This window comes from Arachis ipaensis, chromosome B6, assembly GCF_059453495.1.
Source record: "Arachis ipaensis isolate K30076 ecotype BB chromosome B6, ASM5945349v1, whole genome shotgun sequence".
In the NCBI taxonomy this organism is placed as follows: Eukaryota; Viridiplantae; Streptophyta; class Magnoliopsida; order Fabales; family Fabaceae; genus Arachis; species Arachis ipaensis.
Window position 1 is genome coordinate 25,325,878 of NC_142441.1, and position 72,089 is coordinate 25,397,966.

General features: G+C 35.3%; 4 protein-coding genes across 7 annotated transcripts; 2 read left to right on the forward strand and 2 right to left on the reverse strand.

Moving 5' to 3' along the window:
• Nucleotides 1-4,410: 4,410 nt before the first annotated feature.
• Nucleotides 4,411-5,733, reverse strand: LOC107647836 (large ribosomal subunit protein uL14x/uL14z/uL14y). The gene is made up of 4 exons (XM_016351880.3): nt 5,608-5,733; nt 5,192-5,476; nt 4,898-4,939; nt 4,411-4,670 (listed from the first exon to the last, which is right to left on the reverse strand). The coding sequence occupies exons 1-4, from the start codon at nt 5,621-5,623 to the stop codon at nt 4,588-4,590; spliced, it is 426 nt and encodes a 141-aa protein (XP_016207366.1). The 5' UTR covers nt 5,624-5,733; the 3' UTR covers nt 4,411-4,587.
• A 3,013-nt stretch (nt 5,734-8,746) lies between these two features.
• Nucleotides 8,747-11,917, forward strand: LOC148554921 (uncharacterized). 2 transcript variants are annotated; one of them, XM_088491628.1, is made up of 6 exons: nt 8,748-9,115; nt 9,555-9,615; nt 9,740-9,807; nt 10,217-10,317; nt 10,409-10,496; nt 10,603-11,917. In XM_088491628.1, exons 2-6 carry the CDS (start codon nt 9,562-9,564, stop codon nt 10,718-10,720), a joined length of 429 nt encoding a protein of 142 aa, XP_088347754.1. In that variant the 5' UTR covers nt 8,748-9,115; nt 9,555-9,561; the 3' UTR covers nt 10,721-11,917. The 2 variants fall into 2 exon arrangements, with proteins under 2 accessions (XP_088347753.1, XP_088347754.1); XM_088491627.1 differs by having other exon boundaries at nt 8,747-9,615.
• Nucleotides 11,918-12,138: 221 nt separating this feature from the next.
• Nucleotides 12,139-19,857, reverse strand: LOC107647837 (putative inactive histone-lysine N-methyltransferase SUVR2). Of its 3 annotated transcripts, XM_088491227.1 has the most exons (13): nt 19,642-19,857; nt 19,268-19,326; nt 18,872-19,027; nt 18,184-18,400; nt 18,033-18,074; nt 17,443-17,932; nt 15,766-15,941; nt 14,741-15,571; nt 14,350-14,612; nt 13,652-13,718; nt 13,475-13,525; nt 13,092-13,188; nt 12,139-12,386 (listed from the first exon to the last, which is right to left on the reverse strand). In XM_088491227.1, the coding sequence occupies exons 4-13, from the start codon at nt 18,364-18,366 to the stop codon at nt 12,358-12,360; spliced, it is 2,229 nt and encodes a 742-aa protein (XP_088347353.1). In that variant the 5' UTR covers nt 18,367-18,400; nt 18,872-19,027; nt 19,268-19,326; nt 19,642-19,857; the 3' UTR covers nt 12,139-12,357. The 3 variants fall into 3 exon arrangements, with proteins under 3 accessions (XP_088347353.1, XP_016207367.1, XP_016207368.1); XM_016351881.3 differs by lacking the exon at nt 18,872-19,027; XM_016351882.3 differs by lacking the exons at nt 18,872-19,027; nt 19,642-19,857 and adding an exon at nt 19,468-19,575.
• Nucleotides 19,858-66,369: 46,512 nt separating this feature from the next.
• On the forward strand, nt 66,370-68,845 carry LOC107646695 (pyruvate kinase 1, cytosolic-like). The gene is made up of 7 exons (XM_021104276.2): nt 66,370-66,593; nt 66,680-66,686; nt 67,217-67,297; nt 67,575-67,664; nt 67,961-68,105; nt 68,289-68,377; nt 68,750-68,845. Exons 1-7 carry the CDS (start codon nt 66,370-66,372, stop codon nt 68,843-68,845), a joined length of 732 nt encoding a protein of 243 aa, XP_020959935.2.
• The last annotated feature ends 3,244 nt before the right edge of the window (nt 68,846-72,089 follow it).

The window sequence follows — 72,089 nt, forward strand, 5'->3', positions numbered from 1 at the left end:
GCCAGAATTACCCAAAACTCACCTAAAAACATAGAAAAACCACAAAAACTCAAAGTAGCATCCAAAAAGTAATTTTTACACTAAAACCTACTAAAACTTGATAAAACTTAACAAAACATAACCAAAAACAATAAGAAAATAGTGCTAAAAAGTGTATAAAATACACGCCCATCATATACGCAATGCAATTAAATAACAAGTATTCATACATATGAACTCTTAATCAAAGAATATATTTAATTGTAAAAGAATCTAAACCAATCGAAAGATAGCTATTTTTTATAACTTTCGAAAAAACTTTAACATAAACTTCATATTAAAAAAAAAAAAGCAAAAAAACGCAGAAAAAGAAATTAACCAACCATGATAGAAGTTGTATGCCCATTGGCAATTGAGATGAACAAAACCACACTTTCATGTAGCTGAAATCACAAATTTAACTATTTGTGTGCTTGCAAATGTAATTGTAAAAAATTCATTTTATAGTGTGTATAAACTACTATTTATTTGTGTCATTCTTATTACAATGAAATTAAATTTAATTTGTATGTGTCTAAAACACAATACAATCTCATGTTTCTAAAGAACACGAGTTGAACTATTTGTTTGTGTGTTATTTGGCAATTATAATATATGTTTTCTAAATGGATAATGTGTGCATACATGAAGAAATTGTGTGTCATTTAGCAAAAATGGTGTGTATGATGAAAATCAAAATTTTGCTTCTATAAAAAAATTGTGTGCTTACATGGAAAAAAATTGTGATCTTTTTCAAACATTTATTATATACAAAAAATAGTTGCACTACTCTATAGTCTATACATATGTCAATTCTTTCGATTTTGATGAACTTATGAATTAGTATGTTTGCATATTTTTATTGGAGCATTTTATCGAATAATTTAAAGACATGATAATAAATAAACTAATAAACCAAATAAAAATGTAATCTATGTTCATACACTGCAAAATGAAATTACAAACACACATATCCATGAATATATGGGGTTAATTGTGAAATAAGAACAACATAAAATCTGACTTAATTTTACTAGTAGACGCAAAACGTTATGACTAGACTGGAGTGGTAAATGAATGGACAGTGGCTATGAAAATAAAAAACAAAATCATAATATAAACATATAGTATTAGAATTTGTTGGGAAACTAGTATTTTTCTTTTCGTAGAAATAATAAGAACCTGCTTAAGTTTAGGATTTTATGTTAATAATTATTAAATTTGGATTTTTCACTTGAATAAAATAAAAAAAATAAACAAAAATGTATTGGATGGTCTTTTTTGCCAAAAATAAATAAATAAATAGATAAATCCTAAACCTGGTCATCTCTTTTCAAAATCACAATACGTTCATGTCTGAATTCCTCTCAACTAAAATCCTTCTAAATTTTAAATGATTGTTTTATATCACATAAAATGCTATTTTACTTGAATATTAGAATTATTTTCTAAATAACATTTAAAATTCGAAATGCTTATAATAGATAGAATATTAATAACATAACAAGCAAAAAATGAAAGAACAGAAGAAGGATTGTTTAATCTGAGAGGAGGGCGATACAATATTCTTCTGGTCAAGACAAATTTTCATTTTGTGATATTTGAATAAAAAAGAAATAATTATAAAAACAAAAAAATTAATTATATTTCAAGCAGACAAATTATTGAAAGTAATGTCCGTTGTTAATCAAGGTATGACAACTTTGACCAACCAAAAACAATAAGTGATCACTTGTCACTTAAAGAATTAACACGTTATTTCATTTCTATAGGTATAGATATTTTATTGATCTATACCATAGCATTTTCCAAAAAAATAATGGCTTATTAGATACTGTTGATCGAAAAATATTTTCGATTAAAGTAAGTTGGTTCGAAGTAGTGAAGAGGTTCAAGATGTAGGCGGTTTTTTGAAAAGATGCACGTGCAAACATTGGCTGAATGTATTTGACACATTCATTTTCAAAACGCTCTATTAAATCGAACAGGCCTAATCGATCAAGTGCTCGGAAGAGGTAGTCGAATGGGTTAACTCGAAAAGCAAGCCGTTATGTAAGTAGAGAAGTTGAAGGCATTTATCACGTGAGAAATTTATGAGTAAGCATTGATCAGCCAAAGGGCGGGAACGGTTACCAAAGAGTGTGCATTTAAGATTGCACCTTGTAATTAATCGTCAGTTATGGAGGTAGATTATAAATACTAGAAGATTTTATGGAATAAAGGTTGGAACTTCGTTTCAGAAATTACTCACGCACTCTCACATCCAAGCGACTTTCTGAGTTTGCCTCGAGTCAATTATCTGTAGGATTCCTTCTATTTGTCTTTATCTTTCATTTAAAATTTCAGTAAGGTTTATCTTTCAAGTCAATTTATCTTTCAAGTACTATTTAATTTCCATGTCCAAGTACTCTTTGATTCAGTCGAAGGCACCTGTATCGCTTTATTTAAATTTCAACGCAATTTTTTCGATTTCAGTTAATTTCTTTTCTGAAAATTTTACTTTTTATTTCTTTTATCCTTTTATAAATTTGGATTTATGTTCCATTTCGATTCCTGTCTAATTGGAGACACTTTGATGCACTTATAGAAAATTGATACCTGCAAAAGAAGAATATATTTCGCTCCCAAACCATTAAAATCGAACCACTATTGATTTGCTAAAAATCGACAAAACAGATACCATAAGAGAAATGCCCACGGTAACAAAATTTTAATTCAGAAACTGAATATGAATAGAGACGACATTAGTATTTTATTCATTCTCATGCAAAGTTTGAGATTATCCACTAGTAAATCAAATTCATGGACACTTTCTTAATGACAAACTGATTGATCGAAGACGAAACAAAGTAGAATAAAGTACGAAAATGATGCCAAACATTCCAAATATATTTCATCACATGACTTTATTTATTTGTTATTTTGATTTTTTTTAATAGATAATATATTATGAATCCACTTTATAATAAGAAAAACAATATTCAAGGGAAACAACAGATAAGAGGATGATTATTGATTAGCAATAAGTGGAGATGGTGCTGATGGAAGATTTCCTCTCAAGTTCCTCTTGCTTCTGTTTGGAGATGCTTTAAAAAAAATTTTATCGATATTCTCCACTCTTGCATTTTTGCTATTCTCCACTACTTCAAAAGTATGAATGTATGATCACATTTAACATAAAGAGCTTATTTGGGTGAATTTTTAGAAAAAAATATTTTTTAAAATTTTTTTTTATTTTATAAAAAAATAAAAATAATTTATATTTGAATAATTCATACAAAAAAAATTTATTTATCAATTATATTTGAATATAATTATATAAAAATATTTTTTTATTTATTTATTATGTAAAAAATATTTTTTTAAAGAAAAAATTTTTTTAAAAAATTATATAAATTATAATTTTTTAAAAAAGATATTTTTAATTTTTTTTATTACTTTTATTTTTACTATTAAAAATTTACTGAATACATTAAAAATAATTTTTTTTTATTAATTTGACACTCAAACAAGTACAAAATCTAAGAGTCCCAAACAACCCAAGTAACAGTTTTGAGTTGGATAAGGCACCGTATACCCGAAAGCAAATAGAAGATATATTGCTACGTAATCCGCCGCCTACACCAATGCCAGCAGCTTTCTGCCCACTTCACAAGATTTGGACTTTAATTCTCGGATCAAATTTCGCAAGCTTCGAGTCCATTTTGGACCACTTCTCAAAATTAGGGAAAATTTAGTGCTGTGTTCAGTGGATCCCTGCAGCAGCTTGAGCAAAAGGTGGCTTCAAAGTAGGCAGAGGATCATCTTGTGCAACAATCTTAGATGGTGATGGGGTGTGTTGACCTACCCGAAACACCGTGGATGCGGCAAGGGAGCATCTTGGTCATGGCAGCTCAACAGTGATCGCAGTGCTATTCTTGGTGACAGACACCAGTGGATGTGGTTGTGCCGTTTTCATAGTCCATTAAACACTTTTTTCCTAAAAGTTGGATCTCAAATATCCACCTCAATAGTTAATAGGGTGAACATTCACCAGAACATTTCAGCATTAAAATTCATTTTGACTGAGTAGTGAGAATCCTCTTAAATTACACTGGTCCTGCATTACAGACTAACAAAATGATTTTTTTTTGTTGGGAGAGTGTTTTAAGACTTGAACTATTCAACGCAAAGAAACCAATTAGCAACATTGAGTGCCAGGCAGACACTCGAATTAAGTGTTTCATATCCTATGAATGAGGACAGTCAAAATTTAAACCTTTAAAATCACTACTACTCCCCCGATCAAAACAAAACACTAAACAGGTATTCCATTCATCCGATTATCATAAAACTAAATTGATAGACCCAGATACTCATGAATCCCAACAAATAGAGTGAATAAAAATAAAATAAAAAACAAAGAAAAACACAACTTTATAACTACCACTTAATGCCATAAAAAGTTTCTCACATAAGTTATAATAATATAAATCTCTATCACATTCAGTACAGCTGAAGCTAAAACCAAAATCGGAGGCTTCTTTAACAAGCAGAAACTTTAACATATATAATTGCTAGAAATCAAACTCAAACAATGGCATTGGCTGCGCTTGCAATCCTAGGCCATAGATCAGCACACTCCTTTCCAATTGGACCAGTGATAGCGGAACCTACAATAACAACAATGACAACAAATCAAAACCACAACCACAAATTCACTACACAAAGAACCGCTTATAAATTTAAAAACATGTAGAGAAAATAATGTAACATCATAATCCAATACAACAGCTAGTTCATTTTTCTTAAAGGAACAAGCTCACAAACATTTCTTCACCATTATTGTCAAATATCTTGTTAAAAGCAGAAAGGAAAAAAAACTATTGAAATAATTTACCTTTCATTTCACCCTTGGGATTCACAATGACTCCAGCATTATCTGCACAATTCAAAAAACCCCAATCAAAAACCATTTTCCAAACATAAAAATAGTTAAGTTAGTACACAAATAAAATGCTAATCCTAATCAACAATAATCAGTAATAAAAAATAATAACCATAATCAGAGCCTAACCTATAATGATCTAACCAAAATCAAAGATGAATCCGCATTAAAGCTAAAAATAAAAGAATATAACATGACTGAAGCAAATAAAAGAATAAAGAAGCAAAGGGACTTTATTGTTATGACCTTCGAAGTACATGTAAACACCGTCCTTTCGGCGGAAGGGCTTGCGCTGGCGGACGATGACAGCTGGCAGCACCTTCTTACGGAGATCAGGCTTCCCCTTCTTGACGGTGGCCATCACCATGTCGCCGACGCAAGCGGAAGGCAAACGATTAAGGCGGCCCTTGATCCCCTTAACGGAGATGATGTAGAGGTTCTTGGCACCAGTATTGTCGGCGCAGTTCACCGTAGCCGCCACCGGAAGACCCAGCGACATCCTGAACTTGTTACCCGCATTTCCACCGCGACCTGAACAGAAATCGAACAACAAAATACAAAAGAATCAAATTGTGAATTAGTAGAAAAATGAAGGTTAGTTAGATTTAGGTATAGTTATCTTGGCGAATTAGAGAAGAATTGAATAAGTAGAGGAGAGGCACCTCTCTTGGACGCCATTGTTGGTTCTCTATAGATCACAAACACAAACCCTAATTTTGTGTCTTTCTGCTGTTTATATATGCCACTCTCAGACTCTAACTAGGGTTTATGGAGTAGTATGGGCCCCCAACAGGCAGGCGCATTGAATACCTCTTTTTGTTTTTGTCCAAAAAAAAAAAAAATAAATTTCTCATCAAAGACTTGCTAAGGTAAGTAACTAGGGGTGAGCACGGGTAGCGGGTACCCGATTACCTGTCCGAACTCGAACCGAACCAATTAAATTGGTTCTAAAATTAATGGGTAATTGGGTCAAATCCGAACCAAACCGATGATTTTTATTAGTGATTGGTTCGGGTATCGATTTTGCGGGTGCGGAATCTGAACCAACCCGCGAACCCAATCATATATTAATTAAATAAAAAAAATAAAAAAATGTATATGGTTTTTTCACAATGATTATACATTATTAATATGTTTGGATTTTAATGAGTTTAGTTTTTAATGTATTTGGTGTTTAATATGTTTGAATTATTTCTATTGATGTTACATATTTATTGTACTTGTTGAATTTTTAAGATAAAAATTTGGTTTTTTTATGAATTTCAAAGTCATCGGATACCCAATTACCCGAACCGAACCAATCCGATCTTAATCAGTTTGGTTTGGTTCGGGTACATGTACAAAAAAATGTAAATCCAAACTAAACCGAACCAATTACATTTTGATCGATTCGATTCTAATTTTACCATAAATTCGAACCAAACCGACCCGTACTCACCCCTCTAAATAACCTCGCCCGGCTCCAGAAATTTTTTTTAATGACTAGCTCCAGAAGTTTTAATAGATCCAAAAAGAAATATTGAAATTTTAAATCGCGACTTTGCCACTTTTTTTATTTAAATAAAATAAAAAAATTAATATTACTAAATTCTCGTAAACCAAATTTAAAATTGATTTTGTAAAATTAATTTTAATCAAAAGTGAGTTAGTATTAACGTAGTTTATATTTAATAATTTTTATTTAAAATAGATTATAATAAATTAAATATTGTTTAGATTACATTTTTTAAAATTATTTTTAGATAAAAATTATAAAAAATGACATAAATTTAAATAATTATTTTATGTTATTTTATAATTTTATTTTAGATATTTAAATAAATTTTAATTTTTTTTAGTATTCTCAGTCCTCTTTAATACTCTATTAGAATTAATAGAATCATAATACAAAATAAAAAATGTTCCATATAAAAAAGAAATAACAATAACGATAAAAAAAAAGAATTTTATAAAAATAATAATATGGGTGAGAGTATTGGAAAAAAAACATTATACATATTCAAAAAAAATAATAAAAAAACTAATTTTTAATATTTATATGATATTTTTTAATAAAAAATTATATTAATTTAAATAAAAAAATTAGTTAGCCCTTGTATATAGTATATACACACGCATTTTCATAATAAGTGATTAAGTGTCTTATATTAAAAGAAAATATATTTTAATTTTTTTTTGTGTTAAAAAATTAATAATAAATATTTAACACATTTAAGAATAAATGTTACATGTCTAATTACTTGTATAAATATTATTTAATCTAACTAAAATAAAATGCAACTTGAAATGGTCAAAAATTAATATTATTTTAAACATCATTAGTTTTAAATGATTTTTTTTTCAACCAAATCTCCAATAAGTATTTATTTTTCAACTTTTAAAAACCAGTACTTTTTGGTAAATAAGTCTTTGGTCTTTCTTCTATCAATAGTGTAGTATTTTTTTGTATAGTTATAATTTATATTATATTTTTTAAAACTTTATGTATGTGTTATTTTTGCAAAATTTCGTTATTTTAAAAATTTGTGTTCTTTTTACAATTTTTCAATGAATTAGCTTAAAATTTAATAAAAAATAAGTGACAAAAAAAATTTAAAAATTTTGTATAAGACTTAAATAAAAAAATACAATATTTTTCTTTATCAAATTAAAGAAATTATACTTATTTAAGTTTATCTTACATTATTCTCTGTCTCTTTTATGTTTACAAATTTTGTTTAAAATAGATTAGCTTAAAATTTTGTTTAAAATGGATTAGCTTAAAATTTAACCAAAAAAATAGGTTAAAAAAAAATTATAAACACTATAAACCATGTTAAGGTATTATGAGCTATCTCATTTGCACGTAAATTGTGGTAGGATACTGTGAGTTACTCTTTTGCACATAAATCGTGTTATCTTACATTGCTTTAGATGAAAAACATTATAAACCATGCTTCCTTGGACGAGTTATATTCAATTTGAAAAGATCAAAGCACTAGAATAATTTATGTGCATTTCTAAAATAAATTTAATGCATAAATCGTCCTAGGATGCGATGATTTACATATTATCAAAAGTAAAGCCTTGAGACGATTTATATATTAATAGAGATGGGAGATTCACGTTTTGAAATATTTAAATGAAATATTTTTTATAGAACTAAGGAGAATGGTAAATAAATGTATTAATGCATCCACAGTTGATTTTGTGTCTTTGGATCTTATACTTGTTCTCCAAATTATTGACCTTGTTCTTGTACTACGGTCATGTAGGACATTCCATTAATTATTTTTTATCTCAGGTGGGACTAAATTGAAATTAAATGAAACCTTAAAGACCAAAACAGGATTACGTCCAAACATAGAAAACTAATTTAGTACTTTACCCATAATATATTTATCCAAGGCATGAACGGAGGTATTTGTAGCTTGTATAAGAACAGTATCCAGACAATCCATTTCACAAATAACATCACAAAGACCTATCTCCCAAACCATAGTCAAATCCCGCCAAATAGCAAAAAGTTCCCCTTTAAGAACTAAACTAAATGAAAGAGGACCAACACAACATTTCACCCACTCGCCAACTGAGTTTCTGATGATACAACCAAAACCCGATGAACCAATATCTTGAGTTAAGTTTTAAAGTAGTCCTGAAGTTGCATTCGAGCCTCATAGTAGTCTCTGAACTTAAAAATTACCCATATTCATCTCTAAGGTTGTACTCCGAGACTCAGACTCGTCCTTCCGGCACATTCCATCCATCTGGCACTACCGGAAAGCTGAGTTGGCCTCCTTCATGACACGTTGGCCAAAAAATGACTAGCTAACGTGGCAGAGTAAACTGTTCTGATTCAATTTAGTCCCTCAATTCAAGTTAAAAATCATAATCCCCAATTTTAAAGAACCATCTCCACAATGCTCACACTCTTCTCTTCTCTTCGGTTTTACAGTCAACAGACTGCTGAAGATATAGCTTTGTTGGCTTACAATCGTGCTCTTCCAAGCCACGTTTTTTTAATCACTTATCTGATAATTATAGTGTTTGTGGCAGAATTCGATGAAATGTTTCTTACAGTTATGAACTAATGTATTATGCATTTACTTGTTGGTGATTAGGATCCCCTGTTGTTGGTGTGGGATTCACTGGTTCTTTGGCTACCACTCGTTCTAAACTTGGAGAGCACAGGTATTATCTAGTTTTATATACCATCTACAAAAGTCTTATCAACATCACTATATCTGTATGCACCTCCTGAATGGTTCTTTTATCTTGTTTATGCCAATAAACTGAATTATGCAACACACAACCTACTGTAATAGTGTAATGAAACTAACCCAGAAGAGAAGCTGCTGGAACCTTTTGGAAGCAATTGAATATTGAAGTTTAGTTCTCACTTTTCAAGCCAGTAGTAGACTGCACAAGTTCAACAATATGCAAAATACTATTATCTACTACAACAGAAATTAGTTAATAAAGCACCAACTTGGTTTGATATTAACACATGAACAATGATACAAAGTTTATGTTCTACCACATTAGGCTTATTATTAGACCACTTTAGCTTGCTATCACCTAACTGGAGGACTAGTACCATCTGAACTCCGCCTTTTATGTTCATTTCTAGATTTTATATGTCGACAAGAACCGCTGACCGACTTTGGATTTCAGGAGTGACCCTTACTAAGGTATTGTTACCTATACCCTCATCTTTGTTCTCTATGATGGGTCTTAACATAATATAAACATGTGATAATCACGTGGTTCAAGTGCTGATTTAGATTGATTCACTTTGCAAACTTTCTAATTTAGGGACTTCATACTAGAGAAGAAGAGGAGGACAGAGTTTCCAGTCAACTTTTGCTCAAGGTGTGTTACAGGTGTGAAGAAAAGTTGTCATTTTTATTGTTATTTATTTGCAGTTATGAGTTGTTTATTTTCTTTTATTCATTTTTATTGTTCTTACTTTTTGAGGTTATGCATAAGAATTTTGGTGTCTAGATTTGTCTTAATTTTTTTTAGTCGGTTTTTTTAATCTTCTGTTTTGTTTCTAGGCTATTGCAAAGGGGAGTGGATCCTCTCCAATGAAAAAAAAAAAAATTGAATGGTGTGCAGTATTTAATCTAACCATTCATTACTCTCTCTCTCTTATTTATTTTTGGTCTCACTTATAGAATCAAAGGTGAAATATCCATACTGGATTCTGTCAAGTGTTAAAAAAACTGAAAGAGGATCCATTTCCATTTCAAAGGCATGCAAAGTTCCAACGACCTCTATCCTTGATTTCAGTGAATCAGTTGTAACTGAAGAATGTGAAAAGCAATTCAATGAAGAGCAAGAGTTAGAACAACTTTGTCAAATAGGCTTTAAAATCTATCCATTTTCAAGTGGTACGGTTAAATGTTTCAGGTGTACCAACATTAATGCAGTTACAATTATATTCACCTTTTATTGGTTATTTTTTTAATCTTTTGCTTTCAGAGATACCAGCAGAAAGAAAAATAATTCTACCCGGTTCTTTTAATCTATTACACGAAGGGCATTTGAAGCTCATGGAAGTTGCTAGTTGGTAGATACACTCTTTCTATTCATAAAAAATGCTCTTTTTTTTTTATTTAGGGGCTTATAATGGTATCCAATTCAAAAAATGACGTAGTAAGAGTACTTATATGCAGCATTTGTGGTGATGGCTATCCATGCTTTGAACTATTTGATAAGAGAAGATGGAGAAGACAAAAGAAGAGAATCGAATCGAAGAGAAGAGTCGTGAACATTGTGGAGATGGTTCTTTAAAATTGGGGATTAGGGTTAAAAACTTGAATTGAGGGACTAAATTGAATCAGAACAGTTTACTCTACCATGTCAGCTAGCCGTTTCTTTGCCAACGTGTCACGAAGGAGGCCAACTCAGCTTTTCGGTAGCGCCAGATGAACGAAATGTGCCGGAAGGACGAAATGTGCCAGAAGGACGAGTCTGAGTCCCAGAGTGCAACTTCAAAGATGAATATGGGTAACTTTTAAGTTCAGGGACTACTATGAGGTTCGTGTGCAACTTCAGAGACCACTTTGAAGCTTAATTCCCAATATCTCCCATAAAATCAGCATCATAGTTTATCTTGAACTTATTCACTGGTGGAACTACCCAATCAATCAACAAAAAAGGAGGGGAACTGATTTGTTGAAATCTTGACAAAAATTATATATAAGGATTTGAAGTTTAGTTGGAGACCAAAGTTGATCATAATTGAAAATGTCATTGTTCCGGCTTCGCAAAATCCACCACATAGCAGACAAGAAAAGGAAATTATCCTTCTTAACATTTAAAACAAACCAATCCTATGCCACATATTTTTAGCCAGCGGTCACGCAAACAATGAAAAACAAACTCCACTATGCCACATATTTTTAGCCAGCGGTCACGCAAACAATGAAAAACAAACTCCACTCAATTGTAGCATCGAGGACAAATTTCAGAATTAGTAAGATCTCTTTTAGCTCATAAAGATGCAGTAGACAAAGCCTTATGAAGAGCAAGCCACACAAGAAATTTGATCTTTTTCGAAATTTTTAATCTCCATACCCACTGCCAATTATTGTTATGTTGCCATTTAAAAATCCTTTGTGCAACCCAATCATACCATTCTTGGCTGTATAAAAGTTAGAATATCCCCATATCCAACTAGCAATAGAATTGTATCTGCTAAACTCAACCCGCACATTATCAGGAATAGAGGAATAACACTTCTTTAAACACCACCTGCCATCCCTCCAAACATCTTGCACCTTGAAATTCGAATCACTATATGAACATAAGGAACATTCACTGCCAAAAAGTCCTCTTGTTTTCATTTGTCGAACCAGAAAGATTGGTCCAATGATCCAATACACCAAGAATACCCTTTTTTAAGTCATCTGCTAACTTTTTCAATACTACGCCAAGTATAAGATGGGTTATGCTCAGAAGAAAGCTCCCAAAGTGAAGCATGATAAATATTAGCTACTCCCTAATTAACCCACCCCAGACAACCCCCCCCCCCCCCCCTCTTTCTCTCTTTCCGTTGTCAGTCACCGGCAGCAGACAATGTCTGAGTCACGCAAACTGACATGTCACACAATAAGCTATACCACGCAATTTCCTCACCTGAGGAAAAATTATCACTTCCTCACGCTAGCATTGGCCATTCTATAAAGCTAAAAAGGGAGAATGTATTCACCCTTAAATCAATAATAAAGAGCATTATATTTCGAGTAACGTTAGCATGTCTCATTTTTTTTGTGCATGTATATAGATGGGCGTAAAAAGCAATTAGTCTCCAAATTCCACGCAAAATGACCAACAAAAATATATAAATCCAGTAGTTTGAAACTCGTTACTAATCATTGCTGACATGGGTCTAACAGCAAAATTGGTGTTAACACAGAATGACTATATCATCTTGCAGCCAACGATCTTGCGGATCCTACATTACAAAAAAGTGAAATTAGTAACATGAAGTATTGGTTTCCGAGTTTATGACAAGCAAAGATTGACTAAAGAACAAACCAAGAAGTCCCACATGCAAATCATGAACCCGAGTTCCTCTAATACAATCATGATCATGAACCCTATTCATTGAGCTCAACTGAATCATAAACTAAGGGCGCATTCAACAAAACCAACAGGTTACTTAATTTTTCGTACATAAAGCAAGAAAATTAAATATACCAAGATTGAATTTGACTGCGTTTTACTCAATCAAATGAAAAAAAGATGAATAGGTTATCTAGTGTAAATCATAAAGTTATGACAGTCGAAGATTAGTTAGCAATCACAATTTTCAATATTATCTTTTTCCAATAGCTTCGAGAGCAGATTTTAGACATTTTGTCATGATTTCACATGAATCAGACATAAAAGTGCCGAAGAAAGAAAGATAGAAGATCTTCTATCAAATACGATATCACACTAACTCAGCTGCAGAAGTATACTTGTTACTACCAGGAAGGCTGAACACTTGAAATACACTATACAAAACAAATATTGAAACAGACTAGACCAAAAGTGGAGGAGGCCACCAGGCCACAGAAAGAAGCTTGCATTATCCAAAAAAGGTGAAGAGTCACAATTTTAATGTTGAAAAGAAACAAATTCGCAAACGTTACCATAAATAGATGATTGAACTTACTACTTGATCGCTTCATATTCCTGCAGAATTTACTTCCACATTTGCACCCAAACAGCTCAACAGGCTGATCATGATCATCGAAGTTGATGCCATAATCCTGCAGAAACATACATTTCAAAATAAACTAAAATGATATTTAGAAAGTGAACTACACAATAAATGAGATGCTACAATAATGCTTAGTAGTCAGTATAGCACGCCAAGTGCCACACAGCCACTAGCCATCAAACTGGCATTTCTCAGTTAAATAATCACAACTCTGTTTTTCATTGCTGTTTTGTTCAAAAGTTCACAGTAAAGCGCAATAAATTAGCATTACTGAAAAAACTGATGTAATCAATGCAATATAAGACCATTCACCAAACATAACCAAAACCACGCACCCAAGTGAGCTCCTCCTGTGCTGCTATTTCTCTGGATGTGAATAAGGCAAGCTGCAAATTGGATGTTAAAAGCGTATGTAAGCAGTGTATCTTACAGAGAGCCTGTCATCCGACTCATGCCAACAAAAGCAACTAAAAAACTTCAGATGCAATTCAGAGGATTTGCTAACTTCTCACATGATAGTAGTGATGATCTGGGCCCTCAATTTCAACGGGGATCTCAATCAAGTTAGCATCTAAACATCTGCCAAAACGAAATAGAACTATTAGAAATCTTCTAGTTTACAATTTCTAATTAATTAGTCAAAACTAAAATCTGCCTATTCACTCTTATAGTGAAGTTTATATAGATAACAAAAATCCAATAATACATGCACACAACTAACAACTTCAGATAAAAAGGTTTTCCATCCTTACCGACTTCATCTGTTGTATTAAGTACTTGTCATCACAATCAGAGAGTTCAATAAACATCACAATTGCATCAAACTCTTCAAATCACAATATAGATGAACTTTTCGCCTTCTATAATCTTTAGTTATTTCCAGTATCCACAAAAATGCACACAAGCAGAGAGATGTGCATGTCTAAATAACAAAATAGCTGTCAACAATTATACCGATACTGGAGAAATGACCGAAAAAAGGAGGAGGTTATTTGCTTAAACAGTGTCTCACCATTGGCCATAGGCAGCCAGATTTGAAAAAACCCATGGTATGTAAACTATATTTAGCTGCTTTTTCAACTGAAATTTGACTTAATAGTCGCTTGTTTGGTGGATGAATTAAAAAGGAAAAACTCATAGCTTATTTACAAGATAATCTAGATATATGAATTACAAAAGTGTCCTGGTGAAAAAATAGAAATTTTAATACCTGTGATTAATAAACCTAGCAGCATTTCCATAAGATGCTGCATACAAGCAAAGTGCTTCTTTATCCCCCACACCTCCTGATTCCCAATCTGCATCCAATAGAATTGGGTATGTATATTTCCTATTTTTGGGATATTTTAGGCTCCTCTCATGCAATTCTTTGACGATTAGAATTTCTCCAACAAACTCACATACAAATGCCCCTTTGGGAAGGTCCTCTAACGTCCGAAGACCCCAACCTTTTCCTTCAGAAGTTAAAAACACCTGAATCACATAATTATTAGTAAATACTCATCAAAACAAACCCCAGGGGGGAAATGCATTAAACAATGTACACAGTATACAACCTCCACATTGAAGAAAGCAATTGTTAAGAATACTTAAACACCCACCTGCAAGTTGCAAGTTATTCCTTGCTGGACAACCCGATTGCCACATTTTTTACCACAGCCACATTTACTCCAGCATTCCTTAATAAACTTCCTCCTTAAGTGTCCTTTACATGGTTCTGAACAATCATCATTCTTTGATCTTTCAACTGGGCAGTCTTCACAATAGAAACAATTTTTAGGGTTGCAGCTGATGACAATGCACTCATCCAAGAACTCTTCCTTCAGTAGGCCTTGTGCAGTGTAGGCAAATCCACCACCAGTTTTATTCGCACAAGAACATGATTCAGAAGACAAGACACAATTGCCTATGCAAGTAGAACAGCAATCTTCATTCCCAATGCGAGACAGAGAAATACTAACATAAGCATTTTGGAATACAAGGTTTCGGGGTATGTAATGAAAGGATGGTGGGAAATCATCAGTAATGTTATTGACCCATGAAATTTTCACTTTTTCTTCACCCTTTGTTATGTCATTAACATCGTGAACAGTCATTATAGCATTAGTAGTAAGCTGATTCTTTGGAACAGTAACTAAACTATGAGAATTATTAGATATAGGATCCACTAGCTCCCTTCCATCATCACTTGCTAAGCAATCATTATTTCCAACCTCCTGGGGAACTGGTGAAGTGTCATCCAGACCACGCGGGCAGGGCAGAGAAACTGGAATTTCAGTAGTGGGCAAGGAAGAATAAGAATTAACATTGGCAGATCCATTTGAAATGCAAGGTGTAACTGGATCTTCATTTCCTCCGGCAACCAGAGCATCATGTGACTCAGATTCCTTTGGCATGCTGATGTTTGGTGTTGTTATCTTTGCAGATCCTTCCTGTGAGTCATCATTCAAATCAGTAATTGGAACATAAAATCAACAAAATCTCTCAGCAGATTCACAAGCAAGGACAAGAAAGTCACAATTTATCAGATAATAAATATTTATCCTCCATTTTTAGAAGCAGATTACAACTAGAAAAATGTAAAACCAATCCGCTAAGAACTGAGCTAGAGCTCCAAAATTTTTACCTCTTGTATAGGTGATGAGCCTATCTCTACAGTAGAAGGGGCATCTTCATTTGAAGAGCGGAGGTTATCTTCACCAGCAACTTCATCATTTATGCAATGTGATGCCACAGTGTCGTCACAATCTTGCTGTCCAGCTGCACCATTCATCATTGAAGAATCCTTTCCACTAGATGGTTCTTTTGAGGGAGAACAAATCCAGAATAAAACTCATCAATCAAAGTGAATCTGTGTTGGAAGCACAGTAACTAATAGAAGAAAATGGAAATCAATATTAAAAGAGAAATAAATGGCAGAGATGTAACATCTGGTTGGTTTAAGACTGAAGTAGAGGACCACTTCTGGAACCAGTAACCAGGGCTCCTCTCTTGTATACAAGCAAATGCCAAATCTGAGCATTGGATTAGAGACTTTCTAGAAACACAAAAGTCATACAGTATGCAACACCTACAATTCAGGACTTGCACACTGCATATGCCAATTGAATCATATGCTAACTGATAAGACTCAGTTATGAGAGGACATTTGAGGATAAAGAATTTTTAATCATGGCCAATTCAACTCAAATAGTCGGCAGCTAAGCAGAATGTTGCAAATTACATCTTTTGAGGACATACAATAATAACTGGACATTTTCTCTGCTAGATAGGATCAGTTACAACTTATAAGGATCAGATGAAGCCATAATATCATATTGCAGACATTTTCAACGGATATCATATCTAGCTATTATGCTATCCTCCACTTAACCAATACCAAAGGCGGACTCTGCCATCTTTTATATTATAGGTGCCATCCAAGCACTCCTATTACATCCATTCCTAGCCCTATCTTGCTTAGTGTGTCCATCAATCCAATCTATGCAATATTAAGCTCCTTCTCTTTGTTAGTTTTCCACAACCAATATACAGCCCAGTCAAAATATAGCCATCTAGTAAAGTTTTCCCTTAGAAACTTGTTTTATCACAAATAACTCTCAAAGCACTCCCCCAGCATTCTGCAAAACAGGCCTAAAATACTTAAACCATGCGACTTGCTGTATGGTGCCATCTTTCAGTATCTAAGAGAAAATTCACAGTGTTCTACAAAAACTATATCACACATATTTTGAGCTTGTTTGAGTGTCATTAAGTTGTTGAAAAAATATCTTTGTTTCATTTTTCAGCGTGTTTGGCAAATTTTTAATAATAAAAGCAAAAGCACTAAAAAATAAAAAATGTCATTTTAAAAGCTACAATTTATATCTTTTTTAAAAAGATCTTTTTTACTTCAAAAAGAAAAAGATGTTTTCACGTAATAAATAAACAAAAAAGTACTTTTAGTGTTGTACCTAAACATAATTGATAGATAAAAAGATCTTTTTACATGAAATATCCAAACATAAAATTACTTTTACTTTTTAAAAGATCTTTCGAAAAAAGATAACTCGAAAAAAGATCTTTTATTAAAAGCTCACCCAAACAAGTCCTTTGTCTTACACTCTTACTTAACCCTTAAACTTAGGTAAAAAATCTTGTATCTTCCTATGAAAATTTTCCCATATACTTTGAAACCCCATTATTTATCATCAGATTCAACAAAAGTTGATCATGAAGGAAAAGACACTGCCAAGATATTAAATGACTGGAGGAAAAATAAATAAATAAATAATCCCTCATGAAGGTACAATCAGATAAATACCAGGAAGAATCATTGAAATGGGAGCCTCATTATCTCGTGCGTCATCAATTGGCTCATCCTTGGGCTTGATCCATACAAGAGGATGGGCCATTTTGCTTCTTGGAGACAAAGTGCTCAGCGGTTCAACTGCTGGTTCTTTAGGTAGTACTGCTGGTGGCACTCCATCCGATGTAGATCTTCTTCCTCTGGGAGTAACTTGAGGTGATACAGGTTTCTTTCCCTTGTCAATAATGCCTTCTTGTGAATGAACTTGATGAGCTTCAATCATTCCATTTCCATCAGATAATGCTGCAGCACTTTGAGCATGCAGTATAGAACCATTTCCAGGTACCGTGTCATCTTCTAATTTAGGAGTTTTCAATGGAAAAGCAGCTGAACTGGGACCACTGCTAATCTGATTATTTGAAGACTGAAACTCTGGACCTCTCAAGCGCAACCTCTTTTTAGGTCGCAGTGGCTGATCTTGCACTTCATCATCTAACTCTGCTTCCTGATTATTTACAAGTAAGGATGACATCTAATCAGGCATGCGAATAAGATCAACAAAGAAATGCAGATAACTTAGCGACATAAAAATCACTTTCATTTACATCAACTCTCTTGTTTTTCTTTTCCTGCTCTTGCTCCAGCACCTGTTACATATACAAACAAATGGATGATCCTATGTAGAATAGACCAGAGTATTAATAAAAATGAATAAATAAATAAATAACCCAGTATTCAATACAGTAGGAAATAGACCGGATTTTCCTCCTCCTCAAATATTGCATCTGCCAGAGCTCTATAGTTCTCTTCTTCAATAAGCTCCCAGTTTTTATCATACAACTTAAGGAGCTTCTTTAGTACTGGCTTCACTTTTGATTCATGAATCCCAAGATTTGCCATTGCCCGATAGGCTGCTACCACCTTTGGATTTGGCGCCATTTCCAACCAGCCAACGGAAACTTCGGTACAAGCTCTGAAATGCAAAATGTAATTAAATTTCAAAGATGCCAGAGATGGGAAAAGTACAATATGATTTATAGTCATTAAACTGCTCCTTGATACTGATTTTATAATACCGTAGAAAATAAAAGGAATGGTTGATTACAGAAAAATAGGGCCTTTTTTCTTCCATTTTCAGTTTATATGTTGTCACCACTAATTTAAAAAACTAGATATAATTAAATTCAGTTCCCTTTTTCAAAAAATTTTAGCATAACTTAAGAAAAGAAAATGAAAAATCAGACACAAATAAATATAATAACAATAATATAATATCAATGAAAACGTATCAAGCTCAACATGAAATCCAAGCAGAAAACAGACCAAACACTGCCTTGTTTTAAGATTGAGAACCTAACTTAACTCCAAAATGTTAGTTCATTTCCATATAACAATCAAGAAATAAATCCATTTAAAAGAAAAACATTGTACTGTGTTATTTTACCGATACAATACTGCTTTGCATTTGGTGGCGGCAGCGGGCGGGCGGGCGGGCGATGGGGGTGTTAGGTCAACATAACTAAAAAATGCTGATTGTTGAACAAAAAGCCTTGATCAGCTTATCAAGTAATTGGCTTGTGCTGCTATCAAGCACAACAAGCTGGTGCCACATATCAATAATGGCAGAAAAACATGAAAATTTTTTGTTTCAGCTATCGAATTGAATGAAAGAATGCACTAAGTAAAAATTAACAGCTGAAACGAACAAACAAAAAAAGCACACATATAGAAACAGAGAACAAGCTCACAGCCTAACCCAATCAACAAGATGCAAAACAAATCACAGTGACAAGAACATGCAACGGTAAATTTGCACAAATCTTCAGCACTAATATCTTACCTGGAGAGTGCTGATCGAATACAGAGTCCAAAAATCAAAACCTAAAAGCGACCGAAAACCTGCAAAAAAAATCAACGAAAGAGGAAAAAAATGAGAAACGTGAAAGTCAAAGCTTCCGCAATGGAGATTAAGAAACGAAATGTAAAAGGCTGACGCATTTGATTTAGTAGTAAAAGGAGGGAAAATGAAAGCGTCGAAACCTGACAGGAGCAGAGAGAAGGGATATTTTTGAGTATGGTTGAAGGAGGGAGAGGAAAATTTAATTAGAGGAATGTAGGGCGAAATTATTATTATAATTACAATATGATAACCATTTTATTATCGTAATTTTTTTATGATGATGACGACGATAGTAAGATGATGCATGATTTTACCTGGGCCTAACTGTGTCAGTAATTGAGTCACATTGATTGCATGAGATTGTTTCCGATGTGTTTTGGGGAGTTAGGTTTTTCACCGAGTGAAACAAGGCCGTGACGCACGCACTCGTTCGCTCGAGGGTCGAGACTGTGGAGTGTGGACTCAGCTGTAGACTAAGGGGAAGTAGTTTCTGACTCTCTTCTAAGCTACCATGGAAGCGCGTCCACCATACTCGCCGGTCCCCATTTTCGAAGATATATTATTTTGTGATTTTTCCGTTTTTTTTTCAAGCCCAAAGGGCCTCAGTTTTGATGAGCTATTAAAACTTAAAAGACCCAAATAGGAGAGCATTTTGTTTGGAAATTTAGAGTGAGAAGAAATTCAAAACAAAAAGAGGTGAAGTTAAAGTGAAAGGGCTGCAGCGGAGGCTTAGATCACGTGGCAATCAAATTGCCTCTCTTAATCAAGCTGCACTAAGTTCAAACTCCAGCTGAGACTGGGATGAGGTTCAAGAAAACCTCAAAGTGTGGGTGAGTGGGTGTGTGAGCAGCTTATATGGCATTTGTTCTCCTCATCTAATGAGACTAAAAATAAGTGAAAAGGAAAATCCTGTTTAAATATACTCATGTTAATTTTATTATATAAATAGCTTTTTTTTTATGTATTTTGATTTATATAATTATTATTGATCTTATTATTTTCGTTTTCTTGAATTATTTTTTATTTTTTTATGACTTAATAATTTAAATAAAAATAATTAAAAAAAAATGATGGCCAAAAATGAAGGCTAAAAGTCTAAAGCAATAATATCATTTCTCAGTATTATTATTATCAATACGAACTTTATTATTTTTTTTTCTAACATTCTTTAATATGAACTTCAATTTTTTTCTTTATTATTATTAATGCTTTTATTATTTTCTTATTTAATTATAAATCTCCTTATAATAATTCTTCGATAGAATATTTTTTTGGTCTAATAGATTTTTTTACTATTTTTTTGTCAAAAATAATTTACATTAGAAAAAAAAGATACAAATTAAATTTTAAAATTAAAATTTAAATAAGATGTGCAAAGGGCAACTATTGAATTTATTTGGTAGATTTAAACTCTTTGTATTATCGTCATTGGAAATTTCAAATACAATTATAAAATTCTAGATATTTTTTATCTTATTAATCTTAAATTATATATTATACTGTGTATTTGAAGAGTTTTATCCTTTTTGAAATAAGCGTAACATTATATACTTTTTTGGATACAAAGGGATAATAAAGTTGAAGTGAGTAACAAAATTAATTATATAATAAGATACAAATTTTTAGATTTTTTAGCACAATTGACAAAATTTTTTATTCAAAATAAATTTTTACTCTATTTTTTATCTTTTATTTGATTTTTTTAATAATTTTTTTATTTTTTTAATTAATTATGATTGTAACAATTCATCACAAATTGGTATTTTGTAGAAAGAAATTATCAATCATAAAATACAGAAGACTTAACCAAAAAATTTAAAAAATATTGATTAATCACAAAATAAAAAAGTATAAATTGTGCTTTAATTATGTTGTAAAATACAAATTGGGGCTATTTAAAATTAGTTTTGAATAAATTACCATTTGTACCCATGAAAAATACAGACGCTGACAAATGTATTTATATAAGAATAAAACGACAATTGTAACCACGGAAGATGGCTTTCGTGTGCCAAAAGTACCATAACGGACTAATTATGTAACCAACGTCTTGGTACTCTTGGCACACGGAGACTATCTTCCGTAGTTATAATTGTCGTTTTATTCTTATATGGTACATTATTTGTCAGCGTCTTTATTTTTTATGGGTACAAATAGTAATTTATTCATTAGTTTTTTATCATTAATGTTAACTTAAATTATAATAAGGTAAAAAGTGAAAATTGTATATAATAATTTAATTTAATTATTTATACTATCAAAATTATTCTTTATTATATTCCATTCACTTTTATTCATTAGTGATTTTTAATTGTCTATTTTAAATAAAAATTTGAATGGATTGAATTGATTTTTTTCAAATTAATAATATAATTATTGTGACATTTGTTTTGCTCAATAATATTTTTTAATTTATTTAATCTAATTAATCATCTCTTTTTTATTTTATGCTAATTTAACTAATTAAAATTAATAAATTTCAGTTATTTTAATTCTTATAACTTTTTATTCTAATAATGTATTTCAATTAATCCATTAATACAATTTTAAAATTTATATGTCATTAATAATAATCTCATTTTAAAGTGATGTTTATATATATATAAAATGTTTAATTTGTAGAAAATCTACTGTTTCTTTATACGATTAGGTTAGACATATTTATATTCAATTTATTTGATTACTTAATTAGAATTAATTATATTAAAAAATTAGATTAAGATTATGGTAGACTAGTTATATTGTTATTAATTAATCATATTAAAAGATTAAGATTATGATAGATTATCATTATTTTATTACTTTTTATTTTGATATTAATTCAGATATTTAGTTTCTTTTTATTATTATTTTTATTCTTTTATTCTGTGTTTATTCTCATAAATCTTGCTAAATTAAATAAGGTACCGTATATTTTTATTTTATTCCTCTTTTATATACACATAAAATTTATTAAATTATTTTTCTTCCGTTTAGTAATTTTGTTTCTCTTCTATTTATATTTCTTTCCTTCAATATTTTATTGGTTAGTACACTTAACATTTTTTATTTATGTGTAATATACATTCTTATGTATGTTATAGAAATATGATTTGATTCCATTAACTTGCAAAATTTTTTTGAAAAATCTAAAGTTAAAGTACAAAAATATATTTATCAATATTTTACTTTTTTAACTAAAAAATATAATATTTTTTTACCATATTTACTGAAATCCTAAGTTAAATATGAATATTGATTTTTGAAATAGAATAAATATATTTTAAATTTTTTTGCATCTAAAAATAATATTCTATCAATGTTAGAATTATTTAGATAGATAAGTAATAGTGAATGTAGAATTATTTAGAATGGATAGAATTAAGTACATCTTTTTATTGAAAATATGAATTTAAAAATATTATATTCATTTCTCAATAGTTAACCTCTCGTTGAACCATTGTATGTTCAAAAGATTTTTAAAGAAATGAAATAATTTTAGGTATATAATTTTTTGTAAAAATGTAATTAATTCAAGATATTTATTGTCGTTGATTAAAAAAGCAAATTGAAATAAGAATTTAATATTTTTATATTCTTAAAATATTATTTATTTATTTTTGTAGCATTTTTTATCATCTAATGATCATATTAATATAATTTAATTCAATAAAATTATTTATCATTATTTGATTAAATAAAAATTTTATTTTATCTAAAAATTTTAGGATTTCTCAACCTCATGATCATCCATGTTAAATCATTAAAAAATATAACTGAGAATGCAGAAGTGCCCTTCATTCGAGAGCATGATTGAGATTAGAAAGCTTGGCTCTTGTGGTTCTTTAATCTTCGTCAACCAAAACATTCTGTATCCCTGATAGGGCTGAACTACAACTCCACTGTAGGAAAAGAGCTATGAAGACAAGTTTGATGTGTTGGAGACCAAAATCCTGAAGTCATTATTTATATTTGAGTGTGACACTCATTAAACCCTAAAACTCAACTAAAATAGTATCTATGATTTTAATCTCATTTATCCAAATCAAAAGTAATAATGACTTATTTAATTCAACATTTATGACAATAAATGAGATCACCGTTATATAAGTCATTTAATGTGAAATTACTTAATTTTCGATTATATTAATATATGTATTGCCCATAAATATATTAAGAAATAATAATTTTCTTACAATCTTCCACTTGGGCTATACATATATATTTTTCTGAGATAATCACATCTTATAAATTTTGGATCATAACTTGTGATCCGAGGATTCGATTGGCGTGTCGTTTGTGGCAATGCGATCCTATCGTCGAGCTCTTCAATTCAATCTAAACAAAGTGGTAAGAAACTCAAATTCCTTGCTCCCATTCTCAATTCTAGCTCAATTTTAAAATTGGCTTTTGGATATTGAGATTCTTCATGATTTCATTATTTTGGTGTAATCTAACATTGGGTTATTATTGGATTTTACTCCAAATATCATTGGGTAAGGTAAGAATTCTCTAAACCTTTGTATTTTGTGAAATTTATGAGCCCTAGTATTGATTTTGGACATATTACATGGAATTAGATTGAATTGATGTTGTTTGGAGCTTGAATTTGGCATTGGAGTACTTGGATTTGAGCATTAGTGGCCAGAGCTTGTTGGAATTGGTTGTAGGCTTGGAAGCTTTTGAGGAAAGGGTTTTGTGGTGTTTTATGTTTGGAGGAAATCGGGCAAGATATGGTTTCGATTTTTGCTAAATAATATGTAATGTTTTGTGAAACTTAGGTTAGTTACCTTAAGATAGGATTGAATGATTGAGTGTATGATATGTGATTATTTGTATATGAATTTTGATGTTTGATGATGAAGTTAATAATTATTAGAGTTCTGAAATATTGGATGGAGATTGAATGTAGAATGAGTTTGTATGATAGAACTTATGGCGATGTTGTGAAATGAATGAAAATTAATGAATTGTGATCGTGATTGGTGGTATTGTGGATTTATGAGTACGAATTTGTTGAAGGAGTTAAGAAAATGAAAATTTGAATAAATTAGGCATTGGAATGATTGGAAAGTAATTGAAGAATGATTTCTAATGTGTAGTGGTGTGTTTAGTATTGATTTTTGGGTGTTTTGGTATTGAAATGGGCTATGGTTGATTTGGTTTGGGGTGAGAATTTTGAAAACTAGAACTTTGCAAATTTTGGTAAAAACCTGTTTTGACGAACTTTAACGGGCCATAACTTGGTTTCCAAACCCTCAAATTTTATAAAACTTATCTTAAATGAAAGTTGGATCCGTGTAATTTATGATGTTCGAAGAGTGGACGGATTTTCAACGAAAAAGTTATGCACGTTTGAAGTTTTGTGTAAAAACTGAATTTTTTTCATCATAGCAACTTTATGAAAAAAATTGCATTCATGCGTACGCGGAAGGCATGCGTACATGATTATTTGGTTCGACCAAGTTCTTTTGCATACGCAAATGTGTCATACGTACGTGAAAATGCCCTTTTGACATTCATGCATACGCACCAGATGGCGTGCGTACGCGGGCAACCGTTTCTGCCCCATAAGCTCGTGTACGTGGAGGTAGCTTATGTACATGACAATGCCGTTTTCAACATCATCCGTACACAGAAATGAGCATGCGTACGCATGACCCCTTCTTTTGCTGAAATTGTAATTTTTAAGTTTTCAAGTATTCCTCTAGCTTTCTAAATCTCTGTGATCCTTATTCAAGATTCTTTAGCTAGTGTTTAGGCTTTGGGACAAACGAGAATGCTTTGGGAGAATTAAAAAGGGGTATTTTTTTTATGAGTTTAGAGACGGGGCCTTAGGTTTGTAACGTACTGTGGATGGAATAATTAGAATGGATTGGTGGAGTGGCATGTTGATGGTAAAGTGAAAAAAGGAAAGCTAATGATGATTTGTGAAAGATTGAGGTTGGTTAACCTATTGAATATGAAGAATGATAGCTTATATGAGTAGCAGATTATGATGCATTATTATTGATAATTTGTGATGTGCCTGGTAAAAACGGTGGTTAATCCCGCTTGTCGAGGTTATGGCTTTGAGGTATGACAAGGGTAACAATGATATTGAGAGATAATAATGGTTGATGATGATTGCTACTAAGAATGAAGTGAAGTGAGATTGGGGATGAATTTGAGTGAAATCATGAATTTGGTTTAGAATATGGGATTGAATTGTGTTTGGTAAGGACGGTGGTGTTATCCCGTTTGCAGTTTGACTTATGATTTAAAACCCGAGCAAGGATGGTGATGAAATCCTACTTGTTTGTGGTTCTTTCTCTGTGGGTGTAGTGTGTCAAGGACTATATCCGAAGAGTGTGGCGGGTACTATATCCCAAGAATGTGTCGGACACTATATCCCAAGAGTGCGGCGGGCATTATATCCCAAGAGTGTAGAAGTGAAACAGCGAGACGATATCCATATCAGCTACCAGATGTGTCAGGTTCTAGCAATGTAACCGACACATGAGCTCATGGCCAGTAGAGCAGGCATTCATCATATGCATTCTTATGTGATTGTTTAGATCATTTATTTGCTTTTTGCCCAATTGTATAATATGCCTAAATGCTATTTGTGTTATCTGATGTACATGTAACCTACTTGTCTGTTATTTGCTTGCATTTACTTGTGTTTTCTACTGGGATTGAGGAGGTTCGGTAGTCAGTGGCGATGGGGTCGCTTGTAGGATAGGTTGGCGTAGTCTGTGGGATAGCGGTAATTGTTAAAGTAAAGATCCCTTAAGTTAGATAACCTTTTATGGATTTTAAGACATGTTATAAGTTGAAATATTATGCATTGTGAAGTTTTAGGATTGCCTTTGACTTTTGGGAACCTTATATCTTATCTATTGGGCACTATTACCATACTGAGAACTCCCAACCCACCTCGATGAGTTTTGCGGATGGTGACAGAGGAGAGGATGGCTCGATGTTTTACTTTTGTTTTACTATTATAGTTGACTCTCACTTTTTTATACTATTGCCTTTGAGGCTTTTTACTTTGAAAACTTTGAGAGATAGAATATATCTGTTTGTCTAAAAAATTCTGTTGTATCTTGTTTAACTAGTCGGCTTAAACTCTGCGGGTTGCGGCTAGTTCCTTTTTGGTTATCGTACACATATATACCTTGTTTATCTTATATCTATTACCTTGTATATCTTGGAGCTTGTGCAAGATTTTATATATTCTGGTCTTTTTGTGCCAACACGCTTTAACTATAGTGTGTGAATGCTTCGTATTTTGTATTCCTGAGTTGTTCTTCTATTTCTTTCATCGGGCTTCTAGTCTTAATACTCCTTGATTATATATTATGTTATAAGCTTTAGACCAGTCGTGATGCTTTATCGCCTTTGCTTTACGGCTATAGGGTAAAGCTTAGCGTGATAGGGTGTTACATTATGGTATCAGAACAGTTCGTCCTCGTGAGCTTAAAGGATGGATTGATTGTACTTCATTGCATACTCTGGGTCATTTTTCTTTCGTGTTATTTAGGATATCTGCTTCATATGCATAACATGCTTGTTTGCAAGCACATTTTTTGTTAATTGAAGCACTAAGTTTGAGGTATTGAGACTAATCACCTTGATATCGCTTGTTTAGTGTGGACAGGACCCCGAATGGCTACTCGTGAATGAGGTCGATCACGTACTCAAAGAGAGAGTGAGGATAATCTGCCATCTAACAACCATGTCGAGTTCATGGCGGCGATGACTAACTTAGCTAACTCAATACAAGTGAGCACTGCTGTAATGACTCAGGCTATGGAAAGGATGGGTCGATCAACTGGAAATAGGAATGGAAGTGGAGAAGGAACTGGGAACAATTTGGGTGGTAGAGTCCCGATGACGTTAGCTACTTTTCTGAAAGTTAACCCACCTACTTTTAAGGGATCTACAAACCCTACTGAAGCAGACAATTGGTTCCAAGCTATGGAGCGTGCATTGCAAACTCAGCATGTTCCGGATAATCAATGTGTGGAGTTTGCAATGTACAACTGGAGGGAGAAACTTTTTTTTTTGAAGTAAACGAGCTCAACACAATAAAGTGGAGCAATTATAAACGATAACCAAACTAAACTAGCAACACCTAGAAATGAACACGATTAAAGGATCTCCCCATGTCATCTCCAGCATAGCCATCAACAACACGAAGAGAGTACGCCTTCCCACTTCTTGTAGGTAATCATGGTCATATTGATGATTTTGTCTACACCTTTGCTTGTATTCTAAAATATCCTCCTATTCCTTTCCATCTAAATGTGCCATATGACCGCATAGAAACACATCAGCCACGATTTTCGATCCTCCTTCCTACCCGGCTCTTCTGTCCAACTTAGGAAGTGGTCCTTCAACAATCCTGGAAAAGACCATAGTCTGCCAAACACAGATATCCAAGCAATCCACACCTGCCAAGAAAAATCACAACCAAGAAACAAGTGATTGACCTGTTCAACATCCCTGTTACATAAAATACACTGCTTATCATCCTGATTGATAATCCCGAACTGACTCAGCCTATCATTGGTATTCACCCTGCCTGTCAAGACAAACCAAGCAAACAACTCCACTTTTGGTGGAACTAAACCTTTCCAACTGGTCTTAGTGAAACTGGAGGGAGAAGCTTAACATTGGTGGCAAGGGAAGTGTCGATTCCTGCAGCAACAGAATGTGGATATTTTGTGGACATTGTTTCAAACTGCTTTCTACAAGAAGTATTTTTTCCGAGTCAGTAAAGGAGGCCAGGGAGTTGGATCTCATGCATCTGAAGCAAGGGTTTATGTCTGTAGTTGAATACACCAGCAAGTTCTAGGAGCTCTGTAGGTTCTCGAGGGTATGTTAGGGTGTCCCTGAGTCCTATGAAGGCTGAAAATGTATTAAGTACCAATGAGGGCTCAAGAAGAACATCATGAGTGATGTGGCTCCGTTGGAGATTAGAAGGTTCTCTGAGCTAGTAAACAAGAGTAGGATTGTAGAAGAGTGCTCAAGGGAGGCCTTAATGACAAAGGATGACCGTCAGAAATTTTACAAGAAGGACCATGACAAGGATTTCGCACTGAAGGGTCAAGGCTTCAAGAAGAGTGGCCATCCACCACAATACCCACATGACCGAAATGATTACCGAAAAGAAGACCACCACTGAGGACATGGTAAGGGAAAATAGGCGGGAACTCAGCAAGAGAACTTGAGGTTCCTGAGATGTGAATGGTACCATCCGAAAACATCGTGCATGTATGGGTTAGGTCTATGCTACCACTACAGATTCTCAAGGCATATTTCTAGGCATTGTCCCTACAAAATAATTTAGGATGCGGGATAGTCTCAGCAACGGGGTTGAGAATCTCTAATACGAGGTAATTGAATTGGTAACCAAGTTTTAATTGCATTGTATAATGTTAGAAGCACGACACTTATCAGTGGCTTATGATGAGATGAGGATTTAGAACTGAGAGTATCAAATTTAGGATCAGACTTAGGACCAAAGTTAATTGTGTCACATGTAATATCACTGTTAGGGCTGGCAGAACTCAAGGTTTAGTTAGAGAAACTGACTGATAAGGAAAAAAAAAAGAAAAAATTGATCCAACCAAGTATTTTCCCATGTGGAGCACCAGTTATGTAATTGATGAAAGAAGATGGCAATATGAGGCTTGATATGAGAAAGTGTTTCAACAAATTCTTGTGACCCAATCTATCTTTCTTTTGTAATTTGCATTGAAGTTCTTTATTCCAGAATCCTTCTTGGGGAATAATTTGAATAATTCCCAATCCCATTCCTTGCATATCCTTACATGAAACTTGTACTCTTTGATGTGAGCATGAGCTTGTTTCGACCCAATCAAGTGTGGGGAAAAGCAGAGACATATTTTGATTCAATGTGCATTATTGTTTTCACCTAAGATTCTTAATTTGTAATTCCTTTCTTGAGGTGCACTCTGGTTCTTTTTCTAGTACATTTTTTTTATTTTCTACAACCTCATTTGATTGCAACCCAATCTATCATTTTTATTTTCTGGCGGGTACCATTCGAATTGTTTGTTCTCTTTTGAGCTTGGTATCCCTTCAAATAAACTCGAGCTTATGTCGGCATCACGTACGATTTTCTAGATGCAACCATCGAAACGTTAGTTCCTTAGAATATGACTTATGAACACAAAAGATGAAACTTCTGAGTGTGCGATATCATGAGGAGTTATGAAGCTTTGCTTTTGCAAATGGCGTTACCTATGACTGAGTTGACTTACCAGGATGCACCGGGATGTCATATTGTGAGGAAAAGCTTTCAGAACCTAAAGGAGATGAATGGAGCTGCTGAAGAACTACAACTTTGAATTGAAATTATCACCTGGGAAAAACAAACGTGGTAGCGGGTACGTTGGACAGAAAATCTCTAAGCGTTGCTGGGATGATGCTTAAGAAGGATGAGTAGTCGAGTAAGTACGATTCTTAAATTGACTAGCTGCATATCTTTAGCAACTTCAAGACTGAGATTTAAAAAGCTCAGCAGAATTATCAGGAGTTGCAAGAGATACTGAAAGTAATTGGACTGGCGAAACCCAAGGAAATCCTTGGTGGATGTAGGTGAATAATTAGGATTCATAATGGCAAACAATCAGACTGGCACAATGGAAGTGTGTGAGAGCATTGATATAGTGGAATTACGGGATGGGATGCTTTGATGACTTGATTAAGTTGAGTGTGAATGAAGAATTAAGGGGATAACTTGAACCTTTTAAGAGGAGCCCCATATTTTAATTGATGATGTTAATAGCAGAATACTTCGTGAAGAAAGGAGTTTTGGGGATATATTGATATAAAGTTGTTTTCTTTCACAGGATAACAGAGGATTGAGGAACTAAGAGTTGAAGTGAATGAGGGACAGGTTTGGTTAGGTTCCGAATTGGTGTCAATGGACATCGCGGAAAAAAAGTTTCGCTGGTTGAAGTCACTAGGAGTCGAGCCAGAATGGACGAGTGCAAGTTGGAGCTCGAATTTGAGATGAGGAAGAACTACCCTCGCTTGTTTACAGGCAAATTGAATTTTGAGGACAAAAATCCTATTTAGGTGGGTAGGATGTAAGAAATGAAAAATTATTAGCCTTTTAATTAGAATAAAATAATAATTTAGTTGTCCGGAATAGGTTGAAAAATTTAGAAATATTAATTTGAAAATTTAAACGTGAGATTTGGATTCAACGGAGTGGGAAAATATAACTTTTGGTAGAAAAAATGCATAAAAATGTGTACCGATAATTTAGCTAGCAGTACCGGCTTAAGTCTATCCGGTACTGTGTATGAGAAAATAAAAACTGCAGAAATACTTAGAGAAATATTTAGAATAGAAAAACGGACACTTATTTTAAAGATTTTGGCCGAAAGGGGCCAAAGGGCTAAGTAAACAGACTTGGGCCACAATTAGGCCTAAGGCCCATTTATTAACACCCTCACCCATGAGCCATTCAGCACATTAGCCTCACTAACAACACAAAACATTTTATCATAAAATCAAAGTGAAGAAGGGAAGAAGAACCCTAACATTACTATTCATCATCTTCTTCCTTAAATCATAACTTGTGATCCAGGGCTCCGATTGGCGTGTCATTTGTGGCCACGCAATCCTCTCGATGAGCTCTTCAATTCTATCTAAAAAAGTGATAAGAAACTCGAAATTCCTTGCTCTCATTCTCAGTTCTAGGTCAATTTCAAAATTGGCTTTTGGATATTGAGATTCTTCATTATTTCATTATTTAGGTGTAATCTAGCATTGGATTATTATTGGGTTTTGCCCTAAACATCATTGGGGACGGTAAGGATTCTCTAAACCCTTGTGGTTTGTGGAATTTGTGAGCCCTAGTATTAATTTTAGGTATATTGCATGGAATTACATTGAATTGATATTGTTTAGAGCTTCAATTTGGCATTGGAGTGCTTGGTTTTGAGCATTGGTGGCCGGAGCTTGTTGGAATTGGTTGTAGGCTTGGAATCTTTTGAGAAAAAGGTTTTTTGGCATTTTGTTCTTGGAGAAAATCAACCAAGGTATGGTTTCGATTTTCGCTAGATAATATGTAATGTTTTGTGAAACTTAGGCTAGTTGCCTTAAGATATGATTGAATGATTGAGTGTGTGATATGTGATTATTTGTATGTGAATTTTGATGTTTGATGATGAGGTTGATGATTGTTGGAGTTGTGAAATATTGGATGGAGATTGAATGTGAATGAGTTTATAAGATAAAATTGTGGTGATGTTGTGAAATGAATGGAAATTAATGAATTGTGATCATGATTGATGGTATTATGGATTATGAGTAGGAATTTGTTGAAGGAGTTGAGAAAATAGAAATTTGAATAAATTAGGCATTGAAATTATTGGAAAATAATTGAGAAATAATTGCTAATGTGTAGTGGTATGTTTGGAATTGATTTTTGGGTGTTTTGGTATTAAAATGGGCTACGGTTGATTTGGTTTGGGGTGAGAATTTTGAAAACTAGAGGACTTTGCAAATTTTGGTAAAAACCTGTTTTGACAAACTTTAAAGGGCATAACATGGTTTCCAGACCCTCAAATTTTATGAAACTTATCTTAAATGAAAGTTTGGTCTGTGTAGTTTATGTCGTTCGAAAAACGTACGGAAAACGATTTTTAACGAAAAAGTTATGCGAATTTGAAGTTTTGTGTAAAAACTGAATTTTCTGTCATAGCAACTTTTTGAAAAAAATTGCATTCGTGCGTACGCGGAAGGCATGCGTACATGAGTATTTGGTTCGACCAAGTGCTTTTGCGTACGCAAACGTGTCACACGTATGCAAAAATACCCTTTCGACACTCATGCGTACGCGCCAGATGGCGTGCATACGCAGGCAACTATTTCTGCCCCATAAGCTCGCGTTCGCAGAGGTAGCTCGCGTACGCGATAATATCGTTTTCAATATCATGCGTATGAAGGAACCTGCATGCGTACGCATTGTAAGACCCCGAATTTAAAAAAAAAATTAATGACAAATTTATTTATGATTTATTATATTTAATTAATATTATAATTTAAGAAATTTTATATATAAATTAAACAATTTTTATTTATGATTTAAAATTTTAGTAATTGAATAATAATATGAAATTTATATGCTTTAAGTTTAATAATTAGATTTTTAACTTTATTTTATGATTATAAAAGAAAATGATTTTTGTTATCTTTAATTATTTAATTAGAATATTTATTTGGAAATAAATTTTATGTTGATAATTAAATAGGTTTTTTATAGATATTATTATTGGATTAAGTTTGGTTTTTAATCAATACCCTAAATCCCCAAAATCTACACACAAAACCCTAATCTCTACCACCACTCACCCACCACCATCTCCTTTCCCCCATACACACTAACACAGCAGCAGCAGCGGCGGCATAAAAACAGAAGGAAAGAGAGACCGGGAAGGGAGAAGGGACCGCGCCACCATCACAGAGAGAGAGAGAGAGAGAGAGAGAGAGAGAGAGAGAGAGGCGTCGTTGAGCCAGAGCCGCCGCTGGGAGAATCCTTGTTGTCGTTCTTGTGCTTTGCCGTCGTCGTCTGCCTTTGATCCAGCCCGAACCATCGCGTGAGGGAGCCAAGGAAGAAGACGCCGCTACTGCGCCACGCGCCGCCGCCAACCTGCCTGGAAGCCACCGTCACAAATCAGATCTGAGGCGAGAGAGAGAGAGACGCGAAGGAAGAGGGAACCGCGCGCTACCGCCGCGCCTTCACCGCAAAGCCATCGCCGCCGATCCATCATTGCCGAGGGAGTCCCCGTGACCGAACTGCTGCACCGCCGCTGTCACTGTTGGGGTTGCTGGGAAGAGGAGCTCGAGCAGGAGAGAGGAAACATGGAGGTTGCTGCCACGGATGTCGCTGCCGGAGGAGGAGAAGATCGTGTCGTTGTGTATTTGGCCGCCGGGACAGTTTTGTGGCCGCCGAGACCACTGCCGAAGCTTCTGTAGTTTAGTCCAATCATTACTCCTTTGTTACGGTAAGTGTTTATGTTCCGGAAAGCCCTTTAGTCGCTGCTCTGTTATCTTACGCTGAGGTTTTGTGGTGTTAATTGCTATAAGATTGAGTTTCGGTTATTATATGTTGCGATTAGAGTTGCTGTGGTTGCTGTGAAAGTGGTTTGAAGCTGTGGTTGTGGCTGCCACTGTTATGGGCCGAGAGAAAATGAGTTTGTGACGCATTTTAGAGTTTCGAGTTCCGACAATCGAGGTAGGGACGCTTTCCTTAAACTGCTTTTATTTCCAATAATTGTTATAAATTGATATTGATGCAAAAATATATTTTGGTGATTATGAGAGTCTTATGGATTGAATTACGTTGCTCTGGATGATTATGTTTGTTTGTCTGGTGAGATTATTGATTGTTTGAGAAGGTTGAATATTCTGAGTTATTGATTTTGTTAAATTGGTGGTTGTCAAATCAGTTTTCTTAAGGTTTTGAAAATATTTTGTTATTGAAAATGATTTGCTATTAAATGATTGAGAGGGGTTTGAGGAATGTTTGGCTGAGACCCGAGAAGGGTGGCAGAGTCCGAGTTTTAGAGGAGGTGCTGCCCAAATTTTTATAAAATTGGAGATTTTGTTTGAAGTACTTATTAGAATGCTTTGGATTTTTAAAGGATTTTATAATTTTATTTTGAGTTATTCAGAAAAGAATTACATTTTAAGTTTTGCTTTATTTAGAAAAGAATTATTTGTGGTTGAGAAAGTGCGGAGATGATAATTTGTAAATGCATGAGACATGTGACCCCGGGTAAGACGTAGTGGTGTTGTCCACTTTCTCCAGGAAAGATATGAGGAATAAGAATGATGAAAACTGAGTTTGAATTATGAAATGGAATTGAATCATATTGAGAATGGATTTGAAAATGAAATTGAATTTTGATTGAGATATATGTGACCGGGTAAGATGCAGTGGTATTATCCACTTGCTCCGGATAAGAGTTCGAGACTCCGGGTAAGATGCAAGGGTTGAGTTCTGTCACCGCTTGCTCCAGGTTGAGAACTGTAACACCACCTGGGTAAGAGGCAGGGTAAAGTTGTCCCCTGCTCCAGATACGCGGGTAAGATGTAAGGGTTTCGGCGTTGTCCCACTTGCTCCGTGTTTGGTGTACTGTGCAATGATTAGCTACCAGGACATGTCGGGTTAGCTGTATAACTGACAGATGAGCTCATTAGCCATAGGGCAAACAGGCATCATATGCATTTGTATGCTTTTTTTGAGTTTGAATTTGTTTGGTTTGCCTAATTACTTAACTATTGTTAACTGCTATCTAAACTATTTGCTGTAACTGCTATCTATACCTGTGTTTTTCTTGTCTGTTTTGCCTGTGTTTCCTCTGGTATGGTACTTTTGTTGATTGAGTATTGGTGTTGAATTGATGATAGTGTTGATTGATTTTGTGTTGGTTTCTGATTAAGGTTTAGTTAAGTATGAAATATCAAGCTGGTTCAACATAGACTATATGAACCTATGTTTGGAACAGGTTTGTCATTCATACTGTTAGGAAACTTTTAAGATTCTTTTATAAGAAAAGTGAGTTTTGAATTTCTGGATGCTTAATTGATTTTTTTTTAAAAAAAGGCTTTGAATTTTTGGGTGGTTAAATCGTCGGTTTTTAAAAGATTCATAAAACACGATAATCACTGAGTTTGAAAAACAGTTTTCTTATTAAATATCTTCTTATGACAATTCTGAAAACTCTGTGGTGAAATCGTGTGGTTATGTTTTCACCCCCTACAACTTTATCTTTTCAGGAGACGGAGGAAGAAGCTTACGAAGAGTTTATTGCGTTTTGCTTATACGATGTTTTAGTTTAGATATTATTCTTCCCTTGCTATTAACATTATATTGTTGTAAGAGGGATAGGAATTCTGTTTTGTAATGAAAGGCATGTATGTATATTTGTAAATAATTGTATAAGAAATCTGGTATGTATAAATATATGTATATGAATAATGTGATTGAGTTCTAGTTATATATGTATGTTTGTTTTAAGAAAAAGTATATTTGGTTTTTCAAAAGAAATCAGCGATATGGTTTCGAGTGAAAGGCTCATATTTTATTATTAAGTATATGAAGTCGTTGTAATAGTTCTTGTTATCATAGTGGTGCAGCCAGAAGCGTGCCATTCTGATAGTGAGGGTGTCATAGATGAAAGAATTGCACCGGTTTGGATTTTGTCCACTTAAAATAACTTCCGTTGCAAGTATAGACCAAACCGGAAACCAACTCCCACCATCAAAGTTTGATTTTCAAATACAAATATAACTGAGAGTAATTCAACCTTGGGTCGTTCTCCCTAGGAATGCAATTAAGATGTCACACTTTCGGTTGTGAGGAAAAGGGGTTTTGGAGTAAGAAACGGAAAATTAAAAGAACTAAGAAATGATAAAAAAGGAAAATCAATGCAATTAAAAAGAAGATAAGGTCAAAACTAGTGAAAATGCTATAAATGCATAAAAGAGTCTTGACTTGGGAATGAGAATTAAGGAATCCTATCATCGTCATAACCACAACTATGGTAACTATGATGAGTCAATCTCGCTTCGTCAACCCCTAACATCGAGGAGTAAGTCAAGCAAGCATAATTGACCTTAATCCATAAGTCCTAGCTAACTTACTAATTTCTTAGCAAAAAGCTAGCATCAATGGAAACAAGAGTCAACTAACTATCCAAGAATTACCACTAAATATCGGACATTATGACTCTAGTATCCTAGGAACTCATTTCCCAAGCCAAGGTGTGAAAAGCTACTCAAATTCTAAAGTTAGCATTTTCACAAACACCTTGTGGGCATAAAAACAAAACATGTAAAATGGCAAAAGATAATAAAAACTATAACCAAAATATTCACAATATCAACAATAAACATTCAAACAAGCAAAGAGAAATCGTAAAGCATTAAATTCATCAACCAAAACTTCAAGAAATAAAAATTGCATATATTAACAAAGTAACTTGAACCATAGGAAAATATAACAAGAGTAGTGAAATTAAAGAGGAAATTAAAGAGTACTTTCAATGAGGTAAGCAAAATCCAAAGCCAAAATTAAAACTATAAAATGCTACAATGAAAACTACATAAACCCTAAGAGAGAATTTTCTAACTACACTACTCCTACTCCTAATGCATTTTCTACCCTAAAAAAACTAATCTAAAACCTAATGAAAACCTAATAAAACCTAACGCCTTCATATGGCATGAAGTTCCCTTCATATAGCAATTCAGTTTGGCTTTAGCACACTCAAAATTGGGCCAAGAAAGCCCAAAATTCGTGATCCATGTGACATTTTAATGAAGTCACGCTCAGGGACTTGTGCGTACGCACAGGTGTGTGTATGCACACTTGCTGATTTTCGTCCTGTGCGTGCGCACAGAAGTTGTGCATAGGCACACTTGCTGATTTTCATCATGTGCGTTTGCACAGAAGGTGTGCGTGGGCACACTCTGAAATACTTTTCTCTTTTGTTTTCTTCATGTGTTCTCCCTTTTTGCATGCTTTCTTCCACTTCTATCAAACTATTCTTGCCTCTAGGACCTGAAATTACTCAACAAATATATCACGGCGTCGAATGCAATAAAAGTGGAATTAAATTGCTCAATTTAAGCACAAAAACACATGTTTTCACATTTTAGTTCAATTTAGGGATCAAACACAAAAGTATGCTATTTTGGTGAATAAGTGTGAGTTTTTGTGATGAAATCCATCCAATTCAAGCAAAAAATTATCATCAAATATGGACTCATCAATTTCCCCACACTTAAACAATAGCATGTCCTCATGCTAAATACAAACAAGGAGAATGATCAAAGGGTAACTAACTTATTGAATGCAACTATCTATATGCATGCAAGTATACTATATACTATCTATATATATCTATACTATAGTATCCTATGGAATTGGTGAAGACAAATAATTAAATTTCCAAGCAAGTATATGAACATATAGGGCTAAGCAAAGAAGTAATTCAATGCAATCAAAATCTAAAGAATTGATTCAAGTTCCAAAATGAAGCAACTTGCAAGAATATACACGATACGAGGTGTGAAAACATAGAATTGAGTAATTAAACCCTCACTAGGAGTGTATGCACTCTAATCGCTCGGTGTTTAGGGTCAATTCACTCAAGTCTCCTCTAATCATGCTTTCAAGGATTTGCTTTTCATCTAACAATCAACAAATATGTGATGTATGAATGCAATTATCATGAGAACTTATTAGGGTCAAGGTGGGATAAATATGGGCAAGTGGACTAAGATTGAATCCTTGATTAGTTTAAGTATCCAACACAACCTATATCAATCCAATAACAAAAATATACACTCCTAACCTTCCATCATTTCTTTTTCACACACATTCATGTATGCTTTTTCATTCAAATCCACATATGCATTCCTTATTCATTTCTTTTTTTGCTATAACTTTTTCTTTCATTTCTTTTTTTTTTTTTTGGAAACCAAAATGCATATGGTTTAATAATTTATACATGAATGCACCCATTTTCAAAAATTTTCAACATACCCAAAATACTTCTATTCTTTCTACCAAAGTTTCTCCAAATTTCTCCCACACTTAAATGCAACACACTTCTCAACCTAAGCTAATCAAGGATACAAATCAAGGTAAATCATAGTTTTCCGCTTAAGGTTGTGATGTGGTAATAATTAGAATAAAAGGGGATTAAAAAGTTCAATATTGGCTCACAAGGGTAGATATGAGGGTATGGCTATATGGGTAAGTAAGCTTAATTAAAAAATTGCCTCAATCATTCTAAATGCATTCAAGACATCAAACATCGGAAATAAAGAATTAAGCAAATCTAAGATCACAGTCATAGAAGAAGCATATCACACAATGAACAAAAATAGTGGTTAAAATATGCAACCACACAATATGGCTCAACAATTCATAAGGTTGTTTGTTCTATCTCTCTTCTATGTTCCACATAAACCATTCAAGCAAGTTTAAAAATAATTTTTCCAACCAATTCAATAGAACGCCCTAAAAAAATTCTTGAAAATCTTTGTTGTTTTTCACCAAAATTATTTCCTATATGTATGTATGATGTGATGGATGCAATTTCAAAAATTTTCTAGTTCTATTGCTAATTTTTAACATCCAAAAACTAACATGAACAATTAGGACAAAATTGAACTAGGTGCTATGCTATTCACATCATCCAATCACAACTTCTATTTATAAAATTTATACCATGCAAAAGCAAAAATGCCAAATGCAATAACTAGAAATAAACTAAGATATACATACCAAAAGAAAAATACAATGCAACAGTCAAAAGCACTCTAAATATCTACAAGAAACATAATAAAAAGAAACAAAAATAAAGTGCAAAGTGTTTGGAAAAGAAAGTTTACGCCTCCAAAAATGGCAAATCCTCCCCCATACTTAAGCGTTGCACGGTCCTCCATACACAAACACAATCCGGGGAGAATAGCTCTAAAGCGTTCTTCCACCTTCAGCTGGTGGATGCGGGGCTCGGGTTGCATAGAAATTGCCAAGTCCAATGTATTCTCGGCATCCCCATCCTCGGTGTCCTCCTTCTCTACCGGATTCTTGCCTTTATGTCTCATCCTCAAAAAGAATGAATGGAATATAATTAAGAATCATGGGACAAGTGGCCCAAAAAGCTAAAAGAGGAATTAAATACAATGTATACTTGGAGCCAAAAGAAAACAAACAAACATTTAATTGAGAAAGTTTGCATAGTGGCGTGGTATGATGAAAATAAGCCATGTGTGTATTCCAATTATACGCGCGGTTAGAACACACACAACGGTCGGTTAAAACGGCATCCACACAATCAAAAAGTAAGCATGGGTTCCTCAATTAAATGGCCTAAGTTGCACGCGATAAATAAGCATCAATTAAGGACAAGTAAGTTTAGGCAATTAGGACAAGAGTGAATTGAATTTAGGGAATATTGGATATTGAAATTGTGCAAGTGAAAGCGCAAGTTTAATATAAAATAGCACAACAATCAATAACCAATTCAATGATTAAGAGAAACTACTTATTCATCCTTAAGAACAATGAAATAATCACATGTACAAGGTGTTTGTTACAAAAAGTGACAAGTCTTGATAGGAATCAAGTCAAGTCAACTCAAAAAAATGCAAAGCATTAACAAGAAACAAATACCTTGTTATGTGATTATATTGACTTAAAAATCATGATGAACAAGCAATTCAATTCACTTCACTAAATTCAATATGTACTTGTTAAAAATTGCACCAAATAGGAAATCAAATGTCAATTTTCATATCAAATTGGTGCTAGCAACTCAAAGTAATAAACAAGTACCTGATTGAAATTTCAATCCAAAATAGCATCACAATCATGTAAAAGTTCACACTTCTTGATTAGAATGCCAAACAAGGACATAGTCTAACACATATGGTAGCTACAACACATGCATTAAACAAAAAGTTCATCTAGGCATTTTATCGAACACATGGCATGCAGTGCACATATTCATCAAATTCAAGCTAAAATCCAAGCATTAACAACCCATAAATCAGAAATTGAACACTTGCAATTCAAAAGCAACTAATTAAGCAAAACTTAAGCTAGATTACCAAAGTCAAATAAAGAAAAAAATTAAGCAAGAAAATAAACAAAACAAAAAAGAGTAAAGAGATGAGAAGAATAATAAGAAAGAAGAAGAAGAAGGAAGAGGGGAGAAGAGGAGTGGTGGCGCCGCTGGCGGCAGTGGTCGCTGGAAGATGGGGGCGGGCTGGGGTAAGGGGGTGAAGAAGGAAGAAAGGGAATGGTGGGGGGGTCTAGCATAACAGGGCATCCTTGCTGATTAACGCCCAAAACGCGACCTGTGCGTACGCACAAGGACGTATGCGCACGCACAAAAGAGAAGAACAAAGGGGATGCGAACACACAGGTTGTGTGACCGCTCCTGGCACGAAAGGTGTCAAGACGTGTGTACACACAGAAGACTCTTTTTTTTTACAAGAGGCCAAAAGATCATGTGTGCGTACGTACAAGTTTTGTGCATACGCACAGGGGCAAAAAATTTGGGGGTCCGCGCGCACAGTGATAAACCCATATTTCATGAGTTCTTTTGTGCTTAATTTGAGTGATTTATACAATCCTTCACTTAATTATTCACATTAATTGCATGATTTTACTTTCCCCTCCTTATTATGTCATATTGTGAAAAACATCTTTTCTAAGCTTTAAAATTAATTATTTTAATTATCTTTATTTCCATTCGATGCCGTGATTAGTGTGTTGAGTAGTTTCAGATTTTCTAAGACAGAATGACTTAAAGGATGAAAAAGGAAACATACTAAAATGGAAGGAGGAAGCAAAACGGAGCTTTAAGGAAACTGGTATCCACGCGATCGCATGGATGACGCGATCGCGTGCCAAGCATGAATCAGCAGCGACGCGGCCGCATGACTGACGCGACCGCGCGCCTTAAGCAGAATGCATATGACGCAGTCGCATGACTGACGCGACCGCGTGGCAAGGAAAGGCTCCAAATGACGCGACCGCGTGACCCACGCGGACGCGTGACAGGGGCCACGTATCAGAATTTACAGAATGCGCCCCCAACGAATTTTGAAGCCCTTTTTGGCCCAAATCCAAGTACAGACAGCATAGACCAGAGGTTATAAAGTGTGGGAATGCATCAATTCAAAGGAGAGCTCGCATATTTTACTTTTCAATGATTTAGATTTAGTTGAGAGGGAGATCTTCTCTCTCTCTCTTTTAGGATTTAGGATTTCTTCTTGTTTTAAGAGTAACTCTGGATCCCAGGTTTAATGTTCTTTTATTTTTAGTTTTATTTATTCCAACATTTGAATTGATTATTATAATTTGATTTATGAATTATTCCATGTCACAGATTGTTCTTTGAATTAATGATAATTGAGGAATTTTCAGTTTATGATTGTTCTCTTTGATTTAAGTTACCATTGCTTCCCATCTAAGGATATTTTTATTATTCTATCAATTTTACTTTTTCCCCTTTTGGTTCTGGTTAAGGATTCAGTAACTCAACAGTTATTAAACTCAACATAATTGATAATCGTTATCTTGCTAATTGAGCTGAACTTAAATAATCCCAACCTTTTCTTAGGAAATAAATAGGATTCAAAGGCCAGATTAATTAGTCCATTGACTTTCCTTTGCCCTAGTAAAGGTTGACCAAGTGGAGTCTAGATTCAACCTTCATTATAGTTGAGAGAGATAACTACGTTGGACCTCCAACTTCTCTTACCTTGCCAAAAGTTGTTTTACAGTTATTATTTATTTTTAATTGCCATTTAATTCACTCGTCATTTAAATTACTTGCCTCTCACCTTCTAAACCCCGATTACAACCTTTATAACCAATAATAAGAACATACTTCCCCGCAGTTCCTTGAGAAGACGACCCGAGGTTTAAATACTCGGTTATCAATTTTAAAAGGGGTTTGTTACTTGTGACAACCAAAACATTTGTATGAAAGGACTTTTGAAGGTTTAGAAACTATACTTGCAACGAGGATTTATCCGCAAATTTCTAGACCACGTAAAAGTTCTCTCATCACACAGCATGTGCGAATGCTCCTAACAGAAGGGTTGCTGATAAGTGTGTGTACGCACAGAAGTCAAAATCTGGGGAAAGTGTGCGTGGGCACAGGTGTGTGCATACGCACACTACCCTATTTTTGCAAAATTTTTAATGCTTCTAAGGCACCAACATGACTTCCAAAACAGTTTTTTCAAGCCCCAAAACATATTAAAACTTCAAAAACATAATATTCCACTAAGATTACCTAATAAACACCAAAATGCAACTAAATTAAGCCTAGAATTCTATCAAACTAAGCTAACAAAAGAGACAAAATTCAATAAGTAAAAGCTAAAAGAAGAGAAAGGTTGGAAGGATATTACCATAGTGGGGTGTCTCCCACCTAGCACTTTGGTTTAAAGTCCTCAAGTTGGACTTTTGAGTAAAACTTGTGTCATGGTGGCTTATGCTTCCACTCATCCTTGAGTCGCCACCCATGTTTGCTCTTCAAAGCTCCTCCGGGATCCCAAACTAAGTACATTAAGCTCTCAAACAACCTCAAGTAAGCAATTGGGACCCAAAATTATTGGTTGTAGAGGTGTATGCCCGGATCCCATACTTTGGTTTCTCTATCATCCTCTTGTTGATTTTCACTCTTGTACTTGGATGAACACTTTCCCAAATTTCCTTTGAAGCACCCACTTGAATGTTGGACTCCTCCTAATTGAACTTTGCACTACTTATGCCTTGAACTCCTTTGGTAACCAACATCCAATCCTTCACTATTTAACAATCCAAGAAGCACCTTAAGTTGGTGATCCGTTTTCAAGAGAGCATATTGGTATGGGCCTATGAACTCCCCTTGCTTCCTTCGGAACCCTTCTTGCTCTTGGAAGAATGCTTGAAGGTCTTATTGTTCTTGGAGAAAGGGTTAGAGAACTTCACATTTTGGTGAAAAAGAAGGTTCATTGGTTGGGAGAAAGATTGTATAGTTGGAAGGTGTGTCATGTGGGTGAGTGGATTGAGGTGGTGTGTGATGAGGTGATGGTTCATATGGTTGGTGACAAGGTGTATAGACATTTTGATTCCATGGAGGTGTATGGTGTGGTGCTTGAAGGTTTGGTGGTTGGGGGTCGTGTAGGGGGTACCGTTCATACCTTTGGGTTTGGTATGCACATTGGGGAGGGTTTGGCTCGTTGTAGTATGGAGGAGGTTGTTCCTTCCTCATTTGACTCTCCCACTCCATGATGCAATCCCAATTTGAAGTCATTATACCCTACAAAAATACTCACAACCAAGCTCCAAGCAACAAGGGTGATAGCTCATAGAGAAAATAGAAAATAAAAGCAAAAGAAATCAATAAACAAGAAAAACAAGCTGATAAGAGGATTTATACCGGTTCGGAATTTAGAAAAATAATTTCGTTGTGAGCATAGCCGAAACCGATGTTCGATCCTCAAATCAAATTTTAATATTTTGATTGTCACAAGTACAAACCCCAATGAAAATAAACCGAAGTATTCAAACCTCAGGTCATCTCTCAAGGAATTGCAATGAAGTGCTCAATTATTGGCTATGAAGAGGCAAGGGGGGTTGATTTGATATTTGACAAGAAAATATAAATGACAAGAAAGTAAATCACAATTAACTAATAAAAGAAAGGAAAAGGACTCTTGGCTAGGCATAGAAATTGAGATCACCCATCCTTGTCTACTGGTGCTCGAAATTGTGATTACACTTTTCACAACTCCGCACAACTAACCAGCAAGTGCACTGGGTCGTCCAAGTAATACCTTACGTGAGTATGGGTCGATCCCACTGAGATTGTTGGCTTGAAGCAAGTTTTGGTTATTTTGTAAATCTTAGTCAGGAGATTAATGATAAGAGTGGTTATATTTATGAAAAAATAAATAACATAAAATAAACAGTACTTGTGATTCAGTAATGAGAAACAGGCTGAGGTTTCGGAGATGCTCTGTCATCTGAATCTCTGCTTTTCTACTGTCTTCTTCTCCAAACACGCATGGCCTCCTCCCATAGTAGGCTGTATGATCCTCTCGGATGAAAAATACCAAGCGCTGTCACCGCACGGCTAATCATCTGTCGGTTCTCACTAGCGTCGGAATAGGACCATTATCCTTTTGCACACTGTCACTGCGCCCAACATTCGCGAGTTTGAAGCTTGTCACAGTCATCCCCTTCCAGATCCTACTCGGAATACCACAGACAAGGTTTAGACTTTTCGGATCTCAGGAATGCTGCCAATGATTCTAGCCTATACCACGAAGGTTCTAACCTCTGGACTCGGTCCGTGGATTAGAAACCCAAGAGATACGCACTCAAGCTGTCGCCCAATGACTACGTTGAGCTCAGATAGAATGGAGTGGTTGTCAGACATGCATTCATAGGGTTGAGGATAATGATAAGTGTCACAGATCATCATATTTTCCATATTGAAGTACGAGTGAGTATCTTAGAATAGAATCAAACGTGATTGAATAGAAAACAGTAGTAATTGCATTAATTTATTGAAACACATCAGAGCTCCTCACCCCCACCTATGGGGTTTAGAGACTCATGCCGTTAAAGGTACAATATGAAATGTAAAAAAAAATGTCATAAGTTCCAAAATGAATCTCTAAAAGTAGTTTTTATACTAGACTAGTAACTTAGGTTTACAGAAAATGAGTAACTAAGTGCAGATAGTACAGAATTCCACTTCCGGGACCCACTTGGTGCGTGCCTGGGCTGAGCTTTCAAGATTTCACGTTCATATGCCCAAAGCTGGTGTTAAACGCCACCCTGGGTGCCAGAATGGGCGTTTAACGCCGAAAAAGGTGACAGTTCTGGCGTTTTACGCCAGAAAGTTTTAGGCTAACTTTGGACGTTAGTTTGGGCCATCAAATATCGGGCAAAGTATTGACTATTATATATTGATGGAAAGCCCAGGATGTCTACTTTGCAACGCAATTGAGAGTGTGCCAATTAGAATTCTGTAGCTCAAGAAAATCCATTTCGAGTGCAGGAGAGTCAGAATCCAACAGCATCTGCAGTCCTTTTTTAGCCTCTGAATCAGATTTTTGCTCAGATCCCTCAATTTCAGTCAGAAAATACCTGAGATTACAGAAAAACACACAAACTCATAGTAAAGTCCAGAAATGTAATTTTTGAATAAAAAATAATAAAAATATATTAAAAAGTAACTAAAACATACTAAAAACTATATAAAAACAATGCCAAAAAGGGTATAAATTATCCGCTCATCACAACACCAAACTTAAATTGTTGCTTGTCCCCAAGCAACTAAAAACAAAATAGGATAAAAAGAAGAGAATATACAATAAATTCCAAACTTATCAATGAAGATTAGCTTCAATTAGATGAGCGGGACTTGTAGCCTTTTTGCTTCTGAACAGTTTTGGCATCTCACTTTATCCTTTGAAGTTCATAATGATTGGCATCTATAGGAACTCAGAATTCAGATAGTGTTATTGATTCTCTTAGTTCTGAATGTTGATTCTTGAATACAGCTACTTTATGAGTCTTGGCTGTGACCCTAAGCATTTTGTTTTCCAGTATTACCACCGGATACATAAATGCCACAGACACATGACTGGGTGAACCTTTTCAGATTGTGACTCAGCTTTGCTAGAGTCCCCAGTTAGAAGTGCCCAGAGCTCTTAAGCACACTCTTTTTACTTTGGACCACGACTTTAACCACTCAGTCTCAAGCTTTTCACTTGACACCTTCACACCCACAAGCACATGGTTAGGGACAGCTTGATTTAGCCGCTTAGGCCAGAATTTTATTCCTGTGGGCCCTCCTATCCATTAATGCTCAAAGCCTTGGATCCTTTTTACCCTTGCCTTTTGGTTTAAAGGGCTATTGGTTTTTTCTGCTTGCTTTTTCTTTTTCTTTCTTTTTTTTTCGCAAGCTTTGTCTATTCACTGCTTTTTCTTGCTTCAAGAATCAATTTTATGATTTTTCAGATTACCAATAACATTTCTCCTTTTTCATTATTCTTTCAAGAGCCAACAATTTTAACATTCATATACAACAAATTCAAAAAATATGCACTATTCAAGCATTCATTCGAAACCATGTACTTCTTGTTCTTTTGCAATTAAAAAAATTTTTTATTTAAGAAAGGTGATAGATTCATAGGACATTCATAGCTCTAAGGCATAGACACTAGACACTAATGATCATAAAATAAAAATAAGACATAAAATAAACATAAAAGCAGACAGATAATAATAAAAGAAAGGAAATTAAAGACATAAAAATAAATGACTCTAATACTAATGCTCATGTGACTCTTAAAATAGATCTCTAATAACAAAAGTTATCACAGAGTTAGGACTCAACAACCTGCAATTGGAGAGGCAAGTGCTCCTTCAATTTGTAGGACGCCTGGCTCTTCAAGGGACAGCTTCTGGCACTTTAGCTCATGTATCTCACGCCCTTGTTTCTCTTGTTCTATGAGCAGTTTGCAAAGCATGCTATTTTGATTATGCTGCTCCTCTTTGAGTTGATTCACAGTTTCTTGCAGCTTGGTGACAGATGCTTCTAAGCGAGCCCAATAGTCAAATTGAGGAATTTCTGGAAGGATTTCATGCGCCCCCTCTTGGTGGGGTTATCTTGAATTTGAGGTCCATCCATCCCTTTTTTGGTGATTTGGCGTTCAACTAGGATAAATTCATCCACACCCATCTATACCCCCGCATCTTTGCATAGCAGACTAATCAAGCTTGGGTAGGCCAATTTGGCCTCAGTGAATTCCTTGTTTGCAATTGTGTAAAATTCAATGGGGATCAACTGATGAATCTCTACCTTATTCCCTAGCATAATACAGTGAATCATCACTGCCCTCTTGACAGTGACTTCAGATCGGTTGCTGGTTGGGAGTATAGAGGGCTAAATGAAATCCAGCCAACATCTGGCAACTGGTTTAAGATCTCCTCTCTTTAACTGGTTTGAGACACCTTTTGAATTGGTAATCCATTTGGTTCCAAGGAGGCATATGTCCTCTAGAACTTGATCCAGCTTTTTATCCTTGGCCATTCTCCTATTAAAAGACTTTGAATCATCCTGCAGTTGAGGAAGTTTAAGAAATTCTCTCACTTTATCAAGGTGCAAGTAAATAATCTTCCCGCTGACCATAGTCCGGAAGGTGTAGAAAGCAGTTCCTTCTAATCTTTGCTTCTCTGTAATCCATAGATTTGCATAGAATTCTTGGACCATGTTTCTTCCAACATGTATCTTAGGATTAGCCAGGACTTCTCAGCCCCTGTTTTGAATTTGCTCTTGGATTTCTGGGTATTCATCCTCTTTCAGATTGAATCTAACTTTCAGGATCACTGATCTTCTGCATACTATTTTGAGGTAGTGGTTTGCATGTTCTTTGGTGTAGAATTTCTCATGCATCCAAAGTGGCTTTGAGTTGCCTTCTTTCTTGCCTCTTGAAGTGGTTTGTTTTCCTTTGGGAGCCATGAGCTTTGTTTGTTTTGGCTTAGGGATCACGGAAATCACACCAAACTTAGTGCTTTGCTTGCCCTCAAGCAAAATAGAAAGAACGAAGATGAATAGATGGAGAGAAGGATTCCAATGATGAACCAAAGGGGGTGACCGAATTTATAAATAACGGGGAGGGAGGGAATGGGGTCAAAAATTTAGAAAAGAAAAAGATATGATTGAAAGATATGATTGATAAAAGATAAACATGATATGCAAAAGAGAAGATTGTTTTCAAAATTTTAGAGATATTAAGAAGATATGAGAAAGTTAAATCTGAATTTTTTTTTGTTTATGCATCTAAGAAATAAAAGATAATATGAATGAATTGAAAAGATTTGAAAAGAAATTGGAAAGATAAATGAGTTTTTGAAAAAGATTTGAAAAGAATTTAAAGGAGAATTAAAAGGAATTTATAAGATTATGAATTTTTGTTAATGGAAGTTAGAAATTGAATGTTTGTAATGTTTAGATGCAGAAAATTTTGAATTAAAACAAGAAAATTCGAAAAAATTTGAATTGAAAACGAAATTACCTCTCCCTTATCTGTTCTGGCGTTTAACGCCCATCTGGTGGCCATTTTGGGCGTTTAACGCCCAGCCAGGTACCCTGGCTAGCGTTAAACGCTAGAAATCCTTCTTCACTGGGAGTTTTTCTGAACGCCCAGAATGCTACCAACTCTGGCGTTAAACGTCCGGAATGCTACCTATTCTGGAGTTTAACGCCCAGAATGATACCTTTACTGGCGTTAAATGCCCAGAATGGTAGCCATTCTGGCGTTTAACGCCCAAATTACCTTTTTACTAGCATTTTGACGCCAGTGGGCTCCTTTTCTCTGTGATTTCTCTGTTTTATGTCCTGAACCTCCATTTTCCTGACTTTTTCACTGAAAATATATTAATTAACAAGGAAAACAAAATTAAAAAGATTTATCTAACTGTTACAAACATCTAATTATTGATAATGGCTAGGTTGCCTCCCAGCAAGCGCTTCTTACTGTCTTTAGCTGGACTTTACTGAGCTTTTAACTTAGTCTCAGCTTTGAGCATTCTTGCTCAACACTGCCTTCAAGATAATGTTTGATTCTTTGTCCATTAACAATGAACTTTTTGTCAAAATCAATATCTTGAAGTTCTACATAGCCATATGGTGACACACTTGTAATCACATATGGGCCTCTCTATCGGGATTTCAATTTCCCGGGGAACAATCTAAGCCTAGAGTTAAACAGCAGGACCTTCTATTTTGTCTCAAAGACTCTAGATAACAGCCTTTTGTCATGCCATATTTTTGCTTTCTCCTTATAAATTTTGGCATTTTCGAAAGCATTGAGTCTAAATTCTTCCAGCTCATTCAACTGGAGTAATCTCCTCTCTCCAGCTACCTTAGTATCAAGGTTTAGGAACCTGGTTTTCCAGTAGGCCTTGTGTTCCAGTTCTACTGGCAGATGATAGGCTTTTCTATACACAAGATGGTATGGAGAGGTCCTATAGGAGTCTTGAATGCTGTTCTGTATGCCCACAGAGCATCATCCAGACCTCTTGCCCAATCCTTTTTATGGGCATTTATAGTCCGCTCCAGGATTCGTTTTAGTTCTCTATTTGAGACTTCAGCCTGTCCATTTGTCTGTGGATGATATGGAGTTGCCACTTTATAGTTAATTCTATATCGGACCAGAGCAGAGTCAAGTTGTTTATTGCAGAAATGAGTGCCTCCATCGCTGATCAGTATCCTTGGGACACCGAACCTGCTGAAGATATGCTTCTAGAGAAACTTCATCACTGTCTTAGTATCATTAGTGGGTGTTGCAATTGCCTCTACCCATTTAGATACATAGTCTACTGCCACCAGAATATAAGTGTTTGAGTATGATGGTGGGAAAGGCCCCATGAAGTCAATACCCTATACATCAAACAACTCAATCTCTAAGATCCCTTGTTGAGGCATGGCATAACCGTGAGGAAGATTACCAGCTCTCTGGCAACTGTCACAATTACGTACAAACTCTTCGGAGTCTCTATAGAGGGTAGGCCAGTAGAAGCCACACTGGAGAACCTTGGTGGCTGTTCGCTCACCTCCGAAATGTCCTCCATATTGTGATCCATGGCAATGCCATAGGATTTTCTGTGCCTCTTCTCTAGGCACACATCTACGGACCATTCCGTCTGCACACCTCTTAAAGAGATATGGTTTATCCCACAAGTAGTATTTTGCATCAGAAATCAATTTTTTCGTTTGCACCTTGCTGTACTCTTTGGGTATGAATCTCACAGCTTCATAGTTTGGAATGTCTGCAAACCATGGTACTTATTGAATGGCAAAGAGTTGCTCATCTGGAAAGGTTTCAGAGATCTCAGTAGGAGGGAGGGATGCTCCTGCTATTGGTTCTATTCGAGACAGGTGATCTGCTACTTGATTCTCTGTCCCTTTTCTGTCTCTTATTTCTATATCAAACTATTGCAGAAGCAACACCCATCTTATGAGTCTGGATTTTGAATCCTGCTTTGTGAGGAGATATTTTAGAGCAGTATGATCAGTGTACACAATCACTTTTGATCGTACTAAATAAGATCTGAACTTGTCAATGGCATAAACCACTGCAAGTAACTCCTTTTCTATGGTTGTGTAATTCTTCTGTGCATCATTTAAAACAAGGCTAGCATAATAAATGACATGCAGAAGCTTGTTATGCCTCTGTCCCAATACTGCACCAATGGCATGGTCATTGGCATCACACATTAGTTCGAATGGTAATGTCCAGTCTGGTGCAGATATAACTGGTGCTGTGACCAGCTTACCTTTCAGAGTTTCGAACGCCTACAGACACTCCGCGTCAAAAATAAATGGTGTGTCAGTAACTAGTAGATTGCTTAGAAGTTTTGCAATTTTTGAAAAATCCTTTATAAACCTCCTATAAAATCCTGCATGCCCCAAAAAGCTTCTGATTGCCTTAACATTGGTAGGTGGTGGTAATTTTTCAATTACCTCTACCTTAGCTTGATCCACCTCTATTCCCTTGTTTGAAATTTTGTGCCCAAGGACAATTCCTTCAGTCACCATAAAGTGACATTTCTCCCAGTTTAAAACCAGGTTAGTCTCTTGGCACCTTTTCAGAACAAGTGCTAGATGGTCAAGACAGGAGCTGAATGAGTCTCCAAATACTGAGAAGTCATCCATGAAGACTTCCAGAAATTTCTCTACCATATCAGAGAAGATAGAGAGCATGCACCTCTGAAAGGTTGCAGGTGCATTACACAGACCAAATGGCATCCTTCTGTAGGCAAATACTCCAGAAGGACATGTGAATGTTGTTTTCTCTTGGTCCTGAGGATCTACTACAATTTGGTTGTAACCTGAATAGCCATCCAAAAAGCAGTAGTATTCATGACCTGCTAGCCTCTCTAGCATCTGGTCTATGAATGGTAAAGGAAAATGATCCTTTCTGGTGGCTGTATTGAGTCTTCTGTAGTCAATACACATACGCCACCCTGTAATTGTTCTTGTAGGAACCAGTTCATTCTTTTCATTATGAACCACTATCATGCCTCCTTTTTTGGGGATAACTTGGACAGGGCTCACCCATGGGCTATCAGAAATAGGATAAATAATTCCAGCCTCCAATAACTTAGTGACCTCTTTCTGCACCATCTCTTTCATGGCTGGATTTAACCGCTTCTGTGGTTGAACCACTAGCTTAGCATCATCCTCCAATAGGATCTTGTGCATGCATCTTGCTGGGCTAATACCCTTAAGATCACTTATGGACCACCCAAGAGCTGTCTTGTGTGTCCTTAGCACCTGAATTAGTGCATTCTCTTCCTGTGGATTTAAAGCAGAGCTTATGATCACCGGAAAAGTGTCACCTTCTCCCAGAAATGCATATTTCAGGGATGGTGGTAGTGGTTTGAGCTCGAGTTTAGGAGGCTTATCCTCTTCCTGAGGAGTTTTCAGAGGTTCTTTCGTTCTCTCTGGTTCCTCCAGATCAGGCTGAACATCCTTAAAAATGTCCTCTAGCTCTGATTCGAGACTCTCAGTCATATTGACCTCTTCCACCAAGGAGTCAATAACATCTGCGCTCAGGTAGTCTTTTGGTGTGTCTAGATGCTGCATAGCTTTGAAAGCATTCAACTTAAACTCATCCTCATTGACTCTCAGAGTTATCTCTACTCTTTGGACGTCAATGAGGGTTCGTCTAGTTGCTAGGAAAGGTCTTCCTAGAATGAGAGTTGCACTCTTGTTCTCCTCCTTTTTCAGCACTACAAAGTCAGTAGGAAAGGCAAATGGCCCAACCTTGACAATCATGTCCTCAATTATGCCTGATGGGATTTTGATGGAGCCATCAGCAAGTTGGAGGCATATCCGGATTGGTTTAACTTCATCAGTCAAACCAAGCTTTTTGATAGTGGATGCAGGTATTAGGTTGATACTTGCCCCAAGGTCACACAGAGCTGTCTTGGAATAAGCATCCTCTAATGTGCATGGTATCATAAAACTTCCGGGATCTTTAAGCTTCTCTGGTAAGCTTTTCAGAATGACTGCACTGCATTCTTCAGTGAGGAAAACTTTTTCAGTTTCTCTTCAATCCTTCTTATGGCTTAAGATCTCTTTCATGAACTTAGCATAAGAGGGTATTTTCTCAAGTGCCTCTGCAAACGGAATCTTTATTTCAAGAGTCCTGAGGTAGTCTGCAAAGCGGGCAAATTACTTATCCTGTTCCGCTTGGCGGAGTTTCTGAGGATAAGGCATCTTGGCTTTATATTCTTCAACCTTGGTTGCTGCAGGTTTATTTCCTACAGAAGTGGTTGGAGAAGCCTGCTTAAGGGGGTTGTTATCAGCACTTGCAAGTGTCTGACCCCTTTGTGGCGTTTGAATGCCAGAATTGGGGGCTGCATGGGCGTTTAATGCCAGATTGCCACCCTTTTCTGGCGTTTGGACACCAGAATTAGCTGTCCTTTGGGCATTTAACGCCACTTTTTTACCCTTTTCTGGCGTTTGAACGCCAGAATCATTCCTCTCTGGGCTCTTACTGTCCTCAGAGGGATTTTGGGCAGTGGTTTGGTTATCCTTTGTCAGTTGTTCCTTTCTTGGCCTCCTGCTACCTTGGATTGATACATTCAGTATTTTCCCACTCCTTAATTGAACAGCTTGGCATTCTTCTGTTATCTGTTTAGATAGCTGCTATCTTGTCTGATCCAATTGTGCTTCCATACTTTGGTTAGAATTTTTAGTGTCTTGGAGCATCTCTTTGAATTATGCGAATTGGTTTGTTATGATACGTAATTGCTGATTGAGTTCAACAACTTGTTCTTGAGGACTAAGTTCAGTGGATACTGCTTTAGCCTCTTTTTTCAGGGCTTCACTTCTCAAGTACAGATACTGATTTCTAGCAACTGTATCAATGAGCTCTTGAGCCTCTTCAATTGTCTTTCTCATATGTATAGATCTACCAGCTGAGTGATCTAGAGATATTTGAGCTGTTTTTGTAAGCCCATAGTAAAAGATGTCTAACTGCACCCACTCTGAAAATATTTCAGAGGGGCATTTTCTTAGCATCCCTCTGCACCTCTCCCAGGAATTATAAAGGGATTCATCATCCTCTTGTTTAAAGCCTTGGATGTCCAGCCTTAGCTGTGTCATCTTTTTTGGAGGGTAATATTGATTCAGGAATTTGTCTGATAACTATTTCTATGTTCTTATGCTTGCTGTGGGTTGGTTATTTAACTACCTCTTAGCTTGATCTTTTACAGCAAATGGAAACAGTAATAATCTGTAGACATCCTGATCCACTTCTTTATCACGTACTGTGTCAGCAATTTGTAAGAACTGTGCCAGAAACTCAGTAGGTTCTTCCTGTGAAAGACCGAAATACTGGCGATTTTGCTGCACCATGATAATGAGCTGAGGATTTAGCTCAAAACTGCTTGCTCTGATGGGGGTATACAGATACTACTACCATATGCAGCAGTAATGGGGTTAGCATATGACCCCAGAGTCCTTCTAGACTGTTCATTTCCACTTAGGTTCATGATAGAAAAAAAAAAGGGAATTGATGTAAATTGCAAATAAAATATATTTTTATTTTTATTTTATTTAATTAAAAATAGCCGAATAAATAAAAAAAAGTAAGGTAAAATAAAATAATTGGAAAATAAAATATAAATTTCAAAAACTAAAAGAAAAAGAAAAAAAAATTGAAAATTAAAGTAATCAATTAGTATAAAAAAAATTTGAAAAACTTTGGATATGATTTTTGAAAAAGATTTTGAATTTTGAAATTTTAAAACTAAGATGAGATAAAATAAAAATTTTAAAATAAAAATCTGAATTTTTTAAATGAAATTTTTGAAAATTCAGTTAAATAAATAGAAAAGATATTTTTGAATTTAGTGAGGAAAGAGAAAAATAACAAAATGACACCAAACTTAGAATTTTTAGATCAAAACAAAGAAAATAAACAAGAAAACATTGAATGTCAAGATGAACACCAAGAACACTTTGAAGATCAGGATGAACACCAAGAACAAATTTAAAATTTTTTTAAGAAAATAGAAACACAAAGGACACCAAACTTAAAAATTTTTATATTTTGGACACTAGTAATTCGAAAATGTATAAGATAAACAGCAACAGTCACCAAACAAGAAATTTTAAAGATCAAATAAGGAAAATTATCAAGAACAATTTGAAGATCAATAAAGAACTAAGAACATATAATTCGAAAATTGAAAGAAAAATAAAATCATGCAATTGACACCAAACTTAAAATATGAAACTAAACTCAAACAGAAGACTAAATTATGAAGTTATTGGTTTTTTTAAAAATTTTCGAAAATAGTTTAGAAAAATAAAATAAGGATTTTAAAATTTTAACCAAAAACAATAATAGAAGACTCAATGTTAGTGACTCTAAACCAAAAAGACAAACTTTTCCTAATCTAAGAAACAAAATAAACCGTCAGTTGTCCAAACTCGAACAATCTCCGGCAACGGCGCCAAAAACTTGGTGCACGAAATTGTGATTACACTTTTCACAATTCCGCATGACTAACCAGCAAGTGCACTGGGTCGTCCAAGTAATACCTTACGTGAGTAAGGGTCGATCCCACGTAGATTGTTGGCTTGAAGCAAGCTATGGTTATTTTGTAAATCTTAGTCAGGAAATTAATGATAAGAGTGGTTATATTTATGAAAAAATAAATAACATAAAATAAATAGTACTTGTGATTCAGTAATGAGAAACAGGCTGAGGTTCCGGAGATGCTCTGTCATCTGAATTTCTGCTTTTCTACTGTCTTCTTCTCCAAACATGCATGGCCTCCTTCCATAGCAGGCTGTATGATCCTCTCAGATGAAAAATACCAACCGCTGTCACCGCATGGCTAATCATCTGTCGGTTCTCACTAGCGTCGAAATAGGACCATTATCCTTTTGCACATTGTCACTGCGCCCAACATTTGCGAGTTTGAAGCTCGTCATAGTCATCCCCTTCCAGATCCAACTCGGAATACCACAGACAAGGTTTAGACTTTCCGGATTTCAGGAATGCTGCCAATGATTCTAGCCTATACCACGAAGGTTCTAACCTCCAGACTCGGTCCATGGATTAGAAACCCAAGAGATACGCACTCAAGCTGTCACCCAATGACTACGTTGAGCTCAGATAGAATGGAGTGGTTGTCAGACACGCGTTCATAGGGTTGAGGATAATGATGAGTGTCACGGATCATCATATTCTCCATATTGAAGTACGAGTGAGTATCTTAGAATAGAATCAAACGTGATTGAATAGAAAACAGTAGTAATTGTATTAATCCATTAAAATACAGCAGAGCTCCTCACCCCCACCTATGGGGTTTAGAGACTCATGCCGTTAAAGGTACAATATGAAATGTAAAAAAAAATGTCATAAGTTCCAAAATGAATCTCTAAAAGTAATTTTTATACTAGACTAGTAACTTAGGTTTATAGAAAATGAGTAACTAAGTGCAGATAGTGCAGAATTCCACTTCCGAGACCCACTTGGTGCGTGCCTGGGCTGAGCTTTCAAGCTTTCACGTTCATATGCCCAAAGCTGGCATTAAACGCCACCCTGAGTGCCAGAATGGTCATTTAACGCCGAAAAAGGTGCCAATTCTGGCGTTTTACGCCAGAAAGTTTTAGGTTGACTTTGGACGCCCAGGATGTCTACTTTCCAACACAATTGAGAGCTACGCCAATTGGACTTCTGTAGCTCGAGAAAATCTATTTCGAGTGCAGGAGGGTCAGAATCCAATAGCATCTGTAGTCCTTTTTCAGCTTCTGAATCAGATTTTTGCTCACATCCCTCAATTTCAGTCAGAAAATACCTGAAATTACAGAAAAACACACAAACTCATAGTAAAGTCCAGAAATATGATTTTTGAATAAAAACTAATAAAAATATAATAAAAAGTAACTAAAACATACTAAAAACTATATAAAAACAATGCCAAAAAGGGTATAAATTATCCGCTCATCATCTACAAAACCATATATTGACAATTATGAGGGACCAACCCATTTAGTCTACTTCTATGCTTGAATGTACGTACAATGTCTACTTCAACGATTGAAGTACATCAAATAGGCTTGATCAACATCAATCCATAAGTCCTAACCTAGCTACTAATTGACTTAGTAGTAGGCTAGTGTCAATGGTTATCAAATTGACCACAAAGGGTTCTCAAATTACCAAATCAATGAGACCCAATGACTCAAGCTCACCCAGTTCCCTTAGCCTAGGCCAAGAGTAAAGAAAAATACTCTAAAACTAGAGAAAATATTTTCACAAACACCTAGAGTGCAATAAAAGTGAACATCACAAAATGCAAGAATTAATGAAAACCATAACTAACAAAATCAAGAAATCAACAATAGCAACTAAGATAAACATAGAAAGACATGGAAACATAAAATTGCATTGAAAGAAAATAGAAATCCAACAAGGGTTCATGAAAGTAAAAATGGCAAAATAAGGAAATTAACACGGAAAACTAAGAAGATTGAGACAATAGAACAATAAAATATAAAGAGAATTGAAATCAAAATAAGAATTAAAAGTTGGATTTGGGTTCAAAAGTATCAGAAATGAGTTGGATTTGGGCCTCCTTGAGCTCAGAAATCGTCCCCAGCGTTTTGCCTTTAGTGAAGTCATGTGCCGCTCGTCACGCGTGCGCGTGGATCACACGTGCACGTCCGTGCGCATCGCTAGCGAATCTCCTTCTCACACATACATGTGGGTGACGCGTGCGCGTGGCCTTGAGTTCAGCAAATCCCCATTTCTTCATGAATTCTCCATTTTTACATGCTTTTTCTTCATTCCTTCAACCCAATATTTGCCTTCTAATCCTGAAATCACTTAACAAACATATCAAGGTATCGAATGGAATTAAAGTGAATTAAAATTAGCGATTTAAAGGCCTAAAAAACATGTTTTTTCTCTTAAGCGCAAATTAGGAGAAATTCACAAAACCATGCTATTTCATTGAATAAATGTGAGAAAATTTGATAAAATCTCCTAAATTCAACACAAGATAAACCACAAAATTGGAGTTTATCACAAGCACCTAAATATTAATAAAAACAACCAAATAACCAAAAAGTAAGATATTTATACTATCAACATATTTACAACAACCAAAAACATAACACCAATTGCATCCCCGGCAACGGCGCCAAAAACTTGATGAAGAAGATTATGACGGTTCGAAAATTTTAGCAAAACAATTCCGTTGTGAAATACTTTTAGCAAAACTTGCTGATTTTCATCTTGTGCGTGCGCACAGAAGGTGTGCGTGAGCACACTCTGAAATACTTTTCTCCTTTATTTTCTTTATGTGTTCTCCCTTTTTGCATGCTTTCTTCCACTTCTACCAAACTATTCATGCCTCTAGGACCTGAAATCACTCAACAAACATATCACTGCATCGAATGGAATAAAAGTAGAATTAAATTGCTCAATTTAAGTACAAAAATGCATGTTTTCACATTTTGGTGGAATTTAGGGATCAAACACAAAAGTATGCTATTTTGGTGAATAAGTGTGAGTTTATGTGATGAAATCCATCCAATTCAAGCAAAAAATTATCATCAAATATAGACTCATCAGGGTGTTACACGCATGACCCCCTGTTTTGCTGAAATTATAAGTTTTCAAGCATTCCTTTAGCTTTCTAAACATCTGTGATACTTATTCAAGATTCCCTAACTAGTGTTTAGGTTTTGGGACAAGCGAGAATGCTTTGGGAGAATTAAAAAGAGGTATTTTCTGTTATGAGTTTAGAGACGATGACTTAGGTTTGTAACGTACTGTGGATGGAATAATTAGAGTAGATTGGTGGAATGGCATGTTGATGGTAAAGTGAAAAAGGAAAGCTAATGCTGATTTGTGAAAGATGGAGGTTGGTTAACCTATTGAATATGAAGAATGATAGCTTATATGAATAGCAGATTATAATGCATTATTATTGATAAGTTGTGATGTGCTTGGCAAGGACGGTGATTAATCCCGCTTGTCGAGATCGTGGCTTTGAGGTATGATAAGGGTAACAATGATATTAAGAGATGATGATGGTTGATGATGATTTCTACTAAGAATGAAGTGAAGTGAGATTGGGGATGAATTTGAGTGAAATCGTGAATTTGGTTTAGAATATGGGATTGAATTGTGTTTGGCAAGGACGGTGGTGTTATCCCGCTTGTTCGTGGTTCTCTCTCTATGGGTGTAGTATGTCGAACACTATATCCTAAGAGTGTGGCAGACACTATATCCCAAGAATGTGTCGGGTACTATATCCCAAGAGTGTGGCAGGTACTATATCTCAAGAGTGTGGAAGTGAAACATAGAGACGGTATCTAGGTTAGCTACCGAATTTGTCGGGTTATGGCAATGTAACCGACACGCGAGCTCATGGCCAGTAGGGTAGGGATTCATCATATGCATTCTTATGTGATTGTTGGTGCACGAATCCCCACACTCCGTACAATAAAATTAAAAGACTTTAACAAAATTAAAGACAATACCTGATCTAGTGAACAAGATAATCCGTCAGTTGTCCAAACTCGAACAATCTCCGGCAATGGCACCAAAAACTTGGTGCATGAATCCCCACACTCTGTACAACTATACCAGCAATTGCACTGGGTCGTCAAGTAATACCTGAGCGAGTCAGGGTTGATCCCACAAGGATTGTGGTTTGAAGCAAGCTATGGTTATCTTGCAGGTCTTAGTTAGGCGGATAGAAGAATTGGTTTGATTGTTTAATAGAGTGAAAAAGGTCTAAAAAAAGGGTATAAAATACTTTATAAATTTGAATGGAATCAGTAATAGGAATTGGCTAAGGATTAGAGTTGCTTTGTCTTTCTGAATTAACTCTGGTATTACTGTCTCCTTTGCTTGCGAATGATTTCTTCTATGGCAGACTGTATGTGATCAACACCGTATGGCCGCGGTCATCAATCTCACTACAAGAAAAATACCCATTCAGCCACACTTTTTTTAAACTACATTTGAAAAGCGTAGCCTATTCTAGGAATAGGCTACGCTTTTCTCCGTGTTGCCTTTTTATAAGAGAAAAGGATACACAAATGTGGCATCATTTAAAACGCGTAGCCTTAGGTATTATAGAAATCACTTATAAAGCGTAGCCGTAGGTTGACATCTATAGGTTCACTTTTCGTATCAAAGGAGACGCTTTTAAAGGATAGCCTATTTGTTAAGTTTTAGGTGCTTTTTAAAAGTGATGCCTAATGTATGTAGAGCCAAAAACTTAACACTTAGTAAATTTTCTTCCTCATTTTCGTGAAAGCAAACCGATGACACTTAGTAAAATTTTTGCCATTCCCTCCAAATCTCACTCATCACCTCCAAAGCAGGTTCATCCACTTTCGTAAACCCTCTCACTCCAAAGCACCTTCATCACTCAGTCTCTTCATCACCTTCATCGTGAAGTAGAAACCCTGCCTGCCTCCAAAGCTCACCATCGTCGCCCCCAACTCACTCTCTTCACTCTCGCCATTGACCCTCTCACTCTCGGTCTCGCCATTGACCCTCTCACTCTCGCCATTCCCTCTCACTCTCACTACAAAAAGAAACCCCCACTGACCGTCGCTCCTCTCCGCCATCGCTTGCACTGATCGTCGCTGTGCCGCCCTCACCATCGTCGCTGCGCCGCTCTCACCAGCATCATCTTCGTGCTTCTCATCATCGTGTTCGCTGTGCTCACATCATTGAATAGGTATGTATTGATTTCTATTTGGTTCTGAAATTGCAGAGGCTTAGGGTTCCTATTTTAGGGGTTTTAATTGGGGGTTTAAATCTGCGAAATATGGGTTTGTGAACTGTAATTTGATAATATGCACGCTGTTGTTGATGAAGATGTGTGGTATTTTAGGGTTTGTGAACTGTGATTTAATATATAGCTTGTCTATTTTCTCTGTATTTTTGTTACTGAGACTGAATCCAAATGCAGTGGAGGGTTTTTGATTAAAAAGAGATCACTAGAAACTTACCTGCAATCTTCAGTTAAGAAGTTGAAAGTCTCAATTTTAGGTGTATGAAACAAGACTAAGCTAGTTTTTAAGGAGCCCATTGTCTCTGCTGAACAGGAATAGAGAAAGAATCTGTGTTGGTTCAACATTCTATTAAGGAATGTCAAACAAAGAGAAGGGGTTGCACTCCCCGGAGAGAGATATTGAGAGCTATTTTAAAGAAAAATGATGAAATGATTAAATTAAGAACTAGCTTTGTCTCAAATTGGTTTAATGAGGTATGATAGCTACCAAATACATGAGTTGTGCATCCATTACTATTATTATGTCATTATTAGTAATATATAGTATATACCAATACCTTTTTTTAAGATGTAGTGACCTTTCATGCTTATTTTTCTTTTATATAGTTGACTTATTTTTTTCTTTGATATCATCATTGCCTTAAATATAATTTCATATGTTTGACCATTTCAGAAGAATGGTGTTGTGTTTTCTGTTCTGTTCTGATGTCTTACATTTTATTGTTGCAGGAGTGGCCAGAAGAAGTATATCCTCCTTATGCAAATGGGCCTGCTTATGTAATTTCCAGTGATATAGTTACTTTCATCTTATCTCAACATAAAGATAGGAAGCTAAGGGTTAGTTTCCTTAATATTCTTTTTACTTCTGAATTTTATAGTGATATAGTTACTTTCATCTTATCTCACAATTTTGTATTCATCAGTCATCACTACTGGAACAACATATCCAATATTTCTCTTCTGTACACTGCTCATCCCTAACATCAGCAACCCACATTTTTAAACATTATTACTGCCAATCTGTTCATCCCTGTGATTGAGCAATTATTTGCCAGCCAGAAGAAAAATGGGACAAAATAGTCTATTTTGAGGTGTTGCATAACACGAGTCTTCAAAAAAGCATTGAACAATTAAATATACCACATGCTACATAAACCATGAAGGGTCATCGCTTACTAAACTCAAACTTAGTTAATGACTATAATACAAGTGAAAGGTTTAAGAATGGTGTTGGAAGAGAGACGGAAATTTTTATAGGTCAAGAATGGTGTTGGAAGAAGGTAGATGGTAGTTTGGTGTGGATGGTAAGGAGATGGGAACAAAAATGACTTTTAAATTTTTTTGGTCTTTATTTTTACCAAACAAGATTTTGACAATTTAGTATGTCTCTATCCCTAATGTCACCATCTCCGTCTCTGTTTGAAGCAAAGGGGAGTGATTTGGTCAGTTTCTTAACACAATTATGGTGTTAAATTTATTAGGATATTCTAGCTAATGCATTTTATCTAGTATGTTTACTTCTAATTGCTCTCGATCAGGTGGATATATATGAGTCGAGGACTTTTATTGGTGGAAAAGTTGGTTCTGTTGTTGATAAGAAAGGAAACCAAATTGAAATGGGATTTCTTACAAATAGAAGTTGGTAAACGGATTTTATTGATCCCGTCTTTGAAATTCTCCAACCCCTCTGTTTATTTATGGTCTGAGAAGTTAAAAAATATTACATATATAACCCTAGGAAACTTTGCCTAAGCAAAATTGATCAATTTTTCATGCCCATTGTGTTTAGGATTTGAAAAGCCATGCTTTATAGATGAATCCTTTGTTTTGCTTTTTTATCATATTATCCTTCTCCTTAAATCTTAATGAAATTATTCTTTTATAAAAAAGATAAAAAAATATCTATTGTGTTTAACTTAAAATATGTTTTATTAATCCATCATATTTTTTCAAAACCTCTGCTGATCTGAGCTTATTTTCTAATGTGCAGTCCCAGAAGAATACACAGGTGTGCTGTAAACTCTGTAGATAAAGGTTGAAGACTTCTTTAGGTACTTTTTCTCAGATGATGCTGTAAACTTCCATGAGTCTTTCCATAAAAGATGTGGTGATAAAGGTAGCCTACATGAAACAACTATGAAACCTCTACATTTAAAAAATCATCTTTAATTTTGTATGCTTTGCTGGTTGTGAGTATGGTTTAAAGAGAAAAATTTAAGATGACTAATACTTGTCAATACACCTTAATGTTTTGTCGAGGATGATTTTTTCATTTTCCCCCCTCCCCTTTCAGACTTCAAGTGTAGTTCGTGACGTCCTCAAGAGAAATTTGGGTATGCTCGTGAACTATCTTTCAACATCCAATAAGACTTTATCTTGGTATGTTTCTGCCAGCTTTATTTCTCTTTTCTATCTGAGGTTCAACTAAAATTTTGAATGAAGCCAAAGTGAATGCCTAATATGGGGGCTTATGTACAGAGAAATATATGAACATATTGATGAGTTACAAAATTCCATTTCATGGAAAAAATGATTGAGTAGCGCATGCTTTAAGTAGTTAAGTTTGAAGTTATTAATTCAAATTAAGTAAATATAAGATAGAAAAAATTATTAAATCTAAGATCCTGAGCATATGTCCTTTGATGAAGCAATAATAAGATCTTTGATGCATCCCTATGATTTTTAAAAACTTAGTAAACTGTTCCTATAGAGACCTGCCAGTGGACATAATTGTGTTTCCTTTTCAGGAGCAAAATTTGGTGGCTCACCCAGCACCACCAGCGTCTGCTGTCTTTGCCTAATGTTTCACAAATTCCTTTTCTTCGATTCTACCTGCTGCTATTCTGTCCTGTGCTATCCGGTTCTGCCCTAATTTCCACCTTCTTTTAGGTTGTCTTTTTTTTCCTGCCCTATTTTGTTGTTTTGCCGTTATCTCTTGAATAATTTAATTGCTGCTGCTGCTGGGTCCCAAATCTGTTTGATTATATCAATTTAATTCTTGCTAAATGATGATTGTGCTGAATTTGTGGTTAAATGGTTGCATGGCAATTACAATTTTTTTGTCTGTAATTTTTACAGTTATTTTGGTTTAGTTGTTTGAGCTGGTAGCAGTGTTGTGCTAACTGTTAAGAATCATTTAATACATGGATTAATTCTGGAATCTCGATAAACAAACCTATAAACAAACCTTTTCATATTTGCTCAGGGGCTGTTATTTCCAGCAAGGTATGGAAGTTAAGATGGAAATGAAGGTGGATGATGCATATAGGAAGTCAATGGAGACAGTGTTGAATTGGATATAAGATACTGTAAATCTTAACAAGAGTCAAGTTTTCTTTCGTACATATGCACCCGTGCACTTCAGGTTTGTAATTTGTTGCAACAATTGTTATGATTTATATTTTGCCTTCCAAGTTTTACATATATTTATCCAATAATGTATGAACAGAAGTGGAGATTGGAGAAGCGGTGGAAGTTGTCATTTGGAAACACTGCCAGAGCTTAATATGTCATTAGTGCCTAATGATAACTGGTCACAATTCAAAATAGGCAATTCATTGCTATCATCATATAAAAACATCACTGAACTTGTCAAGTTGAAAATATTGAATATAACAGAGATGACAGCTCAGAGAAAAGATGGACACTCATCAATCTACTATCTTGGTCCGAATGGCGGCACGGCGGCACTCCATCGGCAAGATTGCAGCCACTGGTGTCTGCCCGGTGTACCTGATACATGGAATGAGCTGCTTTATGCAATGTTCATGAAACATGAAGGCTTCTCATAGCAAGGAACTTCAAAGAGTCATGGAAGCATTATATACAGCAATTCTTTTTTATTTGTCTTGGGTAGCAAGGACTCGCAAATTGTTCTCAGTAGTCTCAAAAAGACGCTAACACGTAGAATAGAATTATGTATTCATTTAAAGAAATTATTTAGTATAATTATGTATTTATTTTTATTTTATAATATTCAATTCATTCAAATAAAAATGCAAAATTATTATACATGTAATAATTAATCATATATATATGTATATATATATATATATATATATATATATATATATATATATATATATATATATAGAAAATAAAAAAAAACAATGAGGGACCTAAGGCTACACTTATATACAGTAGCTATAGTATACAAAAAAAAGAGGGATCTAGGGCTACGCTTATAAAAAGTAGCTATGGTATACAATGTGGCTACGCTTTACAAGTGATGCACTAGCGTTGAAAAGCGTAGCCTATTCTGGAAAAATGAAAGCTGAAAAGCGTAGCCTTTGATCCTGGACAGCATCACTTGAAAAGCGTAGCCTATTTCCAAACGCCAAAAGCGTAGCCCTTGGTGCAGAAAAGCGTAGCCTTTGAGAATAGGCAATAGCCAAATAGGAATCACCCCAAAAAGCGTAGCCGTAGCCCAAAAAGCGTAGCCGTAGCCTAAGGCATCATTTTTTTTTCACTTTTAGCTACACTTTTCAAGTGTACCTGAATGGGTGTTTTTCTTGTAGTGTCTCCTCTGTTTCAGATTAAATGCCGTATGGCCGCGGTCATCCAATCTGAACGAGGGTGAAGCTCTAGCAGTTCATTCTCTTTGGTGCTCCTACTCAAAACGCCACAGACAAGGTCGAATCTTCCAAATCAGAGAATGCTGCTTCTTTGGTTTCTAGCCTTTACCATAGAGACCCTAATCTCCTCGTAAATCGGTTGAACTGGTGTCTCGAGAAGTCTCTAACGAAGTCATGGATTAGCCATCTGAGAGATGTATAATCAAGCTGGGGTTTCGTGCTTTCTAGCCACGTATTCACACGAACCCAAGTAGACACGGGTGGTTGTCAGGCACACAGTCTTAGTATGATGAACAGAGCTGATTGTCACGGATCATCTTATTCACCATGTTAAAGAACGAGTATACATCTTAGAATTGATCAAACACGGATTGAAGGAAAACAATAATACTTTTATTAATTCATAGGACTCAGCAGGGCACCTCCTCTCAACCACTACAAGAAAAAAGGCCTATATCCACACTTTTTTCTTGCCACGCTTCAAAAGCGTGGCCAAAAGTGGTCAATGGCCACGCTTTTATGAAGGTGGTGGTAGATTAGAGATTTGGCTACTATTTTTTTGCCACGCTTCAAAAGCGTGGCGAAAAGGATCTACGGCCACGCTTTTGTAAGGGTGGCAATTGATTAGAGAAACGGCCACGTTTTTTTTTCTGCCACGCTTCAAAAGCGTGGCCATAGAGAGAAACAAGGACATTTTAAAAGCATGGCGACAGGGTTTCATTACAGCCACGCTTACAAAACGTGGCCATATCCTGGTACTCTTTTAGCACGCTTTAAAAGAGTGGCCAAAGGGTTTTTTTCTGCCACGCTTCAAAAGCGTGTCCGTAGAGAGCTACAGGAATGGTTGAACTGGACAGAGAACCGACCGGTTTAAAAGAAACTTCGTCGTTTTTGCCAAATTTTCTTACTTTCACTCTTGGTTCTGAAGCTCCTTCGTTTCTTTCTCCCTTTCTCCCTCCGTTTCTTTCATTCACAGAAACTCAGCCAAAAAACCCTAGCACTGTAAGCCTACACCACCGCCGCTGCAATAAGTGGCATACTGCTGCCGTCCGTCCGTCTATCTAGCTGCTTCCTCGAGCTCGGCGTCCGTCCTCTTTGTCTGCTCAGTCGCGCTTCCGCCGCCGTTGGTTGTCGCTAACATTCGCGTCTTCGTTCAGCCGTCGTCTTCGTTCGGGTTCTTCGCCGTTCAAGTTTGCTCGGTGTTCACCGTTCGCGTTCACTCGCCGTTCACCATTCACGTTCGCGTTCGTCTGGAAGCTACATTGCCCTGCTTCAAACTCTACGACCAACCCGTGCGCTCCACCTAGCCGTCGAACTGCTCTCTTTGTCGCCGCCGTGAGTTCCCTAAACCCACCACCAGACAATACACTCACACAACACCAATACTCTGCTTGAAAATCTGCAACTTCTTATTTCTATTACAATAAGTAACTATTTGATTTTGCAGTGGTTTGGATTTTTTTCATAGACTGAATTAAAGTATACAATAGTTATGTTCTCTTCTCTATCACATTGATACTAAGCTTTGAATTCTCTTATTTCGTTTCAAGTTTACCGCACTCAACATATTTGATGAAATGCTTTAACCATATTTCGGGTTGGTTTTATCATTTCTAGCTTTTAGAAACTTAGTAAGTTGATTGCATGTGAAATTAGAATAACTGGATCTTAGTAATTAGGAAATTTTAGCTGCACAAATAGCATCTTTGTAGAAAATATATTAGCATGATGATTCCACTTGCATTAGTGTTCTTCTAGTAAATTTAACTGTTAGTGTGAACTTGTTAATTTGCTAATTGTTCTTGTGCTGTTGTTCTGTTGTTCTTCTGTTATTTTTATTTTTTTTTTGTTGTGATTTTCTGTTTTTGAACCTGTTAAGTTGATAATTTGCTAAATTATTGGGCTTTTGTTGTTTTAATTTGCTAAATTGTTAGGTTTCTCAGATCCTTACATTAATGTTTTGGTATTTACATTTTGACAATTATCCTTCTCGATAGAGCCCCCTCCATCCGTAGAGTCGTAGACCGTAGCGCGTCCCTACATCCTCCTCCATTCGCGGTGCCCTTCTCATGCCCCGCCATCCTTCTCACGCAATCCGCGGCGGTGGCACGTTCCTCGTCACCAAGTCGCGAGTCCCTACCGCGGTGCTCTTCTCCGTCGCAGAGAGCGCCATCGTCCAAGAAGCCCTCGCCGCCCCCAAGCACCTCTCCACGGCCAAGAAGACCGCCGTCACCAAGCACCTCCTTTGTCTATCTCTGTCACCAAACAGCCCTCTCCGTCGCCAAGAAAGACTGTAAGCACTTTATATTCAGTTGCGATTTTGTAATTGTTGTGGTTGACTTTGTTATCTAAAGACTGTAAGCACTTTATTTTCTGCAGTTCTCTAGTATTCTCTTGGTTGCTATTCTTGATTCTTGATTTTCATTATGATTTTTTACTACTGCTATTTTTTTCCTGTTTTGTACTTGATTTTTGGTTCTTGATTTTTTCCTGCATCTATTTTTTATTGCTCGTTTCTGTTCTTGATTTTTGTTCTTGTATTTTGTCTGCATCTATTTTTCACTGCCAGTTTCTATTATGTTCTTGATTCTTGATTTTTGTTGATTTTGAATTTGTTCTCTAACTTTTGTGGTTGCAGTTTTTTAATTATTTGATTTTAATTTGTTGTTTGGTGTTCTCATGTCAATTTTGGTTTAGTGCTCTCTGTTCTTATTTTATTTTATTTTATTTTTGATCACTCAAGTTTCGATCCCAGAATTGTACAATGGAGGTAATTTCTGCATTTGAGTCGCCTTTTTGAATGATTCATGTATCATTGCACACATAATGTTTGTCTCTGACTCCTGGCCTAAAAAATATATTTCCTTAGAGTTTAGGGGCTGTTTTATTTAATTTTTAATCATTTGTTTATTTCAGGTTATTAGCACCTGTGGAGTCAAAAACAAAATTGATTTTCTGTCACTTTCATATAATCGTCATGCCGAAGATGTTCGCCAGGTTATTTCGAGTCTAATGCCCTTTTCTTCAGTTCAGTGATTTCAAAATCATAATTGATAATCTTTCTATTGCTCAGCTTTGCTATTAACATACTTTTTATGTTGTAATTCAGGCCCGTGAATTCCTTTCCAAATTGGGTGATCTCAGCCAGACCCAAATTTTTGCTAAGATTGAAATGTTGAGGTGATTTTGATGTCTTCATAGTGTTAACTTTTCTCTTTTAAGATATACTCTTATTGACTATGCTGATTCAATCTTATGTCTGTGTTGAAATTAGGGCCTGACCCATTTTGATGAGATTCTACGAGAAGCTGATGGTATTATCCTATCTCATGGTAATTTGGGCATTGGTCTTCCACCAGAGAAGGTTAGTTTTGCCTTTGAAATTCATTTTGTTGTTTGAATGACTCATGTTGTGGGTGTAAATAGCTATGTTTGGGGTCATGTGGATAATGCATTTGATATTTGAATAAATTAAAACAAATGGATGCTTCCATATGTTTAAAAAAGGTTTAAAATAGTGCATCTAATGTTACAAATTTTCTTTGAACTGAACCACATTTATTATTGTTGCCTCTGCCATGCTTCTTATTGTAAATGTATAATTATATTTGCTTTGTGAATGGAAAGTCAATGTTAATTAATTTTGATTTGCTTTTGTAGGTGTTCTTATTTCGAAAATCTGTCCTATACAAGTGTAATATGGCTGGAAAACCTGCTGTACTTACACGTGTTGTGGACAGTATGATTGACAACTTAAGACCCACTCGTGCTGAAGCCACTGATGTTGCCAATGCTGTTTTGGATGGTAAGTTACCAGCTGTATGATGCCACATGTAATGATTAAGCCCTTTTTTTTTTGAATTTACTGATCCCATTTTTCGTGCGCTTGAAGCTGTAACTGTATTCTTCTGAATGATTTTTGGTTTCTATCTTCAGTTATAACTACTTATTGGGTTCATGTTTGTTGAATTTTTAAACAAACATACAGGCAGTGATGCAATACTTCTGGGTGCTGAGACCTTGCGTGGGTTGTACCCTATTAAGACTATTTTCACTTTTGGCAGAATTTGTTCAGAGGTAATTTCATTTCATATCTCAGTGGAATAATCAATAATACACTATGGTATGACTGACCTGAGTTCATGCAAGTAGATTTCCATGATATTAACAAGCAAAATGAGAACAATTAGAAGATTAGTTTAGTCATTTAGATTCATCTTCAACCTTAGCACATTATAATATTAACAGAAGTCAGAACATAGATTCATTTTTATTATTTTCTCTTACTGTCTTATGGTGATTTATCTTGTATAGCATTAGATCTGCACTACTTTTGCCAATTGCTTGATTGAAATCCTCTGAATCATATGAAATGTTCTCCCGTTTTAATTGTCACTGAAAGTGTTACTGTTGGCTGATATTTCTGCCTTTTATTTCATGTCCTTATAGGCTGAGAAGGTTTTCAATCAAGACCTCTATTGGCAGTGTTACAGAAAGATAAGTTCAATCCCAGATTCTATGTTGCTGCTGCTACTGATAATATGAGTCTTCAAAAGGCTCAGTTGCTGGAGAATTCATTGGCAGATCAGGTGAATTTTTTTTACTCCAGAACCTCCATTTATTTTATTTTATTTTTTGTGAACTTTGTTTCAGTTTTGCCATGTGTGTGCTTCGAGTTTTGGTTAACTTTTTCTTTCTTTGATGGGCAAGGGTTTTGGAATTGTTCAATGTATATTGAGTGTTTAGTCAAATTGAATTGCTGATATATGCAGAGAGTGTGCTATCCTGCAATACCAGATGGCCATGAGATTAGGAAAACCAAGTTAAAGACCATGATTGAAGTATCTCAAGGCAGCGAATAAGGTTTTGTTAGACTTCTGGTGGAGTAAAGAGGACTTGCCAATTTTTGACATATTTGGAAAAGGCGCATTATTAAAAGTGGAAGAAGCTTTTGTTAATTCAAGTTTGACTTGTGCATATCAGAATGAGGATTCAGTGCTCCAGATTCTTTCCATGTTGTATGAATTCACAAGTTAAGGCATCTGTTCTTGAAACTCCAGATGCCGGTGGGTAAAATCATACCATAACCATAGTGGATTGTGTTGTTCTGGTTGTGTGACAAGAAGTTCTGATTTATGATGGATGTTTATTTGAGTTTTGGTCCAGAAAATGAGGACACAAGTGAGGTCAGTAACTGGCCTATGTTTTGTGAATTTTCTCTAGAGTAACTGACGAAGAATGCTTGAAGATATTAAAGAATTGCTGGAAGGCTATACACTAAATGATGGATATTGAAGTATTAGATAGCATTGTATTTTTTGCTCAAGTTGAAAAGCTTGTTGAGAAATTAGAGTTTTGAACCCGAGATTTATTTTGTATTTGATTATTAATGTATAAAACAATTATAGCAATAATTATATATGTTAGTAATTACTGTTTGATTTGTCTTGTAATAAAAATTGCATACTGGTTTGGTAATAAAAAAGGACTGAAAATTTATATTGTGTAGTGATAAAGGAAAAGTCAAAAAGGATTTTTTTTTTTTTTAATTTGATAAGGCTATCGCCACGCTTTAAAAACGTGGCCGTATCTCTCTCTATCGCCACGCTTTAAAAGCGTGGTTGTATCTCTCCCTATCGCCATGCTTTAAAAGCGTGGCTGTATCTCTCCCTGTCGCCACGCTTTAAAAGCGTGGCCATATCTCCCACCTATAGCCACGCTTTTAAAAGTGGCAATTTGTAAAAAAGCATGGCAAAAAAAAGCGTGGCGATAGATTGAAAAAAGCATGGCGGTAGCTCAAAAAGCGTGGCGAAAAGCTATCGCCACGCTTTTTTCAGCTTTTCTACACGCTTTAAAAGCGTGGCAATAGACGTGTTTTCTTGTAGTGAACCTAGGAGGTTTAGAAACTCATACTGATAGAAAATACAATGGTAAAAATGAAAATAATGTGAAAAGTGGCTGAAGATCCATAACAAAGAGTGATCTTCTACTTTAAATACTAAACTAATGACTAGTAAGGGTAAAATAGTATTTTTAGTGCTAAAATCCACTTCTGGGGCCCACTTGGTGAGAGTTTGGGCTGAGCTTTGATAAGCTCCACGTGCTAGGAGGCCTCTAGGGCATTGAACGCTGGATAGCGGGTCCTCTTTGGGCGTTTGGATGCTGGTCTCTTCTCCTTGGGCGCTGGACGCCTGGAAGGGGGCAGGAGGCTGGCGTTGGATGCCAGTTTTGGGCCTTCTAATATGAAGCATAGTATGGACTATTATATATTTCTGGAAAGCTCTGGAAGTCAAATTTCCATAGCCGTTGAGAACGCTCCATTTGGACTTCTTTAGCTCCAGAAAAGCTCTTCCAAGTGCATGGAGGTCAAATTCGGACAGCATCTGCAGTGCTTTCTCTGTCTCTGAATCAAACTTTTGCTCTAACTCCTCAATTTCATCCAGAAAATACTTGAAATTGCACAAAAACATACAAACTCATAGTAGAATCCAAAAATGTGAATTTAACACTAAAATCTATAAAAACTTAATAAAAACTAAACAAAACATACTAGAAACTATATGAAAATGATGCCAAAAAGCGTATAAAATATCCGCTCATCACAACACCAAAATTAGCTGTTGCTTGTCCCCAAGCAACTAAAAAACACAGTAGGATAAAAAGAAGATTAAGATACAATAAATGTCAGAGTTTCCAATGAAGCTCAGTTTCAATTAGATGAGCGGGACTTAGTAGCTTTTTTCTTCTGAATAGTTTTGGCATCTCACTATCCTTTGAAACTCAGAAATGTTGGTCTCTTTAGGAACTTAGAATCCAGATGATATTATTGTCTCTCTTAGTTCAGTTCTTTTTTATTCTTGAACACAGCTTTCAGAGTCTTGGTCGTGACCCTAAGCACTTTGTTTTTTAGTATTACCACCGAATACATAAATGCCACAGACACTTTAACTGGGTGAATCCTTTCGGATTATGATTCAGCTTTGCTAGAATCCCCAGATAGAGGTGTCCAGAGTTCTTAAGCACACTCTTTTTACTTTTGATCACGACTTTAACCGCTCAGTCTCAAGCTTTTCACTTGATACCTTCATGCCACAAACACATGATTAGGGACAGCTTGTTTGAGCCGCTTAGACCAGGATTTTATTCCTTTAGGCCCTCCTATCTACTGATACTCAAAGCCTTGGATCCTTTTACCCTTGCTTTTTGGTTTAAAGGGTTACTGGCTTTTTGCTCTTCCTTTTTGGTTTAAAGATCTATTGGCTTTTTCTGTTTTTTTTCTTTTTTTTTTTTTGCCATTTAATTTTTTTCCTTTTGCAACGTGCTTTTCTTTTTCTTTTTGCTGCTTTTTCTTGCTTCAAGAATCAATTTTTGGATTTTTCAAATTACCAATAATACTTTTCCTTTTTCATCATTCTTTCAAGAGCCAACATTCTAAAATTTCAACTTCAAATATGCACTGTTTATTCATGCATTCAGAAAACAAAAGCAATGCCACCTCATCAAAATAATTAAATTATTCTTATTTTAAACTTGAAATTCATATATCTTTCAATTCTTTTTAATTAAAATTTTCTTTTAAGCAAGGTGAGAGACATATGGAACATTTTATAGCCTTAAGACATAAATGCAAGTGATCATGCAACAAGAACAAGAGCACAGGCAATACAACATAACAGAAAAAAGAAAAATACATCAGAAAATAAGGTAAAGAGAACGAATCCACCTTTAATGGTGGCGGCGAGTACTCCTCCTTGAGGATCCAATGTGATGCTTGATATCTCCAATGTCA

Excerpts from the sequence above, each read along its gene's own strand:
- LOC107647836 (XM_016351880.3), bottom strand. Across the intron at positions 4,940-5,191 it reads TGTTTACATGTACTTCGAAG|ATAATGCTGGAGTCATTGTG; the intron begins GTCATAACAATA and ends TGAATTGTGCAG. Across the intron at positions 4,671-4,897 it reads TCCCAAGGGTGAAATGAAAG|GTTCCGCTATCACTGGTCCA; the intron begins GTAAATTATTTC and ends TTGTTATTGTAG.
- LOC148554921 (XM_088491627.1), top strand. The coding sequence starts at position 9,541 with ATGTTCATTTCTAGATTTTATATGTCGACAAGAACCGCTGACCGACTT. Across the intron at positions 9,808-10,216 it reads TTGCTCAAGGTGTGTTACAG|TGAATCAGTTGTAACTGAAG; the intron begins GTGTGAAGAAAA and ends CCTTGATTTCAG. Across the intron at positions 10,497-10,602 it reads CTCATGGAAGTTGCTAGTTG|CATTTGTGGTGATGGCTATC; the intron begins GTAGATACACTC and ends ACTTATATGCAG.
- LOC107647837 (XM_016351881.3), bottom strand. The coding sequence starts at position 18,366 with ATGGCGCCAAATCCAAAGGTGGTAGCAGCCTATCGGGCAATGGCAAAT. Across the intron at positions 17,933-18,032 it reads AGAAAAACAAGAGAGTTGAT|GAAGCAGAGTTAGATGATGA; the intron begins GTAAATGAAAGT and ends GTAAATAATCAG. Across the intron at positions 13,526-13,651 it reads CAGATCATCACTACTATCAT|CTTGCCTTATTCACATCCAG; the intron begins GTGAGAAGTTAG and ends TCCAATTTGCAG.
- LOC107646695 (XM_021104276.2), top strand. The coding sequence starts at position 66,370 with ATGCCCCGCCATCCTTCTCACGCAATCCGCGGCGGTGGCACGTTCCTC. Across the intron at positions 67,298-67,574 it reads ATGCCGAAGATGTTCGCCAG|GGCCTGACCCATTTTGATGA; the intron begins GTTATTTCGAGT and ends TGTTGAAATTAG. Across the intron at positions 68,106-68,288 it reads TGCCAATGCTGTTTTGGATG|GCAGTGATGCAATACTTCTG; the intron begins GTAAGTTACCAG and ends ACAAACATACAG.